Raw genomic sequence first — 72089 nt, 5'->3', positions numbered from 1 at the left:
AATAAATAATAAATACTACCTCCGTCTCATTTTAAATGTTATTTTCAAAAATTGTGACTCATTGATTCACATTGTAAATATGATATCTAAATTGAGACAGAAGGAATAAAAAATTAGTATTGTATTTGTGTGTGTGAACATATACGTAACTTTGCCTTTCTTGGGGATTAATATGCACACGAAGTACCCCAGAACCTGCAGTTTTTTTTTTTTATCATGAGGCAGGACTTTCTAGGACTGAGGGTTTGATTTGCTCAATGAATGGTACAATTTGTGTGCCAATTTGATGGGAAATTGTCAGATCACTTTAATAATTGTTGCGGTAAGTTTATCTTTTTCCTGTTTATTATAAACACGTTTTGACTATATGATGAATAGCAGAGACCATACAGATTTTATCGGATTAACTCATTCACTTTGGTGAAAAATAAATAAATAGAATAGTATAGTCAAGCATTTCTTTGGTAGAAAAAGTCTTGATATAGTTGTTTATATTTATTCCAATTATGTTAATCTATTAAGTAGCTAAATATAACATTATTTAGTGATTTAGTTGGTAAATGCCTTTGAACGAATGTGCCCGTGTGGGCTGTGCTCGATCACCCTCTAGTTTGTAGGAAAAATAAAAATGAAAATGAAAGTTGTTAATGTGTGGAAATTCCACATAATTATAGAAATATATAAATTACAATAACACCAATAATCAAATAACAATTCTTTCATTAAATTATATAATACATCAATTGAACAACATGGATATAACAATGAACATGAAATTAACAAGATAAATAATTCAGTAATATAATAGTAATATTAGCCCAAAAATATAAATTAAGAAGTAAAACGATAATAATAAAATAGGTAAGAAAGTACTGGCTTGATTGTTGAGGTATGTATAAACGCATTGACCTAAAGCTGATAGTCCTTCCTTCATGCGGGTATTGGTGAAACTAGTCAGCTCCAAGATACAACCCAATCAGCTCGCACCGACGTCTCCTCCATATGCACGACCACAGAAAGACTAGATCCAAGTCTATACATTTCTCGTCACGCATAAACTCAATAAATATAAAATAGAATATAGAATACTTCTATATGAGTCTCACTCATTCATATATCATCACTCATATATACAAAAAAACCGCACCATCTAGAAAATGAGAAGTCTTTCTATATATATATATATATATATATATATATATATATAGAATAATAACTATAACGGCTATTCATACTTAATACGATATTAAGTAAAATTAAAAAGATTAGATTAAATATAATTAAATAGTAATTAATATATTATAATTGAATATATAATTTATTATATATTTATTTACTTTTATTAAAATATCCATAACAGTTAAAATGTTAATAAAACAAATATATGTGTGTGTGTGTGTGTGAAAAGTAAATAATACTGAAACATGGATATAACAGTGAACATAAAATTAACAAGATAAATAATTCAGTAATATAATATTAATATTAGCCCAAAAATATAAATTAAAAAGTAAAACGATAATAATAAGATAGGTAAGAAAGTACTGACCTGATTGTTGAGACATGTGTAAACACATTGACCTAAAGCTGATAATCCTCCCTTTCGGGCGGGTATTGGTGAAACTAGTCAGCTTTAAGATACAACACAATCAGCTCGTAGCGGCGTCTCCTCCATGTGCACGACTACAGAAAGACTAGGTCCAAGTCTATACGTGTCTCTTTGCCCATAAACTCAATAAATATAAAATAGAATATATAATACTTCTATATGAGTCTCACTCATTCATATATCATTACGTATATATACAAAAAAAAAAACCTCACCATCTAGAAAATAAGAAATCTTCGTATATATATATATATATATATATACATATATATATATATAGAATAATAACTATAACTGTTATTCATATTTAATACGATATTAAGTAAAATTAAAAAGATTAGATTAAATATAATTTAATAGTAATTAATATATTATAACTGAATATATAATATTTATTTGCTTTTATTAAAATATTCATAACAGTTAAAATGTTAATCAAACAAATATATATATATATGTGTGTGTGTGTGTGTGTGTGTGAAAAGTAAATAATACAAAATTATATTCAAGATCCGAAAGAGAGTTCCGAAGTGAATTACGAAATCTGTGATCTTCTCTATCTAATGAATGGAGAGATTAAGTAGGGCCGGCCTTGAGATTGAAAAATTCTTGAAAGGCCCTAGGCAAACTTTAAATGTGAGGCCCTAGTAGTAGATGATGGCCCATCATTCTTGCTGCATTTGGAGGCTGGCCTATCATTCTTGTTCCATTTTGATGGCCCTAAATTTGGAGGCGAATTTCAATTGCTACGGTTTGGTTATAAATTTTTTTTTTTTTTGTGGCCCATCATTCTTCAGGTCCTTTATTTGTTGCATTTTGGTTATAAATTTTTTTTTTTTGGTGGCCCAACATTAATGGGCCAATAAAATTTGAGTCCCCTTAAATGATTTGATACATTTAGTTACAATTTTTTTTCTTTTTTCTTTTGTAGCCCATCATACATGGGCCTATAAAATTTGAGGCCCCCAAAATTCTGAGGCCCTAGGCGACAGCCTTAGTCGCCTTGGGCCAGAGCCGGCCCTGAGATTACGAAATCTTCATAATTTTCTCTATCTAATGAGTGAAATAGTCTACTTCTCTCCCTGTATCATGGCACTACTATCAAATCTTCTCATGATCTTTTTGTTCTAATTTTTTAGTTTCGGTTTTAAATTGTTAATATAATGATTTGATTTCTCACGAGGAGGGTATAAATAATTCAAAATCAACTGCATGATTAGTATGAAATAAAGAAATGAATTTGTTGTCCGGACGTCTAATGATAATGAAGAACAAAGAGCCATCAAAGATGACTTGAATTAGAAAATAATCAAAGAGCCCTCAAATATGACTGGAATTAGAATATAATGGTGAAGCTTGCCCTTGTACCTAACAATTTAAGCCATCAAAGATAATTGAAATTAGGAAATACTCACACCGTCTCAATTTAAATGTCACTTTTGGATAGTATAATTTTTTAAGGGGACATATGGTTTATGCGTTGTCTCTCTATAAAGTTAATAACTTGCCCTTTTTAAATTTTGAAAGTTCTAGGTTTGAAATTTTAAATTCTAAGGATATAAATAGAAATATGTGAAATATATTATTTTAAAAAAAAAAAGTGGACAATTATCTTGAGATAGTCTAAAAAGGAAATATGGATACTTTTTTTTAAACGGAAGAAGTAATAGTGAAGTTTGCCCGCTTTTTATTCGACCCAAAAATTTAAATTAGAGTCGAACGCAACTCGGGTGAAAATTTGGCATGACATTGAATTACGGGATACTTTGATAGGACTCATAACAGAATAGCCACTTGTCAATTGCCATCCGACTCGGAATTTTAAATTATTTGGTGAAATATTGTCTTCTTAAATATAGTTTTATTATAATCAACTAAAATAAATATGCAATTTAAATATTGTTCTACATGAGTCCTGATCTCTTGCTCTCCATGGATTTATTTTTTTGCTCCATGTGGAGCAAGAAATCAGGACTTTATATATATATATATAAGATAAGTGAAAAAAAAAAAAAAAATGGTATAGCCATATATATCCAAGAAAAAAAATTAAAAAATAAAAAGACATTTGTTAAAAATAAAAATTAAAAAAAAAAAAGAAATAAAGTTAAATATATGTAACAAAGGAAAGAAGGAAGGTTATTAAATATAAAGAAAGAGGAAATAATTTAAAAGGCTAATTTAGTTTTAAAGTTGAAGTTTTATAATTTTAAAAAAAATAAAAAAGAGACATTAATTATAATTTATTTTTAACTATGTCTAGCACTCTTCTGTTTTTAAAAAAAAAAAAAAACTTAATATAACCACTATACAATAGGTTCCATTTTAGGTTATAACCTTTATTATCATGACATGAATTTTAGTACTTTTTTAATATGTCATGTCACTCACTTGTCAAACAACCACGTTTTGGTTTTGAATCTCACTGTAAATTTTTACTACTACAGTGACGAAATTATTAAATAAAATATGGTGAAATTGTACAGTGGGAAAAAATGTCTTGAAGAGAAATTGGATTTATTCTTGTTGGGCCACCTTGGTCCTTTGTTGGGCCTAAAGGGTCAGATTGGGTCCAAAAAGTCCAAACTGCTCCTCCCTATCAGGGTGTAAATTGGGAAGCAGGCTAGGCTAGCCCAAATTTTTGATGGATTGGGCCAAACAAGTGTTAGAACCAACAACAAAAGGCGGACTTCTCAATTTATGCCCCATCAAGACTCAGTAATACATTTCCAATGAGTAATGATTTAGGACCCAATACAGTAATCACCAAATTCAATTTATATGATGGGATGGTGGTTCCATCAGATGATGTAATGATGACATCATACCGTGCGTTCACCACCACACTTGCATAAATTGAAATTTATAAGTACCGAATTCAATCCTTAAATCATTATTTAATAACAAATTTTAATGGGAGTAACTTTGAACTTAAAAGAATAGATATACAACACCACCAACAGCTTAAAACTTAAATGGCAAGCGCTTTACAACTATCGTACAGAAATAGCAAACATCTATAGCGTTTAACAAAATGTAATAAAATCACTTTATTTTTCACAAAAAGCAATTATAAACAAGCCATTTTTCACAAGCTCACAGTTGGTTTTCAAGTGGGACCTGTCCTAAACCACTTTTGAGATTCTAAACAAAGCCAAAGTTCAGACTGAATGGATGATGCACAAGTTTTGACATTACTTTTGTGACCTAATTATTAGATAAAAGTAAAGTATACACTGGATATGAATCATAGAGCAGTGAACACAGAACACAGTATAAATAGTAGGAACCTGTGACAAGAGGATTATGTTTTGGCTTTCTTTTGTAAACTGGAAACTAGGTCAAGACATGACCAAAACAAGATTGCACCAAACATTACCATATTTGAAACACATCCAAACATTATCAAACAAACAACAGGCTCCACAGCAACCTCATGGAGTTAAGATTCAAAGCTTTGTCAATTTTAAGAAGTTGACAAGTTAGAATGTCATAGAAAGCCAATTTGGCCAATGTATGTGAAAGGCTTGGCTTTCCCATCATTATTCTTTGAATAATGAAATGTCACACCTAGACTATAAAGCATAACAACGCTAAGAAAATCCCCCAAAACTATGGTGAGTGGTGACCATTCTGCAGAGTCTAGGAAGGGTTAGATTTACGCAACCTTACCTCTGCATGCAGAGGTTATTTTCTGCATGGAGTAACCTTACCGTACTACAAATAAGAGACGATGATAAGAGCAACAAAATCATGGAAACTAACTGCAAGAGCAAGGCAGAACGATATGCTAATTGCTTGCTTATAAGTTATAACCATTTGCATTTCTCTCAACTGGAAATTAAGAAGTACATGGAGAACCATTTACACTTCTCAGCTATATAATTGTTTTATTTTTCTAATATCAATTTTCTTTAATGAAGATTACTCAATAAGATGACAACAATAATTGAGCCAATTTAAAAACTAAAACAAAAAATGTTGGCTTATTTGAAAATCAGATTATGGCAAGTCTTGTCACAAGGGTACGCACAGTCAATGGACCTAATGCCTGATCGACCGAAATACCAATCTCCAACAGCTAGAGCGATTCCCTGCAAAGCATGAAACACTTGATATTAGACAACTCTATTGTTAATATTAGCACCTATATAACAATTACACAGAAAAGTATGGTTATCTGACAATGAGATATTTTGAGATAATAATTTGAAATTTTTGGTCAAGACATGAGGCCATTGTGATTACAGTTTTCTTTTATTGTAGTTTTGTTTTTTGTCCACTTTTCCCCTTCCAGATAAAATATATAATTACCAACACACACATACACACAGTTATATAAAGGTGCAATTGTATCTTTTGCCCCCTGAGGACTTCATTGCTTCTCTTATGCTATCTCTAGTCTTATTTACTTGGATTTGGTCAACTTGGAAAAATTATTTTTATTCTTTTCATGCAACGTTTTAAAAGATCAAAAGGAAAAAATGAAAAAGAATATATATAAAGTGAGGTTTTTTATAAGCTCTAGGCTCATTAGGCATAAACCTCAAGGCTCAAACACCCTAAATATTGAATAAAAATTTTGGTGCAATTGTGAAAGTCAGTGGGAGAGATATGAAGAAGACATTGTCTGCAAACTAGAGAGGGATGTGTGGAGTCCTCTCGTAACTGTTGTGTGGTGATTGTTAAAAGAATTCCGAGACAACGGTAAGCAGCTGTGGCTTTACTAGTAAAATGTTGATTGTTGGCGAGTCAAAAAATGAGAATAATCCAACTGAGGGTGTTTAGATAGAAGAGTAGTGATATGAGAAAGATAGAATAAGAAACAAATTGCATCTTTCAGAAGCTAGGTAGTAACAATTGAGGAAAAGGTTCACGAGTCCGTTATGATGGTTTTATACTGTACAAGGAAGACCAATAACTGCCCAAGTCATGAGGAGCCACTCTATATAGTTGAAGGCCTAAGGACAATAAAAGCAAACTGAGAATATTGGCTGAGGCAGTAAGAAAAGATATGACAGCCTTTTAATCTATTATTCGACTCAAATCAAATAGTATGCTGTGTGAAAACTAAATACAAATTGTACAGAAAGTGTACCTTGTTACCAATAAGAGGAGAATTATCCGCAAACCATGTATCCTGCCTTTCGGACTGGCAATGAGCGAAACATGAATTTATGAACAACCCATTCTTTCTGGACATTGAGAAGTGTTTTACCAAATTCAGCATGTGAATCCTGAATCCTGCTCCAAATAATCAACAACTCTTCAGCATTTAGTTAACTTTTCGTAGTACTTTTTAAAGCCGATATGAGACCAACTCTTAAGCTATTGCAGATATATGAAATCACCTTGCAGAAATCGGATCTGCCAATCTGAACAATGTGCATGGTTCATTTTGCATTCATGCCAATAGCCATGGGGATCGGCCGATGGGGGAGCTAAACTCTCCTGGACCTGAATTTATTATGGGGAAAAAGATGTTTAATTCACTAAGCTAGTCACTAAGGATTTTTGTACTCAGAATGTAAATCATTGCCAGATGTTGCATTTCAGTGCCGCTGTAGGTAAATAAAATTAGCAATCTTAAAATTGAAATATAACCTGCCACGAATCATAAGCTGCGTTGAGAAGAAATAGTGGTGTTCTGATGTTGGCAATTAAATTCTGAGGGAAGAAGCACTGCCAAGGGAAAAACATCCAAAAGAAAAAGAAAAAAAGGTGAGTTTGAGAGCAAATAAGAGGTAACGGGATTCCCCATGTTTCTTGAGATTGTGAATTTGCAGAGAAAAGGCAAAACAAAAAAAAAGATAAAGGGCTCACCGAAGTTGGATCAAGATGGTAAGTACAAGTCCGTGGCAGGTGCTTTTGCACCCCCTGTGATAATTATACAAATTTCCATCAGCAAACATGACAATTGCACTTAAAAAAGAATTATCAGCAATCCACAATTTGGGATGTAACATTTTCACATAAATGATTTTATATTAGAATTTTGAATCCAAAGCATATCAAGATTTTTCCTTCTTTATCAGCTATCTTTGATTTGCATTGTACCTAACCCCTTCACTTCATCTTACCTTAATTTATTTGCCAAATACAATTACTGATAAAATTTGCATCCAGGAGACTTCAATGTTCTAATGTAGACTTAAAATCTCCATAGTTTATCAGTAAGAACCAATATCTACAACAAATGTTCTGCACTTGAAAACAATGATAGACACACTCATACTAGTTTCTTAAGAAACTTTAAATATATATATAAGATGCACGTAGTTGAAACTATCACGTTCTATATGAAAGCTGGAAATTATTGTTGTAGAAGCAAAGGCAAAGTATACCATGAACCATAATTAAAAATAAAAAATAAAGAAACAAAGAGGTTTTTTTCAAATTCCATATCTCAATTCTACATTGTGCAAGGGCAGCATATGTGTGGCTTTATGAATGAAATCCCACCAGAATTTTTGATTAGATTAATTGTCAAAGTGGAAACAATGTTTCATATTACCCCCTAGTGCCACTGTGGCTCATCCAGAGTTGCTGAGCTCAAGTTTAGGATTTTCGTGTATGCAGTCGATCATAGACTCTAAAATAGTATAATAGAAGCAGAAATTTGGAGTTGTTAAGTACCTGAAGATGAACCACACCTCCAAAGAAATTTCTTAGGCTGCGCCTACCAGCTACATCAACCCTATAATTCCAGAAAGGACCATCATAAAAATATGAAGATCCAACAACTGAACCAAGAAAAATACGTGGATAGAACTTCCACACCATAAAATTAGAGCATTAGATGTTAAGTACTTACGTATCAAGGAATAATCCAGCATCACTCAGGCACTTGACTTTCGTACTTCTTGGAAATAAATCCCTGAACTCGTCACAGTGCAAAATAGAAGCTAAACCCCCAGCAGAGCAACCAGAAAGAAGAGCCTAAAAAATGCAACTTAATTATATTATCAAACAAACTCATGGTGGAAAAATATAAATTTGGAAGATGTCTTAGATATAAACCTGATTGGCATATCGCATCCCCTTTGACATTAAATCTTCCATAGCAGCCCTCCAAATACGTTGTCCTCTGAATTGCAGTCGTGCAGCCTACAAACATAAAGAGTGTATCTTAAAACAGCTGGTTTACATAAAACAGAATACGAAACTACGATCAGATGCCAAGTCAAATTCATTCAACCAATTCATAGAAATCATCATTTGAGTAGATCATTTGATGTTGAATGCATTTTTTTCTTTTTCTAACAAGTTTAACAATAGTTCTGGTCCCTCCACTCCCCCTCCTCACCCCCCGGGGGTCTCCCATTCTATTTGTGTCTTAATAAAGTACTAGAATAGTGTCTAAAGATGCTTACCAAAAAAAAAAATTAGTGTCTGTAGATGTCAGCAGGATAAGATGTACTAAGGATAATCATTGAAGAATGTTAAACTCTGCAGATTCTTCTCTTAAAAGTGAGCTTCCTAGACTTTTTCCAAGATATAAGATAACTGAGTGCCTCGGCATGCTTAGAATAGACACTTGCCTGGATTTTTTATTAGTCATCTAGGCAAGCCTCTTAAACTATATTCCACAAACCTCATACACTTTATGCACCATTCCGACTAAAAACCACAAGATGAAAATAAATAAATTTTAATTTTAAAAACCAAACGTATTTAGGATCAGAATGCTGGGTTGTAAGGTCCTAATTTTCATTTCATCTCGTCCACCATTTTGAAGGCCAGTTACAGCATCAATATCAATCAAACATGAAAAATAGTTAACATCAAGAAATTTCCACCAACCTTATTTTCGCTGTCCCCTGCAAAAGAGGCACCATCACAGTAACGAACTTTTATTCTATTCCAGTTGAAAAAATCTGCCCAAGAAAACCCGACAAAGTAAGACAACTGCCAGTCTAATGCAAAGATAGTAGTTATTTGTATTGGTAATCTGAGATAGTAGTTTAGGAGGAAACCGGGATTTTCTTCAGCCTTATTGCTGAGTATCCCTGTAAATGGAATCCACTTCTCCATATGATTTGATGACCCACGACGAGTTGTTTTACGGTAAACACAAGATCTAATGGTATTACACCATCCTCCACCCTGCCAAAAGATGCTTCACTCAGGTTCTCAATCATGGACAGAATTACAATAAATGGAAACTTTTGTGGCATGAACTCTTTACTCATTAATTGGCACCACCAAAAAAAAAAAACAAAATAATAATAATAATAATTAAAATAAAAGATAAGACCTTTTCTTAATTTTGTTAGGTATATAAAGTTTTATCAATTGAGTACAAAACCCTCCTTGCAACATGCTGCTTAAATCTATCGTTATCATTTATCCTTCTGTAAAGTTGAAACCACTAGAGACTATTTCTTTTTGTAATAAAAAAGAACAAAAAACACCTTTTAGAATTATGAGCTTGAATTTCCACAAGAAATAGTATTCATTTGTAATGGAACATGCATAATTAATTACTAGCATATCTGGATTAATTACTTTCATGAGGTACTGGAAGTTCTAAAAAACCTGCATAACTTCAAAATAGTAGGGCATGTTTGGTTTAGTTTTATAAAAACAGTTCTCAAGAACTCAGAAAACAGAATAACTATAAAAGACAGCTCTCTCAAAGCAAGTCTTATTTTTTTTAGTTCAAAACGGTCAACCAAACCAGATTTTGTACAGTTTTCTAATTTTCAATTCTCTGAAAATAAAAAACTATTCTTAGAAACTGAGCCAAAACCTTAAATGATGAAATTACCAAAAAGAGCCTGATAAGTTTCCAATTTTATCAGGCTCAAATTTGTGCTTATTTTAACAAAATGTGATATTCTCTGACAATAAATAAACCAAATAGGAAAATAGAGTCAAGCATGCAAATGATTGAACCTGTAGATGAAAAATATATGACACCAACCATTTATTGAATTTAATATGTGATTAATCATAAAGCTGTCACACAAACCTCCAATTGAATGAGCCAACTATTTGCCCCTGACCCGTATCCACGATGGAAATGGTAACCCGGTAATGTCCCATCCAAACACACTGTAAAGTGAAGCAAACCAGAAGATACATTAGTGGAAAAAAAAATTGGGCAGATTTCTCTGTCACAAAACCTTCAAATAAGAAATAGTTTCCATGTAAATTTTTATAAATCAAAATTTGACAGACAAAAAAACCCAATTAAGGAAATGACAATTAGAGTATCTTTACTCATATGAGAGAGAGAGCAATTTAAAAAATTTATTGAAATGAAGAAAAAGAAAGAAGTGAAAATAAAAAAAGAAATAAAAATTGATTCAGGAAAAAGAAAAATATAAAATTGGTCAGATCTACTTATCACTATCAATAACAAACAACAATGATTCATAGAATCATGAAAAAGGAAAGGAAGAAATAGCATGCAGTAGAACAAAATTAAGTGAATCAGATAATTAAATTAATTATTTTTAGACAAAATAATAAAACAGATAGAATCAATACATCGCACTTGTAGATCAAGCGACAATGTATGAAGAGAAGAGAGAGAAAGAGAGAGAGAGAGAGAGTACCAGCGCCTTTAGCAGCAGCTCCTTGAATAAGGGTAAGACCCACCATGAGAGGGTTGTAGTTCACAGCAGAGACTCCGTAAAAGGACTCCAAAAATGGCTGCTCTGTTTTATTCAAATACTCATGCTCAAACCCATCAAACCCATTAACCCATTTGCCAATTAACACAAACCCAGTAACAATTAGACCCCAAAAACACATAACCTTCCTCATCTCTCTCTCTCTCTTTCTCCTCTGCTAAGCTATTGCATTACAAAACATACATATCATATATGTGTGTGTGTGTGTGTGTGTGCGTGTTTGTGTGGTATATATCTATGAGAAAATTTATATTGTCTTATACCTAGGAGCTAAACATGGAGACAAATTAAAACAATGTTAAGTAAATAACTAATGTGGCTGCAGACACGGGTCTGTGTAATGAATCTGGTTATAGAAGGAAAGAGGGGTTCTAGAGAGAGAAAGAGGTGTAGAGAGAGAGAAGGGGGGAGTCAGGAGTGGATCTCTGTAAAATTGGCCGCGAAACTATGGTGCTTTTGCCGGGCTTTTTAAAGATTTCACACACACTGAAAATAGTAGTACTCAGCTCACGTTTCGAATCTTACAAAGAAGCACTCAGATTTAAGCAGAGTAGAGTAAGCTAAACTCACTGATGGGATTGATTAGTAGAAAGCACAGATGATTAGTCACCGTTGGATTTGAAGAAAATCATGTGATCAATGTAATCATAGAACACTTTTAGGTAGGCCCCACCTGTTCCGGTGGGGTGTAATTTGGGTGATGAAGGTCAACCTCACTCGCTCAAGGTAAGGCATATGATTAAACCCTTAATTAGTTAATTTGGGTGATGAAGATCGCCCCCTTTTAGGCTTAATTTAAGAAATAAATTATTACATGATTCGAAGTAACTTAATGATACCAATCAATTACGTAGTGATGTATAAATAAAAATTGTTTAATAATGATATAAAATTGATACATTTATTTATGTCTCGTTTTTTAATTGACACAAAATTAATAATTTCGGAATTAATAATTTCCTATCATTTGGATGGTCTCTAACGGATAATTTGGGTGATAAAAATGAATTTTTATAAGGCAAATTCTTTTATTGTCCCGTACTATATAGTTTTGGACGATCAAATACGACCATGTATGTAATTGTGTCTAATTTTTTTTTTATATAAGCACGTGTGATTCCCCCGACCATATAATAATTTTTTCAATTATAGAATATAATATGGGTGATCTCAAGGTAAGGCATGTAATTAAAGTTAATACTGATGCATCATTAAGTATTATGTGAGGCCAGGGGTGGAATGGAATGGTTCGTAGGGGAAAGGTGTTGTGATTGGCATCTTTTTTCTTTTAAAGAGTTTTAAATCCGTTAGTGGTTGAAGGTTTGGTGCTTCGAAAGGTTATGGACCAGGTTATTCGTCGAGGTTACAATCGTATTATGTTTGAGATTGATGCAGAGGTCATCTTAAAGGCTACAATGTTAGATGGGTCTTCATATTTTTTACTTAGCCCTCCAGTAGACGATATCCGTAAAAAGCTTCATCATCACCCTGATTTTTATTTGGTGTATATGCCTAGAGCAGGGAATGAGGTTGCCCATACTGCTTTTGCTTTACAAGAGAAAAGTATATGTTTATGGGATAATAATTTCTCAGAGTTTGTTTTGCATAAAACTCGTTTGGATGTAATTTCTAATCTAATCAATAAATATGTTTTATCGCTTGCGAAAAAAGGGCTTGTGATTAAACCTCAGGCACTCTTTGAAATTATGGTTTTTTTTATAGGGTGAACTACATTAAACCCTCATTTTCTATCCGTGTTTTTCACTAAACCCCTATTTTCTATTTTTTTGTCAATAAACCCCCCTCAACTATTCGAGGGGGATAATTTAACTCACGGAAGTTAACTAAAAGGGAGCTATTTGGACATTTAGTTTATCATATATTTTTTAGACAAAAATGTCCTTATATCTATTTTAATATACCCTATAAATATAGGTTTTTCTTGAAATTTATCTGCTATATATATATATATATTTGAGAATTATATTGCACATTCATTTATTTGATTTTTCCCTTTTTATATTAATATTTATGCCTGCATGTTTTCTTCTTATTCTTCTTCTTTTTTTATTATTTTTTTTATATTTCAATATCATTTTTTCCTATAAAAAAATAAAAAATTCCTTCCACGTGACGAATGTGAACTTGTCAATCTAGTAAAAAAAAAAAAAAAACCAATATAAGCTTTAATTTATGTGAATGATGTCGTTTATGTTATTTAATAAATAAAAAAACAAAAAGCAAAGTAAATTTTTAAATAGGCTTTAATGAATATTTAAGTCAATTTATATTTCAATTCTCCTTCAACTAATTTCCGTTAGTTAAATCACCCCCTTGAATAGTTGAGGGGGGTTTTTTGGCAAAAAAATAGAAAAGGGGAATTTAATGAAAAACACAGGTAGAAAAGGAAAATTTAATGTAGTTCACCAATTTTTATATTCAAAATGGATGGAATTACCACTATTTGAAATAAAACGAATTAAAATGGAATTGAATTTAATAGGATTTAAAATACCAGAGCATAGTATACTCAGATCCCATCATAGAAATTGTAAATTAATTTAGTTGTAGGTTTCTGACTTACCCAATTTAGCCTTCCTTCTAGTAAAATATAAAATTACAATTCTAATTAATAAGGATAAAATGGTAAAATAATATTTACTTTTTTTTGTTATATTTTAATTTATTCTAAAGATATAAATGGGGTTTCATTTCAAAATCAATATCATTTCTTTTCCTTTTCCATACGCTTTTTATTTTTTTATATTTTATCACATATGTGTTGATTGTATTCGACTAAGATTGGATTATTACTATTTTAGTAGTAATACTAGTGATAGTTACAATATTGACAAGATTATTTGTTACTGTTAAATATATATAACGTATGGCCTTAAAAATAAAATATCTCCTTGATTTTATTTTAATTTGGGTGAACTCATTCGTTAAATTATTATATCGTTCTCAAGCATTAATTACTTAATAGTCTAATTTAATAAAAATTATTGAGAAGATTTATTTATAATATACATTATGACACTTTCGAGGTTCACTATTCTTAATGGTTCTGGACTATTTAAAATGAAATAAAATTTTAAATAACAAAAACATCGCTTAATACTGAAAATTTTAAAAATATGTTAAAAAATATTTATTTATTAAATATCACATTTCTTGAAATTTGTGAATTAGGTTTAGTTAAAATTAGAAAAAGAAAAAAAAAATTCATTAATTGTCTGCACACTACTTTAAGGTGGAATTGGTGGAATTCAGTTGGCTACTTGCTTAACAGCTGTATGTCTACATTAATTTTGACAACTTTAATGATCAACGATCTTCATCGTGACACGCGGCGAGAAACATGTGATCTTATTCTCTTATGCATCGCCAGATAGTGATCTGATCGTACGGTGGACACTGACGAACCTGATTTTCAATGGACCCACGCAAAAGTGACAACTTTGGAAGATCCGAGAAACATACGTCGTTTGGTCGCCAGCTGCGTCTTATTTACTACGTCGTTTTGTTTTTTCCTTCCTTGATTTGGGGGTGTTGTGATACTATTTGCCAAATATAAAAGTGAATAAAATCAGAGAACAAGTGGGTTACATGATTAAGCGTGTGATACTGAAATAATTCACAAAATTAAGAGACATAAAAAGTTGTGTTTATATCAATTTATATAAAAACATATCTATAATTCTCTATACACACACCGACATAAAAGTTGTGATTACAAAACAACATACGATAGAATTTTAAAAGGTGGATAAATACATTTCATTTGCATTCCATTTTTAATCTTTCATTCAAGTCATGAGAATCAAATATAAACAACATTTACGTTATTTATGTTCAAAAAAAAACTTTAAATATTTTGTACAGTATTATACAAATAATAAATTAATAATATAAGTCTTTTAACCACTCAATTATATATATCATATATAATAAAAATTATATTATAATAGAAATTATATATGACATATATTTTTAATTATATATATATATATATATATATATATATATATATTACATTGAATTATAAAAAAATAAAGAACCGTGAAATCAAGCCGAACCAAACCACAGTTTGGTTCGGTTCCATTACTTTCACGATTGGATTTGGTTTTATTTTTTATGTAACTGTTAGGAACGATTTGAGTCCAAAATATTTCTAAAACGGTCCAATTCGAACCGTGTACATTTCTAGTCAATTCAAAATTACATTTATGCTGATCAAACTATAAGTCTAATTAAAATATAAATTTGTCAGAGCTTAACAAGATTAAATTTGAATTCAAATTTAAACTATAAGCAAAATCAAGTATTTAGTTCACTGTTGTATAACAAAATTCAAACTATTATTAAATACGAACATATAGATTAAGGTGCAGAGTTTTAGTTTCAAAGTTGCTCATCTGATCACATTCCAAATTGGGTTTTCATCAAATTATAATCAAATAATTAAAAATAAAATTCCAGACTCAACCTAAGTCAAAAGACTCAAATATTAAAAAATTATTATATGGTCTCGACTAATTACGAAGATAAACATAAATAAAAAACTATTAATAATGACATAAAACTAATATATATTTAATTATGTATTTCGTGATTGTAGATTTGTAACTGTATCCACTGAGGGTTGACTATAAATTTAGGGGAACATTTTCTTCAGAATAAGACATACATGCATTTTGTACCATTAATTTGTGAATAAATTATTAGATGTCAATTATTGTGTTACATTAATTCTTCAACTAATTTAGCAATAAATGGTTTTCTTTTCAAGTAGGTGACTTTTGTAACTAATTGAAAGCAAATTCACACTTGCTATTTGCATGACAGTTACTACAAAATCCACAGACCAAATCTAGTCCATTGACAACAAGCCTTATCCTAAAAGTTTTTAGAGTATTCAAAAAGCACACGCTATGTGCAACTGCAACATTCCAAAATAAAAAGAGAACAAGACGAATTTTGATTGTTCTATTAAAACCATGTAATTTTACTTCAAATTTTATCATTTATAATGGTGAAAATTTATACATTCTAATTTTGACTCAAAATTTTAATTGGTCTCTATGGTATAAGTTTTTCTCTCCAAAGGAGAGGCTGAGCGGGAGCCTTGGGTCAAAATTTCAAAATAATTGTGTTAAAATAATGCACCATGGAATACTGTAAAAAAGAGTGTGCTGATAGGTTATGGGTGTCATGATTCCACCTATTTTACGACCTAACGTGTTTTAAAACTGTGATAGTTGTGAGCTCATCAGAACTCCACAGTTAAGTGACTTACGCTAAAATAGTATCAAGATGGAAGTGTGATTCGAAATTGCCAAATGCCTATAATATTATGTTGAGTAGAATGAAGACTATTATAAATAGTATTAGAGTTGAAACCTAACTGAAGTGTAGTTCCGTGTGAGGTGGCATAGGGCGAACTAGTACATTGCGAGAATCATGATCTACTTTGAAAAATTATACATCCTAATTTTGACTAAAAATTTTCATCGGTTAATATGGTATAAGCTCACCCCTCTCCAAAGGAGAGGTTGAGCTGGAGCCTTGGAGCAAAATATAGCGGGCATAGTTAAGGTATGATTGGACTGAAATTTGACACCTATTTAACATTTTGCACTGACATTTGACACCTATTGTTGGTATCCTTCAAATGTTTATTAAGCTAACAAAAGTGCAACGAAAGCCGATAGGGGATGTCCAAATTCAAATCATTATTGAATTATTTCGATAAATAAATAAAGTGGTTCAGCTGTAAGTTGAGCGTTGCGAATTAATACTAAAAATTATTGTCCTAAGTTGTATCAGAAAAAAATACATTTATTAATTTGACACCTATTTAATTTTTTTGACTGAAATTGCTCTAAAGTTATATTTTCAATGATTTTATAAGCTAAAAAAAAAGGGGCTAATTAGAAAGTCGGAATAATTTTGCTTGATAAATCTCTGAGCCGAAATTTGCTATTAAATAATCATTATAATATTAAAAACTGAGCTGAAATGGGCACTGGTCAATATAGTAAGTCCAGATTGAAACCTTGGGGCTCCACCTTTCCCCACAACAAAAGAAATGGGGGGCAAAGGATCAAATGAGAGGTTCACATTTTATTCAATCTCTAAATAGAGTTTGGACTTTCTGATGGAAACAAAACCCCGTCTCCTTTTCAATTTTTATTGTTGAGTTCCGACTTTTGAGCTGTACTGCTTTACTTCTTTATATTTGAGGCTCCAGGCTTCCAACAAGTCAACAGTGCAAGTTGTTTATAACCCCCACTACTCAAGTGATGATGGGTACATGACCTACAGATGATATATGTTAGTGCCCATCACAGAACTCAGCCTTCAGACAATTTTTTATTTTTATTTTTATTTTTTATGGGAGTGTTTTTGTTAGATTTTCAATAATTCAGAAAATACAAAACTGTTTTTTATGGTTATCTTAAAAAAGTTTTTTGAAAACAGATACTCCATATATTTTTTAAAAAATAGAGTTTTTGAAGGAACAATACTCGAATCTAATTCATTTAATATGCTGATGTGACTTAATAGATCTAAAATATCTGTTCAAAATAAGTTAGGATTTAAAACAAATGTCCAAAAGTAAAAGTTAGGCAATACCTGATTTAATTTTATATTTAATTTTAACACTTGTTGTAATTTTATTGTGCCACGTTAGCAGGTTGGATAAGGGTTGGACCAGCACATTATTCTTTTCGAAAATCAGTATTCACAAATTATCCATCAAATAAGTTTTTGTACATTTATTCAACTCTAGAACACTGTTATAAAGAAACTGAACCAAACAGATCCTACTATTTGCTGATTGGAATTTATGTAATTGAAATTGGCCAGTAACAAAACTAAAATGGGAGAGAAGGAATATCAGGTTACGTTCACAACTACATATGCACAATCATTACAATATATATATATATTATTCCATTGTAGTATATTGACTATACCACAGAAAGTTGGGATAATGATTAACAAATGGGTCTACAGATTTATACATGAATCATTGGCCCGAGAAGAGTGGACAACAGAATATAAATAATGATTCAGGTTGAGATGTCAATGACGTACTATATGTCCCACTATACGTTGCATATATACCATGCATGCTTCCTCCCCCACTCAAGTTGTCATCAACTATGGGCACCACCATGACCCGTAAGTAGGACCTTTTTCATCTTCTACATACAAATCCGGTTTGAAGTTCTCATTCAAAGAAAGAATCAGGAGTTGTGGCTCGAATTTAGCGCCGAATCGCAGTGTGACTCGTTTACGGCCTGGTGACTAGCTTGTCTGATTTGGGGGGCTTGGTCTTGAAGAAAAATTTTGACCCGTTTTTATTCGTGGGTTGTGAATCCTAATTAGTATTTTCTTATAATATAATATATAAGGGTTTTTTAGGTTTGGAGTGAATGTAAGAGTGACATTGAAATTCGTACAGAATTGAGAGTGAGGGATTGAAACTTATAATCTCTTATTTTACATATAGTGAAAATTTTCGTCGAATCTTCGCCGTAGATGTAGATTTTGCCGAACCACGTATAAATTTTTATTTTAATTGCACGGTTTGTTTATTTTCTATTGTGTTCATAATTGTTATTTGGTTCACTACATTTGTCGTGACACACTATGATGCATTGTGTTGCACTAAGTGATACAAGACAATTGCACAGAACTCTTTCCACAATGGGTCACAAATGTTGGGTAATAAACTATGTCGCAGGAGCTGAGAGTGTGAATATAACAAAATTTAAATCACACATAATAAGAACGATAATGAAAACGCACGAAGCGTGAAAGCAATATCCGCTCGGAAGGATTACGTGGCGTAGATAATAAGTGTTGCTCTATATGATATGGGACATGATTAATTCACTCGTTTGTCAAATATAGTAGGAAATATCAAGTCAATAGTGTATAAATAAATATTTTCAAAAAATAAAAAACCCGTGATATACATAAGGTGTGAAAATCCCTGGTGTTTAAATAAACCCTTACATTTTACAATTTGAAAATTGAAATACCTAAAAGGCCCTTAAAGTAAATAAAAAATAAAAAATGAAAAACACCTATATTCACAAATTTTATTAAGGATATTTTGGAATTCCTAAAAAAATGGTCAAAATTGATAATGGGGTCAATTTGATACAAAATTTTCAATTATAAAGATTTATATGCAGATACTAAATAGAATAATGTTTCTGCACATTTTTATTTATTTTTTATATAGATTGGAGTTTTTTGCACTTTACCTAAAATATTAACATAAAAGCTATAATTTTATATGTGAATTTGTTCTTTAAGCTAACTATGAAAATGATATTCAATTATGATATAATTGAATTAGTTATTAGGTATAATATTTTATTGAGTCCAGTAATACTTTTAAATTAATTTTCTCATTACAAGAATCACGGTCTCTCTATTTATTAATCATCAAATTAAACAGTTGTTAAAATTATTAAAAATTAAATTAACTTTTTAATAATTTTTTTAATCGAATTAACAATCAATAAAAAATGTCATAACTCTTATCACGAGAGATTTGCTTTATTCTTTGACAAACAATCCTCCTTTTATAAATATGAGAATGACATTCTAAGTTACATTATTAGATACTATCCAGTAAGTAATTCCTCCTCCTTAATGGCACATGGACAACTATGTAAAATAGTTCTCCTCCTATTATGGAATAGCAGACCTCTAAAAAATATATATATACACAAAATTTAAATAAAAGTATAATTTAATAATTTATGAGAAGTAAGCTGAAATTTGCATTGGAAATAAGGACATGTTTGGTCGAATTGTTTAATGGTGAACCCAAAATCACGTGAGAGTGGAGACAGGATTTAATGGTGAACAAAAAGATGGATCATTAATAGAGGGCAAACTGCACGTGAGCTCTTGGTCCCACGGTCACATGCACGAACCACCAGGTTTTGACTCCTGTCACTTACCATTGCCACCATTAATCTTGGGTCTGGTCTCACGTCAAAATAGTTGTTGTTTGGAAACAAACGTTTGTTGGCCGGGTTATTATCGCCATTTAAATTATTTAATTAGTTTGTAGAAAATCTATGCTAAATTGGTTTGAAGTTGTGACAGTGAGCTTAATTATTTTTAAGGAACAATATTAAATAATAATTAAATAATACAGGTGACTAATTTAATGGTATGCATATGTCGTAATTAAATAAACGTGTTTTAAAATTATAAAATAGAGAGTGTACAAAGTAAAAAGTTTGAAACAATGGCATTTAATCAAATGGTATAACCTGCATTCGTAATGAGAAAGGAAAAGTATTTTTTTAAAAATTCACTCGTACATAGGGATGACAATTTGTCTCGCAGAAATGGGTACCCACCCCACCCCCGCCTCGTTTATAGCAATATTAGAGAACCATTTAGCTTATTTGAGCAGAAATAATTTTTATTAATTAAAACCAGCACGGGTTCCACCCCGCCCAATTTAAGTAATAAAATTACTAAATTACTCTTTTTTATTAGTATATATAGTTAGTTTAAGAAACCTTAGGTCACATCTACTCACTTTTTCAACTATTCTAAAGAGCAGCAGAGCCCTACGAACTAAGAACACTTATACTCTTGAATTTTTTATTAAATTATTGATTGCCCATTTTTTATGATTTTTTTTAATAGTTATATAATTATATTTGAGGAAAAAAAAAAAATGAAAAGAAATTCTCGAACCATACAAGGTGGGGTGAGTGCGCACGAGTATGAAAAAGTTAAATGGGACGTGGATGGAGTGAAAATGTCCCTCATTTAGACGATTTTGAGTGGGTAAGGGGTAGGGGTTTCTAAACTATTATGGAAGCAGGAGAGAGTACACCCGTCCAAAACCAACTCCATTGTCACCCCTACTCGTACACACTTTTACCCATATTTAGGCTTGAACCTCTTTTAAAAAAACATAAAAATAAAAATAAATAAATAAATAAATCCGAAATGGGAAGTGACGAATTGATGGTACTATTATTGTAGTCAATACGAAGAGTGTACATAATCGAAATAAGGTTTTTATTTTATTTTACTACGTATTTTTCTTCTTTACCATTACAAAAAATTAAAATGAGATAATTTTTGAGTGGTGCCACCAACTATGAATCTCTGATTATTAGGTCCTACGTTGGAAGAAAGTTTCTTTTCATCCAGGACTTCAATCAATTCAAAACAAGTACCAAACAACAATATTATTATCTTTATCTTATAAAAAAGTGAATATATGTCACTGCAGATTATATAATTTAATTCCTTTTATAAAGTGGGTATTGTATGAATTATATATATTGTTCACCCACCTCATACGATAGTGTTTGCTAAACAGTAAATTTTAGAGAGGCATGACTTCAAAGAAAACATAAGCCAAATTGGTTATAGGACTTGAACCAATTTTAAAATAATTAACTTTAACGTACAAGTTGATATAAAATTATAGAACCATTTAAATTTTTATTTATTTAGCCTTATTCTCAATTGACCTAATAGTTGAATTTCTAAGCTAGGTTTTAAATCTTGATAAAATCGTGTAGAAGGGTAAACTCGTGAATGGATTATTAATCTAATGATATAATTTCTCTATTATCAAATACAAGGGGTTCCAGCTCAACATGAACAATGTTATGCACGTGTACTTACCTAATTAAAAAATGGGATAATTATATTTACCTCTCTTGTATATTGTCTAAATAATAGGGACCTCTTATCTAATTTCTTCAAATCTAACACTGTCTTCCCTTTGGTTTAGGTCTGAGTAACATTAATTTTGTCTGTCATAAAATTTGACATTGTTATACTTAATATTTACTTAAAATCTGATAATACCCTTAGAAAGTTTTAAAATGGTATTTTGTCCAACAAAAACAAATATTTACATAAAAAAAATAAAAAAAAAGCACAACGGGTATACTAATCATTTAACAGGTTCGGGTCAAAGTTCCACTTATAGGGAGATCAGTGTTATTTTTGAAACCATATGAAAAGTCTTTGTTATTTAGGTAATTTACATGGGAGGTAAATATAATTATCCATTTAAAAAGAGAAGGTAAGTTCAGTGTACCAAACTCCATACATTGCCAGATCTGGAGAGGATAATATGTAAATTTATCTCCACGTTCGAATACGAAGATACCTTTTTTCTTATTTCAAACCCGTAAGCTCGTAAATAAAACTCATGTCAAGAGCAACACTACAATGCTATTTTTTCATATGACTCTATTATTAGACTTTTACTCAATTTACAGTGTATTATTATTCAGTCTATCAACGAAAAGCTCAAAAAGCAATCAAAGTGTAGCATATGATTAAATTTTGAACTTGTCATTGAAAATGGGGTCAAGGAACTCGAAAGAATGTGATGAATGACTTGATTTTTTCAATATTATTCCCCAACCCACACCCCACCCATAAATAAATAATTAAATTATTATTTTTTATTTTTAAAAATAAATGTTTCATGTGTTACGGTATTTTGGCCTGTCGGTGGGATTCTTCAAACTTCATGTCTCATCCGCTGCCTCTCAATAATGTTTTGTTTGGTAATGGAAGAAAATAAAGTAATTAAAGAATAAATATTCAAACTTGTATTTACTTGGGTCTTTGATGCTTGGTTGTTAAATGCTACCAAGTTTTCTTTTAGTCCATTAAATTAAGCAGCCTGCCAGACACATATTATATATATATATATATATATATATATATACAGAGAGAGAGAGAGAGAGAGAGAGAGAACAGCCATTTGAGAAAATTCCATCCATGATGATAGCATGCATATGCCCAAAAAAGTTGGGGTTGGGACAGAAACAATGGGCATGGCCCAACCATTTCTTTTTCAAGGTCGCAATGCCTTCTTCGTCCATTAGGGTCCCTCACGAACTCTCTCACATTGTCGTGACTCGTGGGGTGGGGGCTGATGTGCCCTTCAGCTGCCATCCCACTCTCCACTGCTTGCTACTTGCAGCCTTGATATATCAAAGAAAGGGAAGTGATTATTGGTCACGGTTACGGTTACGATTACGGTGTAATGAACTTGAACAAAGTCAGTGTAAATTGACTGATACAGGTTGCATATCGGGCTTGAAAAATGGTAGCATATCGACCGATACGTCACGTATCAGACGATATGACGAACCATTTAGGAAAAAAAATTCAACTCAATACTTCTCTTAATTGGGCTTTTTACAATTGTAACCTTTAAAATTGTGATTGGACAACAATTTAGGGTATCAATTCATATTTCCGTGTTATTCATCTCGTGTCATGACATGATTATTTTGGTATATGAATTGACACGATTCTTAAACAAATAATGACATGATTAAACTCATTTAATAATAGAGTAAAGACCTTACACGAGACGATAAAAACACATTTAAATAAAATTTTATACTATTAGATTCATTTCATTTATAACACGAACATAAAATTTTAATTAAATGAATTATTTCACATTTAATTAAACGGGTCAATCAAATTCTAAACGAATTGGACAAATTGAAATGAATAATACTATGTTTGGAATACAATTTAAGTAAACCTAGATCACTTATGCCGCGTAATCGTGTTACTATATTAGGGCAAGAATGACAACTCTCGTACAATTATAAGTACATTTAAAGATTGTTATAACGTATAAGCAGTGGCGGAGGCAGCATGTGCCCGGGGGGGCAGCTGCCCCCCCTTCCCATGCTGCCCCACTATATATATATATATATATATATATATATATATATATTTTTATACATATATTTGTAAAAATTGATACAATGCTCCCCTGAAATTATTAAAATGGTCCATTTGACCCTGAATCTACTATATTTTATTTTATTTTATTTTATGTGTATAATTTATAAATATTTATAAAACACCCTCATAAAATTATCTATTTTTAAAAACATCTTTAATTCTTTATTCCTTTTCTTTCTTATTCTTCAATTTTTTTTTTGTTATCTTCAAAAACTTTTGTATTCTCTTTTTACAATTAAAATCTATTTTTTTCTTCAAAATTCTCTCATATTTTTTTCTTCTTAAAAATTTATTTTTCTTGCACTCATGCATAATTTGTGTGCAATAACCCTTCTTTTTCATCTTCTTATTCATTTTTTATTTACTTATTTCAATGCACTAATGTTACATTATTATATTTTCGGCCTACTTGAAAAAAAATTATTTTGTCATTGTTAACATGCCCTTCCGAACCAAATTTCTGGCTCCGCCCCTGCGTATAAGTACACAGTATAAAGGTTGTTTCAACATTAAATGATGCAAGTTGCTTGTACGGTCTACAAATTGTTCATCCCTAGATCATGTGATGTGGACATCCCCATGCAACGCATTATGATTGCCCTTAACATTATCATTTTTACTCATTTCAAGCTATCTAGAGGAAAAGCTTTTCGTTACACAGTGTTTGTTGCTTTTAGACAACAGAATAACAGTCTTCAACAATCCATGTTTTAGAAAGTTTTATAATTAGTTTCATTTAAAACAAGAAGCAAACGCACACGAGTGTGGGTATGATAGGAAAATTACAAATTTAATATGATTTTCTCAAAGTAATACAAGAAAAAAGAAAAAAAAAAAAAGAAATTCAAAGGAATGAGTTGGAGTTTGCGATGACATCGGATAAGAGACTGGATCTGCTTTGATACCACTTATGACAAGTTGAGTGTTTATCATGCAAAAGTTTGTGACTCAAAAGTTTGGTGTCAGGAGGTGCTACGGTTTTTAGCCCAAATCTTATTCATCCCTATTCAAAGGAGGATGGATCGTGACATCAATTCATCATCATTTTTCACACGTAGTAATTTATGGATCGAATTCGGTAATTATCTAATCCCATTTATATATGACATGTCCACCAACCCACTCAAATAAATGGAATTCAGCCAAATTCGGTTCATAAATGAATGTTCTTCGCCTAATATTCTCCTAGTAGTTTAATTGCCCAATCTTTTTCCCTCGGACATCAAAATAGCCAGGCCAGGCCCAATTACAATGGGCAAGCCAGGTCCATTACATACCCGTGGTTTCAAGCCCATAGATAATCTCGGCCGGAATACGCTACACAAAGTAGCATGTGATCAGACGGTAGATCTCAGTCTTTGTCTCTTAGATGATATTTCATTACGTGGCGAGCATTCATTTTTTAGTCAGGACACTAGGGTGGGTTGTCAATACATAAGATCAAAACAATGCGTACACTGAACACTACAATTTCATCACAAATACACACACATACACACACTAAAAGAGGCGGGAAAGGAGTGAACCCTACCTGAGCGACTGTGAAACCCTGCCTTCTTGAAATCTCAAAATACTTCCTCTAAATCTCTCTCCAGATGGGTATAAAGGTTGTTGTTATATAAATCTATCGTTGTATACGCTTTGCTTTGTATTTAATTTGATCACTTCATTACAATCATTTCACGTCTCTCTTATTTTAGGGTTTAACAAAGCTTTTAGCGGACAATGCCCCAAAGGCCATGAAAGAGCAGAAATTCGATAGCTATTTTGGCCGCAAAGTCGCCATTGACGCCAGCATGAGCATCTACCAGTTCCTTGTCCGTACATTTCACTCTTATATATATATATATATATATATATATATATATATATATATATATGTGTATGTATGTATATGTTTGTATGTATATATGCAAATGCGAATATGAGTATGAAAATTGTTTGGTTCAAGTGTTTATTTACTTTAGTTGGATGATTGTGAATGATTCAGATCGTTGTGGGAAGAGCCGGCACTGAAATGCTTACCAACGAGGCTGGTGAAGTTACAAGGTACTTTACTCAAAAATTTGTGCCAACAGTATTGTATATATGAATTTTGATTACATCATGAGTTGATTTTCTGCATATTTCATTCTTGCCTTTATGATATATATGGATGTATATAATAAATATTGAATAAATTGTTGGCTAATGTGTTTTTTTAATGTTTTAGTCACTTACAAGGAATGTTTACTCGTACAATCAGGCTTTTGGAAGCGGGGTTAAAGCCAGTGTAATTGTTTCATTACCGTTTTTGCTTTTGGAATATTTATGTTTTGTATTACATACCGTCCGTGCTTTGCTAATTCATTTAGTATCTTCTGTTAGTTATGTTTTTGATGGAAAGCCTCCGGAGTTGAAAAATCAAGAGCTGGCTAAGCGGTATTTTTTTTGCTATCAGTAGCTTGGTTGTACTTATTCTTCTAAATATTATGGGGGTGTGTTTGATTATTATGGTTTTCATATAAGCTCTTTGATATGCAGTTACGCGAAAAGGGCAGATGCCACTGCGGATTTGAATGCGGCCATAGAGGTAAACAAGTAATTCCATAACCAAAGCAGTCATGTAGAGTTCCATTTCATCATTAATTTTCCCCTTTACATTTATGTGTTCTGTTTCTTGTTTTATGCTCTTCCATGAAATGTTGCGTGCAAAATGCTTGTCATTGCAGACTGGCAATAAGGAAGAGATTGAGAAGTTCAGCAAACGAACAGTGAAGGTGGGTTCTTAGCACATCCATGCGTGTGTCTTTGCATATGTAGCTTATAAACACCCCAGAAACCATAATTTTGGTAAGCTGTGTATATTATTGAGTGATTCTGTGGAAGTAATGTCATGAGAAAATTCAGTATATATGGTTCATTTAGCTTGTTAGTTTTTAGTCAACAAACATTTAGAGCTTAATGAACCCAGGGATAACTCCCTTTATGTTTTAAAAAATCTTTCAAGGTGTCTCCAAATCCAATTTAGCATTGCAGTTTAAAAGAATGCTTTCATTGCTATTGTGTAAGTGCATCAGATGGAGGGGTGTTTGGGGACCCTCGTTTTCATAGGCCCGGGATCTGGAGTGGTAGATTTCCTCTCCAAGTTATATGCTATCATAACAAGAGGCAGGGAGGATGATCTGAAATGGACAACTTTAATGAATGGGGTTTTTGGAGGTTATGCCATGTTACAAGTCATAAAGTATCAACCAAATACGAACTAATTAATAGGATCATTATGCATTGTTGTCTGGAATATCTCCTTCAAGTGAGAAGATTCTCCCCATATTTCAGTTTGTTGTTTCCAATATTTTTATTATTATTTAAGGTTGTTAATGCTCAGACCAACTTATTGCTAATAAAAGTTACATTAGTTATCATTCTGTTGAAAAATTTATTTATCCATTCTCTGCTAAGTGTTAAATAATAAAGGTTGAATAAGAAGAAGGTCTAGATATTTGAATGATGTTGAGCCAATGTGCTGCTTGGTTTTGTAGGTGACTAAACAACACAATGATGACTGCAAAAGACTTCTAAGACTCATGGGAGTACCTGTAATTGAGGTGACATTATGAAATGAAATACTTTTTGTGTGAGATTATGCTTATATATAGTTCCTTTCTCATATGTCACTGTTTAAAATTGGAGTTTTATATATTTGAGTATGCATCCCTGCCAAAATGAAAAGGTAACAAGTTAAAATTCTGACAAATTGTCATTTTCTTAGGCTCCTTCTGAGGCAGAGGCACAGTGTGCAGAACTTTGCAAATCAGGAAAGGCACGTATCCACATGTTCATTGTAGTTTGTTTATTTTGGGTGCCTTAGTACCTTCTATTGAATCTAACTATCTAAGTCATCCTTTCTTTGTCCATATCTTTATTCTATTGTTTTCTATGGTGGATTCATACAACGGTATGAGTTTTTTTTGGCATTGAAATTTTTTTGCGAAAATGAATCAAATCCACTTTTGCTGGAAGCTTACCTTTAGTGAGGTTTTTGAAGAGTTTGTGTGCATATCAGGTTTATGCCGTGGCCTCTGAAGACATGGATTCTCTAACTTTTGGAGCTCCTAGATTTCTTCGCCATTTAATGGATCCTAGCTCAAGAAAAATCCCAGTTATGGAATTTGAAGTTTCGAAGGTGCTTAAAAATATAGAATGCAACTGTGTTGTTGCTCATTTCTTGGTATGTACTTAAAAGTTGAACTCATTTTTACTGATAGTGATTCTGTTTCAGGTTTTGGAGGAACTGAATCTCACTATGGATCAGTTTATAGACTTGTGCATTCTTAGTGGATGTGACTATTGTGACAGTATTCGAGGTACTGTGAGTTTTCACTCGCATTACTATTGTTAGATGTTTGATTTGTCTATTCAGTATTTGATAGATTACATGAACCTCTTTTGATGTATTATTTTTTTTCCCGTTCTTTTTTTCATTTTCTGAGAGAAAGTTATTCTAAAAGAACGAAAATAAAAATAATAGCCTAGACAAGCAAAAAACTCTCTCAGTTTGATATTTTGATGATGCATATGTTGGGGCAAGGACAAGTAATAATTGGTTATTTTTACTGCAAACGTTATTGGCACATGGTGCTTTAAAATTTATGCTTACCTTCCACAAAAAAAAAAAAATTATGCTTGAGTGCATGAGATGTTATCACATGCTATAGACCCATATTGAATATATTGAACTCTCTTTTCTTTCGTTTTCCTTCATTTTCTTGGCTGGAAATTTGATACTTTCTTTTTGGGGGAGAGTGCTGATAAATTGCTGGAAAAAGTTTGGTTGAGGTTGAAAATGTGGTGAGTAGAGTTGTGTTAGATTCTTAAAATGCTTTCCGGGGAAAGGTAAATATTGGATTTAGTATTATTGGCAAATATTGGATTTAGTATTATTTTTTTTTTCCTAGTTGGGAACTCACACACACATGCCTCCACTGAGGCTCGAACCCTTGACCTCTCTTTGAGAAGTAGGGGCTTGGTACCGCTAGGCTACTGGCCTGTTGGTTGGATTTAGTATTATTGCCTAGTGAGTTTGGATTCCAGGGATGTGATCATGTGAATTGGTGTTTCATCTTATATGTGATAAAGAGGAAGGGTTTTAGGGAGAGATGAAGGATGTGGAATTCAACATGCATATCCACAAGTTAGATCTTTGGCAGTTTGGTGTGTGTTAGTGGACTCGTACTGGGTTTTTTGCCTATATGAAATGTCTAGAGTTTTCTACCCCCTTCCCCTCGCCCCTCCTTTTTCTTTGAGAGGTTTGATATAGGGAGGTTCTTTTAATGGGTTTGCCTTTTATCCTTGTATGGAATATTTCAATTATATCAAAGATAGTTGACAGACTTGGAGGGTTTCCAGCTGGGTAAGACTGAGGGCCCTCAGGTTAGGTTATCTCATCCTTTTTATACTGGTGACAACATCATTCTTTTTGTGAGCCAGACTGATCAATTAAGATACTGGAGATGTGTGTTGTTATGCTTTGAATGTTTGTCTTTCAAAGCAAAAACATTATGGAACCAATAGTATAAAGTTTTGAAAAGAGGTTTATGGACTGGAAAAGGCAATATTTGTCTAAAGGTCCAAGGATCACTTTGATCAAAAGTATGCTGTTTAGTCTTCTGACTTCATTTTTTTTTTTTTTTTCTTAGTCGGTGCTCACAAACCCCGTCTTCCTCTTCATTTGCACCCAAGAGGATTCAAACCTTAGACCTGATGATTCTTGAGGCACCTCTTCTGACTTACTTTGTTTTAATTACCATAAAGGAACCAGTAACAAAGAGGTTGCAAAAATGCTGAGTGATTCCTTGTCAGGGGTATGTAGGAGAAATTCATTAATACACGGGCCTCTCACTCATGTGGAAGCAATAATGTATCGAAAAGGAACATAATATAGGCTTCATGTATAATTATACTCTAGAACGTGCTTTACCAAGTTTATTTCCCGCCTATGAGGGGTGCAAAAAGGAGGGATATTAGAGACAAACAGACCTTCTGCATAGTGGCTAATCTATGACTAGAAGCTGGGTCCGCGATCCACACGCTTGGAAGTCCAAGTTTTTTCCATTGAACTAAGCAATGACTTTCTTAGCATTCAAAGGTGTACATTTTTGATTTGTCCAAACCATTGCTTTACCTCCTTGTGGAGTTCACCATAACGATTGTCCTTCAAATCCATCACCTTGCTTAGTTGCTTCAGGTTTCAACTACTTCTGGCCTTGTTTTGACTGCTAAAGGTATAAACATAATTCTTATTTTCATCTGCAAGTGTAGTTTGTTTAAACTTTTAATATTTTGCTGCTTCTTTTGTTCATTTTTTAAATCGTTTGGTTGTATATTATCTGATCTGAAAACATACCACTTTGTCTATTTATTACCATTTTTACGTGAATATGATTGAAGCTTATGTAATCCTTCCACTGAATGTTGTACTCTATGCATCAGGTATTGGGGGACAGACTGCTTTGAAGCTTATCCGCCAACATGGCTCGATAGAGAATATACTGGAAAATATAAACAAAGAGAGGTTCTTCTTATTTTCCAGCTTGACATTTATTACTAATTCATTTGGTGGTGAAAATGAGAAACATACTGTAGAATACGTCGTCAAGTTTTTAGTTTGTAACTTTGTGTAGTAATTTTGAGCTTTTGAAGTACTGTGAAAAAGAGATGCATATATGAATATATATACCTTGATCAAAATATTAGTATGAAGTTTTGTAGGCACTTAGAAGCTGGAACTCATATTGTACATCTTGTACAGTAACACAGATTCTCAGGATAAAACTATCCCAAATTTGGCATTTTTGACACCATGACAATCTGACTTTGCTTTTCTTTTTCTGTGGCGAGAAGGTGACAACCTGCACCACATTGATATTGTTTGAAACCTTCATAACAAGTATACTCCAGTTTTTTACTTTTGTCACATGAAATGTCCTTCACTGCACACTTTTTTGATATGCCTATGTAACACATTATATCAGTATCACACACCAACTCTCCAGTTTGTCCATAACTATGTCAATATTAGCCTTCTGGAGTTTTCATTTTCCTCTTTACATTAATATATATTCTTTGGTTGGAGGATTTCACACATCTCGTATTAGTATTGGACATGGGCATTCTTTTGTATTATTCATGATGTTGTCATACTCCACAATTAAGACTGAACGGGCTTCAACAACTACATGTAGTGAATATTAGATTAAGGCACTTGTATCTGTTAAAATTACTCAATGCCTTAATCTTCTGTCTTTTAGATAAATTTATATTTTTTATGCAATTGATCATTATAATATTTCAACAATAATGAGCACACAATAAGTATTATTGGCTCACACATTAGTTTATATCGATGATGGTAATTAAGTTCCTATTCTGTTTTTCAATTTCACGTTTTCTGTTACAGCCCAAATTACTGTTTTTATATGATAAAATCACATAATTACATATAAATGATCATCCTAGAGTGCATAAACTTTGCCATCTTATTGAATGACTTTGATGAAAACTGTCATTATAACATAAACATGTTTTAAACTACAACTTCAATTTCTCAATTTAAGGTGTTCAAGAGTAACGTAACATGTATTACTGAGGACATGTCAGTAATGCAGAGTGCTTTTGTCCTTTTCTATATTCTACTCCCATGGAGTTTGATTTGTTAACATCCTTGTGCATATATTTTTTACTTATAAAAAATTAAAAATAAAATTATAATCATATTTTCTCTATGTGCAGGTACCAAATACCAGATGATTGGCCATATCAGGGGGCTCGACAACTCTTCAAAGAACCATTGGTCTTTACTGATGATGAACAACTTGAGCTTAAATGGGCCGCTCCTGATGAAGAAGTGATTGATTTTAGTCAAATACCTTTTATTGTTTTTTATTTTCCCTCTTGGAATATTTTACAGTGATCTCCATTGTTTTGTTGTGTTTAGGGGTTGATAACATTTCTGGTTAATGAAAATGGCTTCAACAGTGACAGAATTACGAAGGCATGGCAACAAAATATCATCCTATGAATGCTGTAGATGTAGTTTTATTGCTTTCTTAAACATGACATAACGTTTTAACTAATTTTTTATTCTGATTTGTCTTAGGCAATAGAAAAAATTAAGGCAGCCAAGAACAAATCATCACAGGGCCGGTATGAAATGCTTAAAATTTGGAAAATTGGTTCAGAAATCTTGTTCTTTTATGGATCTATGACACCATCCTTTTTCATTTTTACCCCATGCAGATTAGAATCATTCTTTAAACCAGTCATTGGCACTTCAGCACCCGTTAAACGGAAGGTATGTTTATTTAGAATTTAGAGCCATCTGTGGTTTCTTGGTTCTATGAATGCAAGATAGAATTATTTGAATTTTCAGTCCTTTTGTGTAATTCAATGAAAATATCATATGTAAATATTTCACGATATGGTAAAATATTGACTTCTCAAAAAAAAAAAAAAAAAAAAAGATATGGTAAAATATTGACAGTTATAAGAGGCATGGATTTGGCATTCCTCTTGATTTTTAATTTTGCGACGTAGGCCAGCACTCCATTTATCTGCATTGTGTCAAAAACTATTATTGGGTGATTCTAATTAAACCGTGTGCTGAACCCTTGATTGAAAAACAATGAAAGAAACTGGTGTTAATTTGATTTTTCCCTGCTCTTATTTCATCCGTATGCCAATTCCTGAATTAATTTTATTTTTGTGGTAGTGCTATTTGTACATTTTTCTCCATTGCATTGTTAATGGATCTTCTTGGAAGTTGATTGAACTTCTTCAATCCTTCTCATGTATGTTTCTGTTTGATTAGCGTCCTCCATAAATGTGAAAAAGATAGGAATACGCCGAAGAACCCTTAAGCTGAAGCTTGTTCAGATTTGTTCAGAAGTCTAGTCCTGATTGGCTACCATAATTTTTGGTAAATTGGCTGACAGGATACTAGATGCGTGCTTGGATCTCCCAAACCAGTAATGAAGTTTAAGATGTTCTCCATGCAAGCTATTTTGCAGCCCAGGCCCGAGGTCACTTGCAGCCTTAGGCTGCCAACTCTAGGTCTTGATTTCAAGCACTCCACGCTATTATCCCGAGGCTTTTGTTTTTGCACATGAAGCTGAAAACCTGGTGAACCTTCAGAGTGAACCTCTGCTTATTCTTTGCTTTAGTTTATCCATGTACAATATTCTGTGGAAAGTGAAGTTGGAATTGTTGATATTATAATAATCATCACAATTATCACAAATGCACAATTATAGGATGGAATTGAGTTTCTAAAATTGGAACTTTCCAGAACTCAAGCTAATCTGAGAAATTTAAATTAGTGACATGCTATAGAATGAATCAACTAACTACTTAAAGTAACAATTTACTAAAAAAAAAAATTTGAAAAGTTCCTCATGAAGTTTGTTATATAAGACCCTCTATATATAAAATTGAACCTTCCTATTTATCTTCAGATGCTACATCAAACAAATTCATCTTCTCAATTAACATAGCAAGATTTTTTTAAGGTAGTGATTACAGTTTGCAACAATTAATCATTCATGTTGTAAGGTTTCCAAATCGATTCTTCTCTCAAATGTTGGGTCTGTTTGTTGTTGGGGAGAGGATGGGGTTTGTGGGGCTGGGGGAAATTAGAGTTCAAGTGAACACAAAGTATTCTTGCTATAAGTATGTAGAGTCGAAGATCTCTCCTATTTTTGCATATTGCTATTTCAAAAACTATTCAGACACCGACTCTGCTGTCACGTTCTATTTTGCCTTATCTTGAAACACTTTTATTGTTGTTTTGGGAGCTCATCAATGTTGCACGACCAGTCCTGTTTGACTGACGTCCTGAAAGTTGCAAATCTACTCATTCCTTTAGCATTAAATTCCAAAAGTCGTGGATTTGATTTTCCATACATATTTGTCGAATATACTCGAAATCATATCCTGATCTCTTTTCATTGGCCTGTATATATCTAGTTATATTTTCTTTAGAATTATGTAGATTTTTTGAGCTTCTGCTTTTGAAATCAGTGATTGGTGTAGAACTGTTTCAAACAATGCTCTAGATTCCTTCTCTTCTCGAACATTGTACTTCCGAACCCTGGAATTAGTTTGGGTTTTTGCTTCCAGCATTTATATATACTGTTTGTCTTTTTGCCCACTTTAATGACAGGAAACATCCGAGAAGGCTGAAAAGAATACTACTAACAAAAAGTCCAAGGCTGGCGGTGGTAAGAAGAAGTAGTTGATTTGGCTCTGAAGCTTTAAATAGACTGATGGACCTCTTGTATTCTCATCAGGTGAGAATGCTTCTTACAATGAAGATTTTGTATTGTTTGTTTATTCATTCTTTTTCTTTAACAAAAGTTCAATCTTCATAACCTCTGCTACTTTCCTTAATTGAAGCATGTTCTGATAGTTCCACAATGATGCCATATATGATATTGTTAAAGTAAAACTTATGAATGATCATTTTAACTTATGAACTCTGTTTACAAGAATAATTTTTTCAACAGAGTATCTTCTTCAATTATGTGTGGTTAACTAGTGGATGAGATTTTATAAGAGCTTTTTATACAACAAATATTTCAATTGTTTGTGAATTCTGTTAAACTGGAAAAAGCTGAAACATTGAATATCCACTTTGTGTGGGAAAACATTTTGTTGATATCTTCTACCATGCTACTGAAAGAAATGAGTATGATTTGGTTCTGCTATTGATATGGTTTATATCATGTCGTGCTTGATGTGTGTCAACTCATAATTGCACTGTAGTGTAAATATCTTTCTGTTCAAGCAAGTGCAGCTGCACTTAGCTCATCTGTTATTTCAAGGACTAACTCGACAAGTGTAAAGGCCATCTTTTCCCTTTGATGCTGCACGTAACAAATAAAATAAAAAAATGAATTCATATTCATGAAATGCGAATATATGTTTCATTTTGGTTGGCTACCTGCTGCAAACACTCCTGCATCTGGGTGTGCGTTTGGCTTTGTTAATAATAAGACATTAGGCAGAACTGATGCGGTGTTGGACCAAAAAATTAAATAAAACTAGAACTGAGAATAAAATAACTAATGGGGAGACGTCTTCAGATCTAAAATCTGACTTAGTTGGCATCTGAGATGAGGTCTTGCGGACCAAAATTCCCAATCCAAACAGTCCACGTGTTAGTTCGTTTTAGTTAGGCCATCTGCGTGGTGCCCCATCCATATTAGATTTACACTGTTTGATTAACTGGAAGGTTTGCTCCTTCGTGTCTGTCATCATCTGTTATCATTCTTCTATTTTTACAGCAAGGAGATGCATGAATGAAGGGTTGATTTTTGCCATTTGGAGTGAGGGTGAAACTGAAATTTAGGACGCTATCATTATATTTGCTACTTCAATGTATAGTGCTTGACTGCTTAGGTTTTTTGTCTGTACAGATTGACCGCATTTTCCAATAGCCATGCAAAACTGTTATGTTCTTAACATATCTTGCAGATTTAATGTTTTAGCTTGACTTGTCCTATCAATGATAATTGATACTTCTAGGCCGCCAGACTTCTTTCTCTATGTTTTTCAAATCAGACTAACAAAAACTGAATACTCACTATCTTGGTTGGAAAACGGCAGGCTGGAATGGATCTCTCAATTGAGCTACTATTTGTTTTGCAGGTTTGTTGTTCCCGAATCATTTAGCAATTTGGTATCTCGTGCTACTGGATGAAATGTCGAATCTACCTGTTTGGTCATGGTTGTGAGATTCCACAAATTGATTAGATTTGTATTTCCGAGCCTCCTGCTTTTTTTTTGCTGTACTTTGGACTTCATTATGTTCATGTGTATTTGTTGAATGTTTATGGTTTTATCTTCGTATTCAAAATAGAAGTCCCCGCCTTTCCATATGCACAGATCTTGTTGATCTTTTGTCTTCATAGAATTACATGCCTGCCTATGTTAAAGACAACCGCTCCCGTTGACATAGGCCTAAAAAGGTGTAGAAAACATGGAGTAATTGACATTTGAGGCCTTCCTGACTTATGGTTGACCTTCAAAAAATGAAACAAGAAAGTTATGGTTGAACTCTTATTATATGGGCAAAATGAAAAACCATTCCTCTACTGCTGTTCTGAAACATACGCTATAACGTGCCGTTTACTGGCATGGCTTATAGAAAATGTGTTAAATCAGTTTTGCCCCATTCAGGAATGACTCGAGTTCATTTGAGCTTCTCTCATCTTAAAAATAAATTATAATGGCATTATGTGTATTTAGTATATTCTCTATGCTGGTCTTAAATGCCATCTGTTGGTGCTCGTGGACATATCCAAACAAAAGCAAAGTATGCTAGTAAAAGTTGCGATTGCTGTTCTTCCTCCGTTTGATAATTTAGGTTTCATAACGGGGTCCAATCCATTGAATGCATACCGAGTATGATCTCTCCTAGTTTGTTGTTTTTTTTTTCCTTTTTCAAACGGCTCATATTTTAAACCACAATAGTAGGAACTTTAGAGTTTATATCAATGAGCCATTTAGGCCATATCTGTCACTCATAATGAGCAGCTCTGGGGCATAAAGCCCACTAACATACACTATGAGCTACTGTATTACATGAATTGGAATCCAAACTAACTTCCAATAAACTGCAACAACATTGAACGGAGGCAGCGGGACAGAGTTGGTACTCTGTTTGGCCCACGGAAGCGGGATGGTATACATAAAAACCCTGTTCTAAAGTAAGGGTGAAGTTGGTATGAAATTTTTTTCAACGGGCGGACCAAACCCACCCGTTGCCATCCCTTATAGATATGAGTAAAGATACTTGCATCGATTTGTTGCAATGAATTACCTAACTGAATGTTTTTGATTATTTATTTATACACAATACATGTAAATGGAGACCCACTTTTTTATTTATGTAATTAATTGTAGTGAATTGTTAAACTTATTTATTTTAATTGATCTATTTATGCATAAATAAAGAAGTTTTAATTGATCTATTTATGCATAAATAAAGAAGTGGACCCTTCATTTACATGTATTGTGCATAAATAACCAATCAACAATATTGGGTGAGGTAATTCACCGTAACAAATCGATGCAAGTATCATTACTCTATAGATATTGTATGCGATATTCTCACTGATTTTCCAATCCTTTGACTCCGTTATTCCGTTTTAAAAATAGGTCTAAGAGCATCTCAGTGGTTGGTTGGCAATTTTGAACAATTTTCGTGAGCCCAGTGCTCCAATGGACAAGCCAAATTTTGGTCCAAATTTTAGGGCTCGTGCAGGGTTGCCTAAAACGGCGACTTAGTTGGCGATCGGGTTTTTTTTTTTTTTTTTTTTTTTTTGTTTTTGGTTCTTTTTTATTATTATTTTTTAAAGCACAAACCACTATAGTCCTTAGTTCAAAATTGGATTAAGGACGTGTTTAACTTGGAAAAAAATCCAAAAACTAGTTTTTAAAGTTTTTTTGGTTATTTTTTTTCCCTCAACATATCAGAGCGATTAAGGCACTATTTGGCTGACACAAACATTACCTTAAAACTTTTCATATGATTGTTCTTCTTTCCTAATTGATTTTAATAAGAATATTGTATTGTTTAATTTTTTTATAAAAAAAAAAAATTCATATAGTATTGCGTTATTATAATTTTTCTAATCCATAATAAATATTGTATTGTTAATTTTTTTATTTTTTATTTTTTTATTTTAGTATGATATAATCTTTAGAAAAAAATAAAAACAAAAATTTTAGTTAAAAATTTAGAAAGTTCAAACCGTTAACTTTGGCCTTGATAACATTGATGTGACTTTAAAAAAAATACTGAGGTGAATTTGCTGGATTGCCAAAATTTGGCAATGGCTCTAAATAGTATTATTTTGAAATGAATTTCTCTTTTAAGCATTATTTATACTCAACTTTGCTCACTTGGCCCTTCTCATCATCCCATACAGTATCTAACTTCATATGAGTGCCAGATGTCAAAAACCCATTGCATTCTCTCCCTCTTACATGGATGCAACAGCCTGAAAATGTTGCAGAAAATCCATGCTCAGGTCATCGTTAACGGATACCAAAACTATCCCTCCATTTCAAACTCACTCCTCAACTTGACTGCTGTTTCTCTCTCAGCCTCTTTATCCTACGCTCAACAAATCTTCCATCAAATACAAAACCCACAACCCCAAGCTTGGAATTGTATGATCAGAGGCTTTTCTCAGAGCCCAAATCCTCTCGAAGCCATTCTATACTACAATGACATGGTCTCTTCTTCCCATTCTCGCCCCAACAGTGTCACTTTCTCGTTCTTGCTCAAAGCCTGTGAGAGAGTTAAGGCCGAAATCAAATGCAGAGAGGTTCATGGGTCGATTATTCGATTTGGGTATGATTTGGACATTGTTGTTTGTACCAATCTCATTAGATTGTATGCAGTAAATGGTTTGATTGGACTTGCGCAGAAACTTTTCGATGAAATGCCCGAAAGAGACTTGGTGTCTTGGAATTCTTTGATTTCGTGCTACTCCCAGGCAGGTTTGCACTATGAGGCGTTGAAGATATATGATAGAATGAGAAATTTGAATGTGGGTTTTGATGCGTTTAGCCTCGTTAGCTTGCTTTCGTCTTGTGCTCATGTGGGTGCGTTGAGTATTGGTGTTCAAATGCATAGATTGGCCAGTGACAATGGGTTCTTGGACAATGTTTTTGTTGGGAATGCTCTTGTAGATATGTATGCTAAATGTGGAAGCTTGGATGGTGCTTTTAGTGTCTTCAATGGGATGCAAACGCGAGATGTGTTTACTTGGAACTCGATGATCGTTGGGTATGGAGCGCATGGTTGCGGAGATCATGCAATATCATTCTTCAATCAAATGTTGGTGGCAGGAGTCAAGCCAGATTCAATCACATTTCTTGGTTTGTTGTGTGGTTGTAGTCACCTCGGTCTAGTTGAGGAGGGTGTTGAGTATTTCCACATGATGAGCTGCAAATTCAATTTGAAGCCTGAAATTAAGCATTATGGATGCATAGTGGATCTGTTTGGACGAGCCGGAAAGCTTGAAAGGGCACTTGAAATTATTGAGAGTTCTCCATTCTCGAATGATCCAATCCTATGGAGAACTTTGTTAGGTTCCTGCAAGATTCATAAAGATGTAGAAAAAGGAGAAATTGCGATGAGAAACCTTGTTCAGATTGGGACACTGAGTGCCGGAGACTGCATACTTCTTGCTGGAATATATGCTGAAGCCAAAGACTCACAAGGTGTTGCAAGGATGAGAAAAATGATTAGAAGCCAAGGCATAAAGACCAGCCAGGGCTGGAGTTCGATTGAAGTTGGTGAAAGAGTTCATAGATTTGTTGTGGATGACTATTCACATCCTGATTCAAAAGAAATCTATCACAAGTTGGAGGAAGTAATTAATAAGGCCACCTTGGTTGGTTATGTGAGAGATTCAATGACGGCAATTCCTGAATCTACTGCAGGAAAGTGTATGGAAAATTTTGATTCTTTTCATAGTGAGAAGTTGGCAATTGCTTTTGGATTGGCAAGAATGCCACAAGGAGTGAGTCTTCGGATTGTTAAGAACTTGAGAGTTTGTAAAGATTGCCATACATTCACCAAGTTCGTCTCCAAAGCATATGATAGAGAGATAATTGTCAGGGACAGAGTTCGATTTCATCACTTCAAGAACGGATTATGTTCCTGCAAAGACTATTGGTGAAAACTCGTAAATGACAATGATGACCTATCTCCATAACAATATAGATAGGTCAGAAACCAAATTTCAAAGAGGCTGGAACCTCGGGGTCGTGCAGTGTACAAAAAACCTCGGGAAAAAGAATTTTCAGCGCCCTCCATGCTTGCTGAACCCGTCACCTGCCAAATGCCGGTCTTCAGTAAGTACTAATTCTCCAGAAGAAAGGAACAGTTAATCTCAGGTACTAGCAAATGTCTTTAGAACCCTTCCATTTCTTTCTTAGGCTGATGTCAAACTGAGCAGAAAACATATTTCCTTTCACCAAATATTTATGAGATTTGAGTAATTATACTGCCCTCACCATTCACTGAAATATTGTTTCGATCAGATGAATTTGTTTATTAAAAGATTGTTTTCTTGGTGATGGTCGGAAGGACCTTTGGAAAATAATGTTGAAATGTGAAGTAAACTATCGTTTTTAGAAACTGAACTAGGTACAGATCTAAACCAACTTTAACCAACATTTTCATGGACACTTGATTGCTCGAGTTTTTACCAGTGCACCTAGCAATGACAGACAAGAAAATATGATGGGAAAATAATTAGGTAGTTAGGAGGTTTAGTTTGGAGGTTAGGTAGTATTTTCTTTCACTTCGAAAATTAGTTTTCTTCCATCTTCTGATGGCCCATTCCTACCAAATTGTTATCCTTGCGATTCCATGCTAGGCAATGTGGTAACTTCCTTCATATTAACTACAGTAATCTTAGACAATTGACAAAATAACAGAATGAACAAGAAATATTGCAATACAAGAAGAATAAGGACTTGAACTAGAGAGTGGAAAGAAAAAGTTCTAATCTGCTGATGTGTTTGGTGCCTAGGCAACAAGAAGAATTGATTATGTCATTGACTCTCTTTTTGGGTGTTTGGCACATTGTCTTAAATAATTAACTACTACATGATATTGTTCTGTGATGTATTGAATTAAATTATAAAAATAGGGTTTGTCCAATAGTCTGGGTTGGGTATAACCAGCTGAATCAAAGTTCAAGCTCAAATTTAAGGAAACTAGTGAAACTGACATCTTAGATCGGAGGTTTAGAGATGCGCCGGTCAAATGAGGAAGACTAGTTGTATCAGAAGGTAAGAGACAGAGAGGACGGCCAAAAATAATATGGGATGAGGTTATTAAAAATGACTTTAAAAAGTTACATATAGTAAGTGAAATGACATGTAATAGAAAAGGTTGGAGAGAGAGAATTCATATGGTATGGGATTAAGACAAGGATGATGATTTTTTTGTACTTCAATTCCTTTTGTATCTTCTAATTCAGTTAATTCAATAGTTTTTTTTCATTTCTTTGCTAAATAAAACTCGATTATTCAATTGTCCAGCTATATATTCCCCAACAATATCAAATTTTCTAAAAGGTTTTGCAATTCTTGTTGTAACAATATTGAGTTTTCGATTCAAAAAATTAAATTTCTTTTTGTAGATTCATCAGTAATCGCTGTCAGCTTTCTATTAATAATATTCTCTGAGTTATTTTGACGGAGTCAAAATTTCTAAATTTGAGGCATAGTCTCCAACTATCCAGGGGCCCATTTGGGTCTGTCCCTGACGATCCCTTTATTTTGTGCCAAAAAAGGCATGTTTCTTGCTTTCGCATTCACAATTCGAGTCTCCCTCTCTCTCTCAAATTTCCTTACAATGCCCTTATAAATATGCCAACCAATTTTCTTTTCATTCTCGGTTTAATCCCACATTTTCTCTGAGGTTCTTTTCCTAGCTTTTATTGCTTTCTTCCCTCTCAAATTATAACACATAGCCACATTTACTCATACATTTAATAGCCATGGAGGCTATTGGTAGATCATTGCTTTTGATGATGACAATCTTTGCCATCGTCTCCAACACAGTTTCTGCAGATTGCGATCAAGACGTTTGTGTTGCTGATCTCACTTCAGGTTCAAACGACTAAAAACCCGTTCTTGTTTTCTTCATGTTGAAATTATTTGTAACTGTTGAAATCCGGAGTAGATTCAAAATTAACATCTCTTCATTTTTCTACGATAACTGATAAGCAATATATTTTGAATGTTACTAATGGGCATTAGCTTAGATGGTATAATCTCTCTCTCCTATAGGAGACGTCGAGTGATCAAACCTTGTTTGGGACAATATTGTGAGTGTGTCTGCGTAACCGTGTTTGCTTGAACTTTCGAGAAAATCATGCTCTATATGCGTATAGGCTGAACTCTTTTAAGTCCTCAAGAATCATATAGTTCTCTTAACACTTCACCAATGAGAATTTGAAATTGGGTTCTAAACATATTTATGAAATTGTGCTTACATGTATATATTTATACGTGAATGAAACAGGTGTGAAGATGAATGGATATGCATGCAGGGAAAAGATAACCGCAGAGGACTTTTTCTTTAATGGCCTGGCTAAGCCAGGGGTCAACTTCACTGCACTGGGTACATCGGTGACTCCAGCCAATGTCCAGAAAATACCAGGCCTGAACACGCTAGGAGTGTCCATGTCGCGCATGGACTATGCCCCGGGCGGCCTGAACCCGCCTCACACCCACCCACGCGCCACCGAGATATCGTTTGTGCTTGAAGGTGAATTGGATGTGGCGTTCATAACCACAAGCAATGTCCTCTATTCCAAGTCCATCAAGAAAGGTGACGTATTTGTGTTTCCTAGAGGTCTAGTCCACTTCCAGAAGAACAATGGCAAGGTTCCTGCATCTATCGTCTCCGCCTTCAACAGCCAGCTGCCCGGCACCCTCTCCGTCGGCGCCACATTGTTCACAGCGTCTCCACCAGTGCCGGAGGATGTGTTGACAAAGACATTCCAGGTTGATATCAAGGAGGTTGGCAAGATCAAGTCAAAGTTTGCACCTAAGAAGTAGATATTTCATGTGTTGGTTCTTGTTGTTCATCGATAAGGATATGACTTTTAAGGGACATTTAATTTCAGAAATTCCAAAATATTAAAAACTTGGAACATTTTTTTTATTTTTTTTGTATTTTTCTCACCTGTATGAAGTGTTGAGAGAAGTGATGTAAACACCGGACTAAATATATTCTTTGCAAAACTTCAAACTTTTTGCAGACGTGATGTTTTTGCAAATTTGTTAAAAGCAGCTAAACAAAATAAATTATGTTATTATTGTTATTTTTCATTTAAACCATTTTTCTATGCATGCACATAGAAAAAGCAATATTGTATTTTTTTTTTTTTACTTTCTTGCAGCATTCGCTTTATGGATGACAAATTCTTCACTTTCATTATAAGCTCTATAATTAAGTAGCTAATTACATTATGTTAATTGTGCATTCCATATGTTAATTGTTTCAAAGATGAAATATATGTCATTTTACTTCTATGATTCTAAAATCATTAAAGGGCTCATGGATCATTGATGCAATGAATATTGGGTATACAATTAAAGAAAAAAATTAAACGTTGTTGTAATGATTTTCTTTCGCTATCATATTCACGAGGAATTAAAGACTTAGTTTCCTCACATGTAAGGACCCACTAACACAATGAAAAAAATTCAACAACATAAGCCCAAAAAAGTATAACCTTTCTAAAAGCTCGATATGATACTCTTACATGATTTTAAAATTATAAGCGAGTATAATTTAACCTTATTTAAAATTAGGTTAAAATTATATGAGAGAAAATTAGAGATGAAGACATGTTAAAGAAATCATACTCCACGTCTTAGGCATTGAATGTGTTCTTGCAACAATTGTACGTCTTAGGCATTGAATGTGTTCTTGCAACAAATGCACGTATCCAACTTCAATAAAAAATCATCAGCCCCAATCCATCGGATCAACACCATTTCCTAAAGTAAATGTAGTCTTATTTCACGATCGTGAACGTGATCATGGGTATAGTCGTGGTAGAGATAATTACCAAAATCGCGGTCATAATTCCTCAATGTTTCTCCAAAGAGAGTCCACATTGAACCACCAGAAATAGAATGCAAATGAAATCAAAGAAAGCAAAAGCATAAAGTGCATAATAAACCATTCAAAGAAATATGAAGAGAATCTTTGCTTGTCCCAAAAAACATAAAAAAAGTGTGGCATTGCAATTGTCATATGCCAAAACATTTATTTGATAGTTATCAAGCATTTATGAAAAAAAAGAAAAGAAAAGGAAATATAAATGAATTTTACTAAGCTCTCAGACATCACTCATCTGAATATCTCAATTTTTTTTGAAGATACTACTGGATCTAATTAATGACAGAAATATTCACACCAATTAATATGTTTTCGTGTGCCTTTATTTTGTATGTTTTTATGTTATTTTTTAAAGTGATCCAATATGTTATATATATATATAAAATAAATAGACATTGATTGAGCTTAAAATAAACGACAAGATATATGTCAAGCACCATACTATATTTCGAGATATATATATATATATTTCTTTTCATATTAGATTAACCGCAAGTGTCAAAGACTAAATCAGCCCTCCAAGTCTCCATGGGCCCATTTTGGGTGATGATTCCTTTACTTTGTGTCTAAGAAGGCATGTTTCGTGCTTTTGCATTCACAATTCTTGTCTTTTTATCTCTCTATCTCGACTTATAAATAAGCAACCACTTTTCTCTCTGTTTTATCCCCACCTTTCTTCTTCTTTCTCTGAGCTTCTTTATTTAGCTTTGATTGCTTTCTTCTCTCTCAAATTATATACACATTTTTTAGCTATGAAGGCTGCTGGTAGAGCATTGCTTGTGATGATGATGATGATTATGATCACCTTCGCCTTCGTCTCCAACATTGTTACGGCAGATTCTGATATGGAACAAGATGTTTGCGTTGCTGATCTCAAATCAGGTTCCAATTACTAAAAACCCATTCTTCTTTTCTTCATTCATGTTAGAAATTATTTGTAATTCTTGAAATCCAGATTACATTCAAAATCAACACCTCTTCATTTTTCTACAATGGTATATATACGGAGTATATACTAATGGACATTAGCTTAGATAGTATAATATTGTTTTGTAAGTTTGTAAGTTGAGCAACTTAGTATGTGCGCTTTTTTTGAACTTCCCAAAAAAAACATACCATAAATGCTTATAGGCTAAATTAGTATTCTTTTCAAGTCCTTAAGAATCATATAGTTTCATGTGTGTGTGTGTGTGTATATATATATATTTGTGAATTCAATTGACAAGATTTATGTATATGTGCATGAAATAGGTGTGAAGGTGAACGGATATCCATGCAAGAAAAACATAACAGCAGAGGACTTTTTCTTTAGTGGGCTGGCCAAACCAGGGCTCACAAACACCACAATGGGTTCACTGGTGACTGCAGCCAATGTCCAGAAAATCCCAGGGCTCAACACCCTGGGAGTGTCCCTGTCGCGCATCGACTACGCCCCGGGCGGCCTGAACCCGCCTCACACCCACCCACGCGCCACCGAGGTGGTGTTCGTGCTCAACGGGGAATTGGATGTGGGGTTCATAACAACAGCCGATGTGCTCCATTCCAAGTCCATCAAGAAAGGTGAAATATTTGTGTTTCCTAAAGGTCTAGTCCACTTCCAGAAGAACAATGGCAAGTCTCCTGCAGCCGTCATCTCCGCCTTCAACAGCCAGTTGCCCGGCACCCAGTCCATCCCCGTCACGTTGTTCGCGGCGGCACCGCCGGTGCCGGATGATGTGCTGACAAAGGCGTTCCAGGTTGGTACCAAGGAGGTTAACAAGATCAAGTCAAAGTTTGCACCTAAGAAGTAGATAATTCATGTGGTAATTGTTGCCTGTTGGATAAGGATATATATATGACTTTTTATTTGGAAATTCCAAAATAAGAGGAAAAAACCAAATTTCGCTTTGTACACTAGGTCATCATCATGTATTTGTCTCACCTATATGAAATGTTGACAGAGGAGTGATGTAAACACAGGACAAAATAAGAATTTATATGACAATATATACAATCTTCTACATTTGCATGTGAGATTTTCCAGTAATTTTCCCACTTTTAAGAAAATGAGAATTGATCACTAACTAATATATTAATTTATTACTGGGTTATTATGAGCATGATTGTAAAGGTTTTTTTCTTTTTTTTTTTCAAAAAAAAATCTTGTCAATCAGGTGACATTCCACCTATCTTGTGTGATAGAATATCATTTTTTTTAACCTAAATCAGTAGGTGAATGAAAGCTTTGGCCACCTACTTTGTTACCAAAAGAAAGGAATTGGTAGCCTTCCTTTTTCATGTAAGGAAACTTACTTTTGATTTGCTTAATCATCACACAATTATACTCACTTGGGCTCCTCGATGGCCCGGGCCCACCAAACTTATTGGCCCAAAACCAACAGCTTGGATTATCCGGCCTCATTAGTACCTCTCTATATATATACAAACACATAGGAGACACCTATACACTAACAATATTTACGAAGTATCACTCTATAATTGTCAACAACTTTATTTTGTGGCGTGGGTCGGTTACAATTATATTACATTTACTGTCCTCTTTGGTGTGACATTCGAAAATGTGAAACAACCCTTGTGTTAACACTTTTTTTTGAACAATGTGAGACGTCACAATTCTTACCTCTTTTTACTAAATTTTTTTTTTGAAAAAAGAAGAAGCATACAACAATCACACCAACAGTTAGACCAAGAGCACTTATCTTTTCACTTTTTGGAGAAAAAATAAAGCATACAACAGTAACACCTAGAGCACATAGAGAGTTGGTTAACCCGCTGACAAAATGATGAGGTGGACAATTCAAAGTGGTTGGATTAGACTTAGTCAACCACTGACAAAATGATGAGGTGGACAATTCAAAGCTCTTGTATTAGTTGACTGAAAGGTCATCCCAATTTAATACTCACCACCGTTTGGTATGATATAGTAATTAATAGAATCCCAAGTTCTTGATATCAAGAGCTATGTATAGCTTTGTAAAGCTGGAGTGCTACTGCAGGGCATGCATTTTGATAAATTATAATATGATTTCGATCAATCACAAACGGTCACGTAAAAAATCTAACACAATTATATATATGGGCGAATGTAATTGATTATGATCATGTAGTCCTCGACCATATAAAAATTTCTCAATATATTTTTGAATACGAAATATTATTCTTATACTGTTATTACGATCCTAACATTAATTGGTATCAGAGCCATATGTTGGCTTAAACTTATATTGTTAATGTTTTAAGTTTCTGGTAGGATGATTATTATGATAATTATGTAAAGAATAATGAGACTACTATTTTGTTTAAATCCTACTTATTAGTAGATTCTATTATGGGTCGTCCAAAAGTCGCGTTGGAATTTTAGACCACTTTTGCATTAAATTGCTCCAAAGGTCGTTGTTTTCAGTAAACCGTTGACAGACGAGTATTAGGACCTCTTTTAGGCAACACGACGACAGAATAATAACTTACTGTTCATTACAAAATTTTATAATGATTATTCTATGCAGATTTTAAGCATTAACAATATTTTAACAAACATGTTAAACCCATCTTCCAGTATGACAGAACATGATTCACATGATTCTGAATTTATCAAGAATTCAGAGTTAATTGAATTTACTGATGTTCAAAATAAATTGAGCAAGTGGACTATTCCACCAGTAGATGCAAGAAGCATTTACAAAATCGGAATGCTCAATATCGCTGATTTATGGGCAGTTAAAACTATGGAACAGACGATGCAATTGAGTAACAAGGACACAATAATTAAATTATTGTCTCCCTGTGATCTTCAGAGATATATAAAGAAATATAAGTATATCCATATAGGTTTAATTCAAATTGCTTTTAAACCTTTAACCTTACTTGGTATGGATGCTTGTATTCAAGCAACACTTAGGGATGCTAGGTGTTTAAAATTTCACCCTTCTTTGATGGGTGCACTGGAAACCAGTTTATGTCATGGACCAGCTTACTTTGATGTCTATCCTAGTCTGAATCTATCTCTAACTGATAGAAACATATACGAAGCAGCTAGTCTTCGTGTACAGACTCATGGGTATGATTTCTTACCTGGATCGGAAGTGATAAGTGTAATTTATCGCATCCATTTTAAGGTACTTGATACCTACTGTCCGAAAGTCATTCGCAAAGATTCTAAAGGAGTAACAGCGATTTGGGATACAAATATGTTCACTTCAAATATTGCCACCAAAAGGATGATTCCTTGGAGTGAAATAACATTCCCTGACCATTGGATAATTCCTAATGCAGTTCCTGCAAAACCTATTCTCAATAGGAATTTGGACTATGTTATCCAGGACAATGATGGTGATGTTCTTCTTAATTTCAGAAGATCTTTAGATCTACTCAGATCTACATCATCTAGAGGAATTAATTTTCCTTATAAGGTTTCCTACCCTCCTTCTCGCAACTCTGTCTCAGGAATGTCTAAGGACAAAGATGAATTTACAGAGGCTGATCGACTCAAGCTAAAGGGAATCCAGCAATCACAGAATAAAATTCCATAAGCTGTTTATGAACTAGCACCGAAGAATCCATCACGTCGGGAATTTGGAATAGACTTCACTCCCACACCATCAGAATTGGGTGTTGAAGAGAAGACTGAAGAAAAAAGTGATGAACGAGATGAATATTAGTTTTAATGGATTTTACACCTGATAGAAAAGCCATTAATGTTGAATTTCAACAGGAAAAATATCAAGAGTTTAGAAATTGGTATTTTAAAACTTTTGATGATGAAAAATTACAGTTTTATAAAACACAGTTTTATGCATATCTTCAAGAAAAAAAAATGGTTATACCTTTTGTTTCTTGGTTTTGTCTGACAAATCATTCCATTATGAATTTAAATATTTTGGATGATTTTTTGAAAACATGGACCACCAAAACTGATAAAGTTATTCATTCGGTCCATTCTCCAACTGAACCTTTAATTTTGAAAAAATCAGATGAGGATACCGGTGCTAAAATAGAAACCAACGCTTATAGCCAACCATCTTTTATTAACAAAGCCAGTGCTGTTGTTAAAGAAGATCTTTATAAAGTATACCAACAGAATAATTATACTAATGTTTGTATGCAAACGATAGGGTCCCAATTGGGAAGAATTGAAACAGGTGTTGATACGGTATTAAATATTCTTAATACTAAAACTATCTCTGTCAAACCTTCCCCAGAAGCTCCCATATCAAAGGCTCTTGTTCAACCTGCTATTGAGGTTTCAGGTTTCAAGTTGTCTAATCAGAAAAAGAATGAAGAATTTCTTCAACTCCTTACTCAGAAAATTCAAGGACTTAAAATCCAAACTTTGTCTCATACTGACTCTGACACTGTTTCTGAAAATGAATTTTCCCCTCATATTGAGGATTTTCAGGCTGCTTTTTCAACTATACCTGATCTTAACAGAATTGTCTATGATAAAAATATCCACTCAAATACAGCTCCTGCTCCGAGTAGATATTATTATCTTAGACCAACCCCTCAAGATATCTTGTATGAAGAAGATTATTTTCATACTCAGAAATCTTTCCATGGGAAAACCATTTATGAATGGAACATTGATGGTAAATCTGACTATCAGATTTATGAGGTTGTACATCAAATGTTAATGTACAGTCAAGTCTGTAAACTTAGCCACAACACTAATCCAACAATTGCCAAATTTGTTGTTGCTGATTTTACATGCATCCTTAAAGGATGGTGGGATAATGTTCTCACTGACATTCAGAAGGCCGAGATATTTTCAGCTGTCAAGATTGTCAAGGATGAAAATACTCAGCAAGAAGGCCCAGCTGCTGATGCGGTTTATTCTCTCATCACCACAATCATTCAACATTTCGTTGGCCCAAAAGGCGCTAACAGTGAAAGGAGTAGAGAGTTATTACAGAACCTAAGATGTCCATCTTTAACTCATTTCCGGTGGTACAAAGATGTCTTCTTAGCCAAGGTTTTATAGCTTCGTGATGCAAATCATGAACACTGGAAAGCAAAATTTGTAGATGGTCTTCCAACCTTTTTTGCTGAAAGAATCAGAAAGAAATTAAGGGATATGAACAATGAAATCTCTATCCCTTACAGGAACTATACCTATGGTGGATTAGTCAACATCGTAATCCAAGAAGGTTTAGCTCTCTGTAATGATCTGAAGTTACAGTCTGAGTTAAAACAACAGAGACTAACAGGTAAAAAGGAAGTAGGTGAATTTTGTGATCAATTTGCCTATCAGACTCCTTTATCTTATCCTAAAGTTAAGAAAAGACATAAGGTTGATAAGCCTTATAAAAAGAAATATTCTCGAAAGAAATATTAACAAAAGGTTGATAATTCGAAACAGTACACTAAGCCCAAAAGGAAAACCTATCCAAAAGCAAAGGGTAAAGGAAAGCCCAAGACAGAGGCTAATTGTTTCAAATGTGGACGGATAGGCCACTATGCCAATAAGTGCAGAACTAAGGAGAAACTTAACAGTCTTCCAATCAGTGAAGAGTTAAAACTCCAATTAAGCAAATTACTGCTTAATACTAGTTCTTCTGAAAATGTATCTTCTGATTCCGAAGAACTCATGGAATTGTAATCATCATCTTCCTCTGAAGAAGAAAAGAGTAATCCAGAATGTTCTTGTCATCAGAAGAATGACTATTACAAGGCTATTGTTGAAATGAATGGGCTCAGTTTAAATGTTATAACTGCCCATCAACAATCCTTGTTGGATCTTATAGATCAAGTTCAAGATCCTCAGATTAAAATGAAGATCTTTGAAATAGGTTATGCTATCGCACAGCCTTAAGAAGTTAATGACAACCCAGACTTTATCAAATCTGAGAATCATTATAGCATGAAAGAAGTTCTAAACAGATTAGAACATCAAAGCCAGAACTCTCGTCCTGCTAATCTTCCCGATTTAAGGATGGAGGTTAATAATTTAAAAGCTAAAATCCGCCAATTAAAGATCCATCAAACCAATATGGATTTGGAAATTAAGCTTTTAAAAGACAGGGCAAATCATGCTACAGAATTTTCTTCACAGATTGAAGTGCCTAAAGATAAAGAATATCTTAATCTTTTAAACCAAGTTACTTACCAAAAATGGTATATATCCATTAATTCGGTAATCAATCAGGAATATACTATCACTAATGATGTTGCTTTGGTTGATAGTGGTGCAGACATGAACTGTATTCAAGAAGGATTGGTCCCTACTCAATATTTTCGGAAAACCATTCAAGGTTTTACCTGTGCAAGTGGTGGTAAGATGCAGATTAAGTATAAGCTTAATCACGTTTTTATTTGTAAACAAGGTATTTGTCTACTATTTACTTTTTTACTTATTAAAAACATGGCACAACAGGTTATTTTGGGCATTCCCCTTTTAGCCTTGATTATGCCAATTGAGAAAATTGATTCTCATGGTATATGCTCACCTCTACAGGGTCAGTCAATCACTTTTGAGTTTTTGGCCAAACCCGTGAATAAGCATATTAATGCTCTTAAAGATAGCATTATCTTTAAGGAAAAATAATTGAATTATTTGCAAAAGGAAGTCTCTTCCTTAGCAATCAATCAAAGATTGGTACATCCCACTGAGCAATAGAAAATTGAGTCAATACGACAAAGTTTTCTAAAGGATATCTGCAGTGATGTTCTTGATGCTTTTTGGGATGGAAAGAAGCATATTGTTTCTTTTCCTTATGAAAAAGGATTTACCGATCTGATGATCCTTTCCAAAGCTAGTCCCAGCCATATGAAGGCTGATTATTTGGAATTGTGCAAAACTGAAATTAGCTCTTTAATGGAAAAGAAGCTAGTTACAGCAAGTTACTCCCCATGGAGTTGCAGAGCTTTTTATGTTAATAAAAACTCTGAAAAAGAATGAGGAGTTCCTCGACTGGTTATTGACTATCGACCACTCAACCTTGCTTTGAGCTGGATTCGATATCCAATTCCAAACATTAAAGATTTGTTAGATAGATTACAATTTGCTGTAATTTTTTCTAAATTTGATCTTAAATTAGGATATTACCAGGTACAGATTGCAAAAAAGGATCGTTATAAAACTGCTTTTTGTGTACCCTTTGGACAGTATGATTGGACAGTAATGCCATTTGGTTTAAAAAATGCCCCTTTAGAATTTCAACATATTTTGAATGACATTTTTAATCCTTATACTGAATTTTCTATTATTTATATTGATGATATTTTAATATTTTCAAAATCAATAGAACAACATTATAAACATTTGAAAATCTTCAAAGATGTTATTTACCGAAGTGGTTCAGTTGTTTCTGCTCCTAAACTAAAAATTTTCCTCACCCAAGTAAGATTTCTTGGTCATGAAATTTATAATGGAAAAATAAAACCCATTGACAGAAGTATTGAGTTTGCCTCTAAATTCCCTGATGAAATTAAGGACAAAACTCAACTGCAAAGATTTCTTGATAGTTTGAATTATATTCGTAACCATTACAAGAATCTTGCACAGGATACAACGATTTTATATACACGGCTCAGGAAGTCACCTTCCCCTTGGACTGAAGAACATACGAGAGCCGTCCAGAAGATTAAACTTCGTGCTAAACAGATTCCTTGCTTAGCCCTAGCAAATTCTTCATGGTTTAAATACCTTGTTTACAAATAAAACCGTGATTAAGCTTATACTTAATCTGCATCTTACCACCACTTGCACTGGTAAGACCTTGAGTGGTTTTCTCAAAATATTGAGTAGGGACCAATCCAGAGTTCTGGCTTTGATGTTCTAATCTGTTTAGAACTTCTTTCATGTTATAATGATTCTCAGATTTGATAAAGTCTGGGTTGTCATTATCTTCTTGAGGTTGTGCGATAGCATAACCTATTTCAAAGATCTTCATTTTAATCTGAGGATTTTGAACTTGATCTATAAGATCCAACAAGGATTGTTGATGGGCAGTTAGAAAATTTAAACTGAGCCCATTCATTTCAACAATAGCCTTGTAATAGTCATTCTTCTGATGACAAGAACATTTTGGATTGCTCTTTTCTTCTTCAGAGGCAGATGATGATTGCAATTCCATGAGTTCTTCGGAATCAGAAGATACATTTTCAGAAGAACTAGTATTAAGCAGTAATTTGCTTAATTGGAGTTTTAACTCTTCACTGATTGGAAAACTGTTAAGTTTCTCCTTAGTTCTGCCAAAACACTTAGCCTCTGTCTTGGGCTTTCCTTTACCCTTTGCTTTTGGATAGGTTTTCCTTTTGGGCTTAGTGTACTGTTTCGAATTATCAACCTTTTGTTGATATTTCTTTCGGGAATATTTCTTTTTATAAGGCTTGTCAACCTTATGTCTTTTCTTAACTTTAGGATAAGATAAAGGAGTCTGATAGACAAATTGATCACAAAATTCACCTACTTCCTTTTTACCTGTTAGTCTCTGTTGTTTTAACTCAGACTGTAACTTCAGATCATTACAGAGAGCTAAACCTTCTTGGATTATGATGTTGACTAATCCACCATAGGTATAGTTCCTGTAAGGGATAGAGATTCCATTGTTCATATCCCTTAATTTCTTTCTGATTCTTTCAGCAAAAAAGGTAGGAAGACCATCCACAAATTTTGCTTTCCAGTGTTCATGATTTGTATCACGAAGCTGTAAAACCTTGGCTAAGAAGACATCTTTGTACCACCGGAAATGAGTTAAAGATGGACATCTTAGGTTCTGTAATAACTCTCTACTCCTTTCACTGTTAGCTCCTTCTGGGCCAACGAAATGTTGAATGATTGTGGTGATGAGAGTATAAACCGCATCAGCAGCTGGGCCTTCTTGCTGAGTATTTTCATCCTTGACAATCTTGACAGCTGAAAATATCTCGGCCTTCTGAATGTCAGTGAGAACATTATCCCACCATCCTTTAAGGATGCCTGTAAAACCAACAACAACAAATTTGGCAATTGTTGGATCAGTGTTGTGGCTAAGTTTACAGACTTGACTGTACATTAACATTTGATGTACAACCTCATAAATCTGATAGTCAGATTTACCATCAATGTTCCATTCATAAATGGTTTTCCCATGGAAAGAATTCTGAGTATGAAAATAATCTTCTTCATACAAGATATCTTGAGGGGTTGGTCTAGGATAATAGTATCTACTCGGAGCAGGAGCTGTATTTGAGTGGATATTTTTATCATAGACAATTCTATTAAGATCAGGCATAGTTGAAAAAGCAAGCGAACAAGCTCCTCTGTTCCTGTTTCTGGATTCTTTTGTTTAAGAATACCACCTTATCCAATATTAGATGCATCTGTCTCAACAATTTTAAACCATGAAGAATTTGCTAGGGCTAAGCAAGGAATCTGTTTAGCACGAAGTTTAATCTTCTGGACGGCTCTCGTATGTTCTTCAGTCCAAGGGGAAGGTGACTTCCTGAGCCGTGTATATAAAATTGCTGTATCCTGTGCAAGATTCTTGTAATGGTTACGAATATAATTCAAACTACCAAGAAATCTTTGCAGTTGAGTTTTGTCCTTAATTTCATCAGGGAATTTAGAGGCAAACTCAATACTTCTGTCAATGGGTTTTATTTTTCCAACATAAATTTCATGACCAAGAAATCTTACTTGGGTGAGGAAAATTTTTAGTTTAGGAGAAGAAAGTACTAAACCACTTCGGTAAATAACATTTTTCAAGATTTTCAAACGTTTATAATGTTGTTCTATTGATTTTGAAAATATTAAAGTATCATCAATATAAACAATAGAAAATTAAGTATAAGGATTAAAAATGTTATTCAAAATATGTTGAAATTCTGAAGGGGCATTTCTTAAACCAAAGGGCATTACTGTCCATTCATATTGTCCAAAGGGTACACAAAAAGCAGTTTTATAATGATCCTTTTTTGCAATCTGTACCTAGTAATATCCTGATTTAAGATTAAATTTAGAAAAAATTACAGCAGATTGTAATCTATCTAACACATCTTTAATGTTTGGAATTGGATATCGAATCCAGCTCAAAGTAAGGTTGAGTGGTCGATAGTCAATAACCAGTCGAGGAACTCCTTGTTCTTTTTCAGAGTTTTTATTAACATAAAACGCTCTGCAACTCCATGGGGAGTAACTTGCTGTAACTAGATTCTTTTCCATTAAAGAGCTAATTTCAATTTTGAACAATTCCAAATAGTTAGCCTTCATATGGCTGGGTCTAGCTTTGGAAGGGATCATCAGATCGGTAAATCCTTTTTCATAAGGCAAAGAAACAATATGCTTCTTTCTGTCCCAAAAAGCATTAGGAACATCACTGCAGATATCCTTTAGAAAACTTTGTCGTATTGACTCAATTTTCTGTTGCTCAGTGGGATGTACTAATCTTTGATTGATTGCTAAGGAAGAGACTTCTTTTTGCAAATAATTCAGTTGTTTTTCCTTAAAGATATGCTATCTTTAAGAGCATTGATATGCTTATTCACGGGCTTGGTCAAAAACTCAAAAGTGATTGACTTGACCCTGTAGAGTTGAGCATATACCTTGAAAATCAATTTTCTCAATTGGCATAATCAAGGCTAAAAAGGGAGTGCCCAAAATAACTTGTTGTGCCATATTTTTAATAAGTAAAAAGGTAGATGGTAGACAAATACCTTGTTTACAAATAAAAACGTGATTAAGCTTATACTTAATCTGCATCTTACCACCACTTGCACTGGTAAAACCTTGAGTGATTTTTCTCAAAATATTGAGTAGGGACCAATCCTTCTTGAATACAGTTCATGTCTGCACCACTATCAACCAAAGCAACAGCATTAGTGATAGTATATTCCTGATTGATTACCAAATTAATGGATATATACCATTTTTGGTAAGTGACTTGGTTCAAAAGATTAAGATAAAATAAAACATGAACCCAAGATTGTACACTTTAAATATAATTATCATTAATACCTAAACATAATTATGATCACAACCCAATTATCAATACTTAAACAAACCTTAACAAAAAAGTTTCATTTATTCAAGTGAAATTTAAGTTTTGATTTTGAATCTCTTGCTAGTCAAGGGATGAGCTCTGTCAACAACTCCATTTTAGCTCACATCACAGTGCAATTCAAAAAGATTATTAGGTGAAACCATCAAATTAAATGGTTGAATATAATCCCAAAATTATGATCATACATACGTTCTTCCTATGCATTAAATATATGTACCCAATATGTTGATTTAAGCTAGTGATATCAAACACACATTTATACAGCCGGATATATATATAAAGCAATTAATAAAGATTCGGACAATCGGGCACATTTAATTAATTTTATGTAAAAAGTGACATGAATATTAATGGCATCGAGATAATATCAACCTTCTCACATAAATCAACATTCATTCATGTATCATATATGTTGATTAAGCCAGCGATATCAAACACACACACACATATATATTATATAAAGAGTAATGAGGGGTGGGCTTGAGCCCATTCCAAAAAAATGTTTAGGACAAATAATTTCAGCCTCCCCAATCGCCTCCATATCTATTCTCGTTCTCGACTCTAAACTTGCCCCGCCTCTCTCTCTCTCTCTCTCTGTGCAACTGCAAACTACAAAATCTACAAGAATCAGAAGTTCAAAACCCATATATTTCATTTTATCTAAGAATCAAAAGTTCAAAACCTATTACCTATATCAAAACCCATATCGGCATATCATTTCAGATTGTTCAAAAAATCAAAACCCATCTCTTTCAGTTTCCATCGTCCGCTGTTCCAGTTCGGGTTCGCCGTTCGCAAGCTTCAGCCGCTGGTCCGCTGTCTCTCAACTCTCAAGCTTGCCCCCTCTCTCTGCAACTGCTAACTTGTATGTATGGGTTTTGTTTTAATTTTTTTTTTTTTTTTTTTCTAAATCAACTAATCAAGCTCTGTAATTATTGTTTTGCAAACTAAATCCTAGTTGGTTAAATTTTTTATGATCTTTTTTAAATAATATTTTTTTTACAATATAAAGTAACAAATTTTGCATTGCATTTTGAGGTAATCACCGTAATCTACATTTTATTTCAGCAAAACAAATCTATATATATATATATATATATGTATATATATATATTTATTTATTTATTTCTATAACTTCTATTTCTGTTTTTTTTTTTTTTTTTTTTTGTCAATTATGTCTACAAGAAAATTTGAATCTGGGCATGAAAAAAGTAAAAAGAAAAAAGAAAAAAAAGAATTTGAATTGGATTACAAATCTGTAGAGATTGAATCTGAAACAATTTTTATCAACATGCCAAGCTTTTTGAAGATGGAAATGTTTCCGGAACTAAAAAAAAAAAAAAACATAACAAGAACTTTGACAAGCAAAAGTAATTAATATAGGGTAAAGCTCTAAAGTTACTTCTTGAAAATTAAAATACTTACAAAAGCATGCTTTTGAGTGAATTCCATAGTGTTGGAAGGGGCTTGCCATGAACTACCTCACACTCTGCTTCCACTAGTCGATTCTCAAATAGGATTAGTAAATTGGTCAAAATAAGAGATAGGGTACTGAGTGGTGAATTGTTCAGAAATAAATTGGTAATTTTTTTATTAATTACCCAAATAGGATTTTCTATGGCTTAATCAGTCAATTGTCTAAGGAAACATTGTTAGTTAACTAAAATTGAATTAAACAACAGTTGATTTTGATTGATATATTTTGATTTAGCCCACCCCATTGAGAAATTCTGGATGTTTTGTTTCACATATAAATACAATCTGTGTAATGCATGGAGGATATATTCAATCTTTCTGCCATATTTTTATTTTCAAATTTTGGTTTTTGATTTTCTTTTGTTATTAGAATGCAGAATATCAGGATATTAATTCGTTAATTTTGAAGATTATTCCTAAACTGAAGCATTGTACTTTGTTATTGGATTAATTTAACATAAGAGCTGAGTATAATATGTGCTAATCACACCTATCCGTAATCACACCTCTTTCTACGGATAGGTGTCCAACATTTTGACTGAAAGTATAATTGGGTTGATACATGATATAGATAGATGGTGGTGTTTTAATTGTTATGAGTGAGATTGTGAAATCTCTTCTTCACAACTTGAGTGCTTTCTTATTTTTAGGGTTAGCATCGGGTCTTAACATTTAGCAAGAATAAGGTTCAAGAAACATGCCTCCTCAGTCATCAGGTAACAAACTCTTACTTGTTCTAAAATTTTACTTGGCATTTTTAGTTATTGGTTATGTTTATTTATTCATGTTTTATATTTTGTTTTAGTTTTTGTTTCTACATACATATATATAATATTGTTTTGATGTGATGCTTGAATAATTTATTAATAAGAATTAAAGACGAATTAAAGACTTGGAAGTTTAGTTTTCAATTTGAAAATATATGTTTTACAAGTTTATTAACGCTTTGGCCCTTCTCATCCCATACAGTATCTAACTTCAGATCAGCTCCAAATGTCAAAAACCCGTTGCATTCTCTCCCTCTTACATGGATGCAACAGCCTGAAAATGTTACAGAAAATCCATTCTCAGGTCATCGTTAACGGATACCAAAACCATCCCTCCATTTCAAATTCGCTCCTCAACTTGACTGCTATCTCTCTCTCAGCCTCCTTATCCTACGCTCAACAAATCTTCCATCAAATTCAAAACCCACAACCCCAAGCTTGGAATTGTATGATCAGAGGCTTTTCTCAGAGCCCAAATCCTCTCGAAGCCATTCTATACTACAATGACATGGTCTCTTCTTCCCATTCTCGCCCCAACAGTGTCACTTTCTCGTTCTTGCTCAAAGCCTGTGAGAGAGTTAAGGCCGAAATCAAATGCAGAGAGGTTCATGGGTCGATTATTCGATTTGGGTATGATTTGGACATTGTTGTTTGTACCAATCTCATTAGATTGTATGCAGTAAATGGTTTGATTGGACTTGCGCAGAAACTTTTCGATGAAATGCCCGAAAGAGACTTGGTGTCTTGGAATTCTTTGATTTCGTGCTACTCCCAGGCAGGTTTGCACTATGAGGCGTTGAAGATATATGATAGAATGAGAAATTTGAATGTGGGTTTTGATGGGTTTAGCCTCGTTAGCTTGCTTTCGTCTTGTGCTCATGTGGGTGCGTTGAGTATTGGTGTTCAAATGCATAGATTGGCCAGTGACAATGGGTTCTTGGACAATATTTTTGTTGGGAATGCTCTTGTAGATATGTATGCTAAATGTGGAAGCTTGGATGGTGCTTCTAGTGTCTTCAATGGGATGCAAAAGCGAGATGTGTTTACTTGGAACTCGATGATCGTTGGGTATGGAGCGCATGGTTGCGGAGATCATGCAATATCATTCTTCAATCAAATGTTGATGGCAGGAGTCAAGCCAGATTCAATCACATTTCTTGGTTTGTTGTGTGGTTGTAGTCACCTCGGTTTGGTTGAGGAGGGTGTTGAGTATTTCCACATGATGAGCTGCAAATTCAATTTGAAGCCTGAAATTAAGCATTATGGATGCATAGTGGATCTGTTTGGACGAGCCGGAAAGCTTGAAAGGGCACTTGAAATTATTGAGAGTTCTCCATTCTCGGACGATCCAATCCTATGGAGAACTTTGTTAGGTTCCTGCAAGATTCATAAAGATGTGGCAAAAGGAGAAATTGCGATGAGAAACCTTGTTCGGATTTGGACACTGAGTGCCGGAGACTGCATACTTCTTGCTGGAATATATGCTGAATCCAAAGACTCACAAGGTGTTGTAAAGATGAGAAAAATGATTAAAAGCCAAGGCATAAAGACTAGACAGGGCTGGAGTTCGATTGAAGTTGGTGAAAAAGTTCATAGATTTGTTGTGGATGACTATTCACATCCTGATTCAAAAGAAATCTATCACAAGTTGGAGGAGGTAATTTATAAGGCCACCTTGGTTGGTTATGTGAGAGATTCAATGGCGGCAATTCCTGAATCTACTGCAGGAGAGTGTGTGGAAAATTTTGATTCTTATCATAGTGAGAAGTTGGCAATTGCTTTTGGATTGGCAAGAATGCCACAAGGAGTGAGTCTTCGGATTGTTAAGAACTTGAGAGTTTGTAAAGATTGCCATACATTCACCAAGTTCGTCTCCAAAGCATATGATAGAGAGATAATTGTCAGGGACAGAGTTCGATTTCATCACTTCAAGAACGGATTATGTTCCTGCAAAGACTATTGGTGAAAACTCTTAAATGACAATGATGGCCTATCTCCATAACAATATAGATAGGTCAGAAACCAAAGTTAAAAGAGGCTGGAACCTCGGGTTCGTGCAGTGTTCAAAAAACCTTGGGAAAAAGAATTTTCAGAGCCCTCCATGCTTGCTGAACCCATCACCTGCCAAATGCCGGTCTTCAGTAAGTACTAATTCTCCAGAAGAAAGGAACAGTTAATCTCAGGTACTAACAAATGTCTTTAGAACCCTTTCATTTCTTTCTTAGGCTGACGTCAAACTGAGCAAAAAACATATTTCCTTTCACCAAATATTTATGATATTTGAGTATTATACTGCCCTCTCCATTCACTGAAATATTGTTGAGATCAGATGAATTTGTTTATAAAAGATTGTTTTCTTGGCGATGGTCGGAAGGACCTTTGGAAAATAATGTTGAAATGTGAAGTAAACGATGTAATATATTTCGTTTTTAGAAACTGAACTAGGTACAGATCTAAACCAACTTTAACCAACATTTTCGTGGATACTTGATTGCTTGAGGTTTTACCAGTGCACCTAGCAATGACAGAGAAGAGAATATGATGGGAAAATAATTAGATAGTTAGGAGGTTAGGTTGTATTTTCTTTCACTTCGAAAATTAGTTTTCTTCCATATTCTGATGGCCCATTCCTACCAAATTGTTATCCTTGCGATTCCATGCTAGGCAATGTGGTAACTTTCTTCATATTAACTATGGTAATCTTAGACAATTTTCAAAATAACAGAATGAACAAGAAATATTGCAATACAAGAAGAATCAGACTTGAACTAGAGAGGAATGAAAAAGTTTTAATCTGCTGATGTGTTTGGTGCTAAGGCAACAAGAAGAATTGATTATGTCTTTTTTTTCTTCATAAATGTGGTTGTATAAAAGAAAAGGAAAAGCATGTACAGGAGCACAGAGGGCATTCCCCCAGAAAATTAAAAGCACCTAATAGAGTAAGGATAGAAGCATCCAAACTCTAATCCAGAAATAACTAGAGGTAAGGACAAAGAGACAAACTCAAAAACCTCAGCAAAGAGGAAAAAAACATAGAATTTGACAAGTAAAATCAGAAATAGAAGTATTGTGTATATCCAACACTTCTAACAATAAACTTCTAAGAATTGATTATGTCATTGACTTATCAAAAAAAAGAATCGATTATGTCATTGACTCTCTTTTTGGGTGTTTGGCACATAGGCTTAAATAATTAAGTACTACATGATATTGTTCTCTGATTTATTGAATTAAATTATAAAAATAGGTTTTGCCCAATAGTTTGGGTTTGGTATAACCAGCTGAATCAAAGTTCAAGCTCAAATTTAGGGAAACTAGTGAAACTGACATCTCAGCTGAATTAAATTATGATATTGTTCTGTGATTTATTGAATTAAATTAATTGTACACTTTAAGTATAATTATCATTAATACCTAAACATAATTATGATTACTACCCAATAATCAATACTTAAACAAACCTTAACAAAAAAAAGTTTCATTTATTCAAGTGAAATTTAAGTTTTTATTTTGAATCTCTAGTCAAGGGATGAGCTCTGTCAACAACTCCATTTTATCTCACATCACATTGCAATCTAAAAAGATTATTAGTTGAGACCATCAAATTAAATGGTTGAATTAATATAATCCCAAAATTATGATCACACATATATTCTTCCTATGCATTAAATATATATGCATTCAACTCCACGTATACTTTTTCTCACGTGGCATAGGCCACACGTGACACGTGTATAAAGAATTGAACAAGAAACGTGTCAAGTCTTAGACACACAATTGATGAGATTGGAATGAGGCACATAATAACACTTTTATTACACGAACTTGAATTGGTCCATGCTAACACTTTTATTACACACTGCTTTAAAATTCCTGGCGCATGTACATGAACAGTAAGAAGAGAATAGTGCATAAAGCCAGAAAGGTGACACAAATAACTTCAATTTTTAAGCATGTTAGCTCATAAATAGTTATCCAATCTGTTGATTAAGGCATAGATATCAAACACACATTTATACAGCCGGAAATATAATATATATATATATAAAGAGTAATGATAGAAGTCCAATAATCAGACACATTCGACTAATTTTAAAGACTGATGTCATCATGACATAGATATTAATGACATTATGATGATGTTAACCCTCACTCACATAAATCAGACGGACTTCCCGACTTTCAGATTCCAAATCATTATCCATGTGAAAAATGTTGTTATGGTGATTCGTGTAAGCCGACTAGGCACAAGGGACTTTTATGTGATAAATTCTTATGTAGTTCGGACTATGTGGTCCAGGTCAATCACAAGTTGTCTCAGTCTGTCACATTTATTTATTTATTTTGAATAGAAATAAGAAAAGATTTGTACATGTCCAAGGACTAGGCCCAAGAAAAGAAAAGAAAAGAAATAAATGCTTCAACAGAAGCCCATACTACAATGACCTAGGATCAGGCCCAAAAACTAAATAGCATGAGATGGAGCATGCTCTGAGCCAAGATACTTGTGATTGGCTTAGTGGTGACCTAATAGGTAGAGTGCCTAGCTTTCCGAGTGGGTGTGCCCATATTCAAATCCTCCTTCCCCTAGTTTACCCAAAAAAAAAAAAAAAAAATTGTGCTTACCCACGACCACATAATTCCAGACCATTGATCTAATAATTTCCTTGTATTGGGCTGCCAAGCCCCTTGTGCCTTCTGCAGATATGCAGCCTTTGCTATTTCCAGTTTAATGCCATGCCATGCCATGCCATGAGTCCATGACAATGTCTGCGTTCAAAACCAAACAATGTGCATTCCCAGTAATTGTGAATATGTTGTTAACGGTGGTTGAGAGAAGACAAATAAACCCCTGTACAAGAGTAAAACAAGCACAATGTTATTCATGAAACAGTTCTTCTTGAGAACCAAAACCTTCTAATTCTTTGAAATAGACTTTATTCACTTATATAAAAATAATAATAATAAATAAAATTATTTACTTATTGTATTGGCATAGATTATAGAGAATCATTTCTCATATATTTTGATATTTAGAGAAAAGAACCTCAACTAGAAATGAATCTGCTTTGGCATTGATTCTAGAGAGTCTTTTCTTTACTACTCCGAGGTCTCAAGAAAAAGTTTTTGACTAGAATCAAATCTGTTGAGAATTATTAATAGTCTACAACATCAATCAATGCATTAACCAACTGTATTGTGTATATCAAGGAGTTAGAGTAGAAAGCCATGGTTTCTAATATTTTAATATTTAAGAGGACATCCACCAATGGGCATTAGTTCAAATGGTATGATCTCAAGTCGGTTGAAGGGGGCAAATATTATGTGTGCATGTTTTCTCAACTTTTGGAATATTATATACTATATGGCAGACACATCAGAAAAGATGCATATACATACCAGAGATGAGATGCCTCATTGTGATGGCAGACATACTCCAACTCCAGAAAACTCTTATAGTACAGTAGCTAAACTAGATGAATTGAGATGGAATTTGTAGTATCATAACAAATTTTCAATAGAAAACCATGTTGATATAATGTATATATATGTTTCCTGATATTGATTCAAAATAGAAGAGGTGCTGGGTTGGTTGGTCAGTGCTGCGGTAAAAGCTCATATTGCCACAGATGAGAACATGATCTTGATTTGAGGAACCACACTGGGTAATCATTTGATTTAGAAATTCAAGGGAGGGGGGAAAAGGAACTGAATAAGGGTTGTCATGTACATTGGGAAGGCAGAGAAAGAAGTCTTTTCTCAGGGCATGACTAGTGTTGCTTATGTAGGACCATTCCCTTAGCACGGAGGAAAGCCCAGATGGCAAAGTGGATTCATTGCTGACGTCAGACCTTTTTAGTGAAGGTTTGTTTACTTGTGTAGACTTTAGAGTTGATATGTTCAATTCAATGAATGTTTGAACTGTAGAATTGACATTGTGTTGTTTTCTTAACCATGTTTCCTCGTGCTCAAGGAGGTTGGAAAAGTACTGTTAGGGGTTTTTATCGTGGCCGGGGTTTCAATTTGCTCGAAGAAGCAGGTAACCTTTCCGTCTGATCCTAATAAATTGGTATATCAATTAGTTTGCTTGAGATTGTAGGTAACAACTGGTTCTGCTCCTGAGAATTTGGTGTCTCTATTTCGTGTTCTTTGAAGAATTGACATTGTAATATTTTCTTAGATGAGTTTACTACTTTCGAAGAGGCTTGGGAAATTATTGCTCAGAGGCTTGAAAATTGAGGTATCTTTTCCATCTGATCTTAATAAATTGGTGTATCATTCAATTTGCTTGAGACTTTTCAGAAAAAAAAAAAAAAAAACAAGTAATACATATTCTTGTTGGGCAAGGAAAGCAACTACTTGAAATCAAGTACATCATACCTAAACTAATAGAACTTTACCCAACCCAATAAGAATACATACCTAAACCAATAGAACTTTACCCAACCCAATAAGAATTTGAGACATACACAACAAATCTCCACCTTGGCGAAAATTCTCCACATTGCCTAAAGATCACCAGCTCAATCGTCATCCTGCCTTCTTTTATTTTTTGTTATTGTGTTTTGTAGATATCTATCAACCAACTGTCGAATGTTGCAGGACGAAGCTTCGGCTCTAATAGCAATCTTCAAGACAAACATTCGGCTTTGACAAGCTCACCACAACGAACCTTCGGCTTTGATAACACTTGTTGGTAATTTAATTCCACTTCGGTCACAGCGGAAACAAACTACTTCACAAACGTGAAGATCCAATCACACCACACTCAAACAACATGTCCAACACAAATTTTTTATGGTTTATCCAAATTTTGCTATAATGAATCAAGAAGATAATATACAACTGTAGTGAATGCTCACCCACTTTTGGTTCATCCATATCGTAAAGAAGATATATAGGATGGTGTACTTCAATAAATTAAGAGTAATATTATTTATCAACCTAATAATGAAAAAAAATTGTGTTTTGCTGGAAAAAGAAAGAATGATACAAAGAGGGTTAAGAAAGAGAAAAAAACCAAGAAACAAAGAGGTTTCGTATTTTGTTAAAAAATAATTAGGGCTTAGTTTAAAATAAAGGTAAGAATCAATAGAAGTGAATAAGGTCGTGGAAACAAGAGTAAAAAGGAAAGGAGACGCAAAAGAGAATTTTGTTGTGAAAGGACAAAAAAAGAAGTATCTAGGATTTGTGAAGAAGTAGAAGAAGAGCCATCCATCGACAACGAAGTTTGCTTGGTGGGAGAACAAGAGAGTCTTTTGAACCTTTGAACTAAAATGTAAGCACAAAAATTTGATTTTTTTAATATAAAATTATTTTTATAAAAAACAGCTTTTAAGTAATTATGTAATCCTCATATTTACACTTCAACCCGGCTTTATTTCTAAAACTTTCTTAAAAAACCCCAAGAATGCCTTCCTTGAAAAAAATAAAAAATAAAAACCTTCGAGAATGGCACAGGCGTGCCGGACGGCATGTCCGTGTTTGAATATTTATAAAATTTAAAAAATACAAGTTTTTTGGCGGGTCAAACACGTGTCGGGGGTGTCCAGTGGTCTTCCACACGGATTCTTTCCGATTTTAGGCTTGTTCGTCCTTCTTAGCTAAGAACGTGTCTACCATCAACATTGTTCTGGTGCCAAGAGAAAGGGGGGAGGCGGGGGGGGGGGGGGGGGGGGGGGGGTTGAAATGTCAATGGGGATGAAACTTTGTGAGACTCGTGCATGGAACGAGGAGGTACCACCGGCGGTGCTTCACTTCTTCCTTCAAGATTGTCATCATGAGACCTTGGTCTAGCCGGTAGGGGGGCTTGAAAGAAAGCCAGAGATGCATGCCGTGCTATAGCGGGACGCCACTTTGATTTTCGAGCCATTGCTATGAGAAACTCCTCCCCCTCACCGCCGCCCCCCCCCCCCCCCGCGGGGGTAGTCATGCGTCATTTTTATTATTTTGTATTTTTCATGGACCACATATTAATGTGACCCAATTTCTGATCTTACAATTGTCTGGGTCTGCTTGTTTATTGCATTTGCAAGAAATAATTGTTTACCCGTTCTTTGTTGTTTGAAACCTGAATGTAACTTTCTAGCTGCACAGCTGAGTATTGAAAGGATGATTCTGCTTTATAGGTTTTCATGATGTCTTTTCATGTGATATGGCTGTAAGGATTGAATTAATAGTTTTGCTTACTAATTTTCCCCTTAATGTATTTGCTTGGTTTGGTTAAACTCACCCCTTCTTCCAATGTGTAGTCAGTAGTGTGGGTTGCAGAAGTGGATTGAATGGACCACTCTACTTGAGTTGGTTGGGCTCGGCCATCTGCCGATCATTCCGATATGCCAAAGAAATGGAACCGGATACTGGAGCTAGGACTCTTTAGGGTTGTTCAAGAACTGCATATTGTAGCCTTTTGGTGATACTTGTGCTTCTTTTATCTGACTTGTAAATATGGGTTTGTGAAAAATAACTCCGGCTATGGTTGCCATTTAACTTTCTTCAGTAAGTTCATGTCGAACAATGGAAATCTTAGGTATCTTAAAACACTGAATTGGTAATTTGTGCCTGCACACACACACACACACACACACATGTTGATAGCTTTCATCCACAATAAGAGATCATTAAAAATTTAGTGTTACTGATGATTATTCATGCATCTAGACGATGTGGTCGTAAATTTGTACTGAGACCTCCAAAAGAAAGGTTTGAATATATTACATGTATAGTTATTCACTACTTTGTCCTAACAGTATTTTTGTTTTAAATGAACTAATATTATGTTATGTTTCACTTATGATCCATGTGTATAATACGGAATAATAATTTTTTTTAAAGAAATAAATTTAACACTTTAAAATGTGTTTACATTATTTTCGATAAATTTGTATTAGAAATATTAAAGTGTTTGCTTAAGTGTCCAAAAAGTGTCGGCAAGTGTCTAAAATAATAAAAATTTAGTTTCTATTTATGGATAGGTATATAAAGTGTCGTATGTATAAGGAGTGTCTAACGAATATTGATATTAGACCGACATGGGTATGATTCATTCGGACGACATGAGTATGATTTATTCGGCAGAAGTGTCCGGATTGAGGTGGTTAGGAAAGGGTGGAGGTGTAAACTTTAAACAGAATTATCACAACTTGAAATTTGTTTCATTAAGCTAAAGAAAATTTATTAGATGGTTGTGAATCATTAATAGTTGGCCAGGCCAGTAATAATTTATTTTATTATTATTATTATTATTAATTTTTTTTTAAGCAATTGTGAGTATCAATGGATGAATTTTAATTCAAACTCTCAAATTAAAAAACATAGCCTCACCAAAATATATCAATATACTAAAAAAGATAAAATCAACATTTGTTTTCATTAAATAATTTAAATTAATGCACCAAGTATGAAAAGGTTAAATATGAATGAATTTTAATTCAAACTCTTAATTTAATATTCTTACATTAAATTAATAAAACGTAAACCACTACATCCATATAAATCCATTATAGATAATTTAATAATTTACTCATTTATAATATAATAAAATATATATATTAAAATTCATTCTTTTAAAAAATGGACATTTTTTTTTTTTTTTGGAATTTTAAGCAAATATTATAAATGTAAAAATAATTACAATGTGGGCCTTTGGCCAAACAGCCCGTAAGGGATTACAAGCCCAGTGAGGGCAAAACAAGAGGGACCAGGCCCAAATAATAACACCTAACCTTGCACAATAACTGAAAACCAAAATTAACTGCCTACTGTTAATGGTGGTTATTAGCCATTCAGTCCGGTGAACTTAGGCTCCGGCATTGAGCCGGCGATTGGTAGTATCCGGCGGACGAGGAGGGGGTCTGCAGCAAGAGAGGGATAGATTCCATTCTGAAAGAATTTTCCTAGCCGTAGAGCAGTCTTGAAGAAAGCCCAACATTAGAATTGTAGTGATGGTGGAGCAGATTCGAGCAAGAACAACCTTCTGTGATGATTTCTTCTTTTTGAAAATCCTCTTGTTTCTTTCTTCCCAGGTATGATACATCATGGCTGAGAAGCAAACTTTTCTTAGAAGATTAGGAACCGATTTTGCTTTCCATCTCACGCTAATATACTGTATGAGCTCCTCCCAATTTGTAATTGAAGTGTAGAATTGGCATCGATCTTTAATGAATCTCCAAATTAGGGAGGTAAAACAGCAATTAAGGAAGATGTGGTCATGTGACTCAGGATGAGACATACAGAGGGGACATATGTTTGGATGGTTTCCCATTGATCTGCTGTCAAGAGTTGGCAATCTTGCCAGCATTGCTAACCATAGGTGTAGCTTCATTCTGGGGATAATTGGTGAACACCACACGATATTGTACCATTGAACTGAGGGTTGAGGGCCTGCGAGGAAAGAAGTTGTGTGGCTAAGACTGAATAAACCTGTTGAAGATGCAATCTATCTCTTTCTGTCTCTCCTTGAAGGAACTAGGGGCTGCATGTTGAGGAAAAACTAAGATGAACCCATAATGAACTTATCTAGAGTAGTAGCTTGATTGATATTAGTCTGTGAAAGGATTGCAATGGGGAACCTGGTGCATAGTGGACCTCCTGGAGCCCAGTTGTCCAACCAGAATAAAGTATCTGAGCCATTTCCAATGGAATGCTTTAAGAGTAATCTTGTTGGATGTCTAAGCTGTAACATTTTTCTCCAGCTCCAAGAACAAGAATGAGGTATGCTGATCTCCCACAGATTCTTTGATTTGATTAGATGAGTGTTGCACCATTTAATCCAAAGTCTAGCATTGCTGTCTGTTTGCAAGTCCCAAATGAACCTCATAATCCCAGCCTTGTTTGACAGTTCCAAGTTAGGAATTCCCAGCCCCCCAGCTTCCTTTGCTCTACAAACCTTGCCCCAATTGACTTTAGCTCCAGTGGATTTCATTTCTGGACCTGAACAAATAAAAGACCTGAAAATCTTGTTGAGCTCATTGATCACTGCTTTGGGAAGGATTAAAATGCTGGACCAATAGATTTGTGTTGAAACTAGGACAGCCTTGATGAGTTGAAGCCTTCCAGCATAGGAGAGTGATCTGAAGGACCAATGTGTGATTCTTTTGGTGATCTTCTCAATTAAGAGGCTGCAGTGAGAGGACTTGAGGTTGGTGGAGATCAGTGGTACCCCAAGGTACTTAACTGGAAGTGATCCAGCTTGAATTCCAAGAAGAGATGTGATTAGTTGATGAGTGTGCTGGTCCACTCTTGATAAAAAGATTGTGCTTTTGGTGGTGTTAATGTCAAGGCCAGACATGGTGCTGAAGTAGTCCAATGCTGATTTGATCACTGACACTGAGGTGATATCTCCATGGCAAAAGAGGAGAAGGTCATCTGCATATGAAAGGTGAGTGATCTTGAGTTCTCCACATCTCTAGTGGTACCTGAAAGCCCCAACCCTGCTAACAAAATTGTTAATGATAGAGGATAGTGCATTCATCATTATTACAAAGAGGAAGGGGGAGATAGGGTTTCCCCGTCTTAACCCTCTCTTACCCTTGAAATAACCTTTGAATTCACCATTAATTGCAACGGTAAATGAAAGTGATGAGATGCAGGCTTGGATGAGGGAGATGAATTTACTTGGAAACTAGTGAAGTGTTAAGCAACTTAGGATGAAATCTCACTTGACAGAATCAAAGGCTTTCATTAGGTCAATCTTAATTGCACACTTGGCAGGTCCATTGTCTCTGTGGTACCCTCTTAAAAGTTCATGAGCCAGGAGTATTGGATCAGTGATCTTCTTTCCTTGGATGAAGGATTGAGAGCTGTCAATGATGTGAGGAAGAGTGGATTGGAGCTCGACTGCAAACAATTTTGCAATGCACTTGTACACTGTGTTACAGCAGGAGATTGGCCTGTAATCATGCATTGATGAAGGGCTTTGGCATTTAGGGATAAGTGAGATGTAAGTGTTGTTTGCTTCCGAGAGTAGTTTCCCATTGTTGAAAAACTCAGTGATAGCTCTAGTGACTGATCTACCCACTGTTCCCCAACTTTTTTGAAAAAAGGCTGCATTATAGCCATCAGGCCCTGGAGCTTTGTCTCTATTGAGCTTGAACATGCAGTTTTGTATTTCCAATGGGGATGGAATTTCATCAAGGAGGGCCTTTAGATAAGTTGGGACCTGTGCATTGATGAATGGCTACAATTCAAAAATGGAGTGAGTTGTTGGAGGAGAAGAGCCTTTTGAAGTGCCCCACAATTTCTGTTATAATTCCATCCTTGCTGTCAATGATTTGGCCTGACTCAGTTGTGATGGATAAGATCTTCTTCTTGTTGTTTCTAGAGGATAATGACTTGTGGAAATATGCTGAATTGGAGTCACCAAGCTTCAATCAAGTCATTCTAGACTTTTGCCTTAGCATGTCCTCTTGGTGATTTGTAAGTTTTAAAAACTCTGAGATGAGTGACCTCTCCATTTCTCTAAAAGTGATATCAGTGGGAGAGTAATCAAGGTCAAGTTGGCATGCATCTAGTTCAGCCTTGACTGCAAGGAGCTTTGAATCCAATTGTAGGAAATGTTTCCTGGACAATTCTTTGAGGACTGGCTTGAGGAGCTTAAGCTTTTGGACCACCTGGAACATTGCAGTCCCTCTTATGAAAGTTTTCCATACATTGTGGACTGAAGCTGCAAAATCTTGATGTGTGGCCCAAACATTGAAGAATCTGAAAGGGATGCATCTCCTTGGAATTTGCAAATCCATGGTAACCAAGATTGGACTATGGTCAGAGATACCATGTATGAGGAAAGTGTATTTAGAAAGTGGGAATATAGATGACCACATTTGGTTGGCAAGGGCTCGATCTAGTTTCTTTGTAATACAGGCAGAACCCAAACTTCTATTGCACCAAGAATATAAGATCCCATTATTCTTGAGGTCCTCCAATTCAGCATGTTGCAGGCACTCCTTGAAGTCAATCACTGCAGGGCTCCACTTCATTGAACCTCCATGTGACTCACCAACATTGGGTATGACATTAAAGTCCCCTATTAGTAGCCAAGGGAAGGAACTGCAAAGGCCTGCATGGTAGATCAAATTCTCCGAGAGAAACTGCCTTTCAATTACACAGTTAGAAGCATATATGAAGGTGGTAAAAAAGGTAATGCTCTCTCCTATAACTGTTATTTTGCAATGAATTGCCTGTCTATTAGCATCAATAACAAAAAATTCAAGTTGATTGGGATTTCACAATACCCAAATTCTCCCAAGATCAGAGTAGTTGTAATTGTGAGTTATGTCCCAATTTGGTGCCAAAACCTTGTGAATGGATTTCACATTTAAGGGAGATACCTTTGTTAAAAAAATGGACATTGGAGGTAGTATATTTGTTTGTGTAGCATTTAGCTCCGGAGTATTATTTAGAAACATTAATGTTTTGGACCATAAAATTACATATTTAAAAAAATAGGAAAATTTTTTATTTACTTTTCCCAAGAAAAGTTGCTAGGAGTGCACCCAGCTTTATTCACGTGCCTGGGTGTAAGAAAGGATCATGATGCACCTATACACAACAGGTTTCTTACACAGTGTCCTATCAAAATGTGGATGGTGGAGGGTAGGCCAAGTGTTTTTCTCTTTATCATAATTGCATTTTTTATTTTAACAAATACTCCGTATCGACCTACTGTACTTTTACAAAATAAATACTCATAAACTCACTGACCTCAAAAGAATGGAACCTCCAAGGCTATGCTGAGAAGACGTGACTACACCTTCCAACTACATAAATAGGCACTAATAATGCCTTTGCAGTGTCCTACTATGTGCTATCACTCCTTTCTTCCTTCAATCTTTCAGCTAAATTTTTGCGATTTATTTCGTAATCTTCAGTGATATCCTTTTTTTTTTAATAATAACATTTAACATATTTATTGCAAAAATGACATGATTTGTTTTGAGAATTTGTTATTAATAAGTATGATTTTGAAGGGTGTAATTAGGTTGTGCTAAATTTCTTAATGCGTCAAAATTTTCATAACTGCCTTTTTTTTAATAAAAATTTATATAATTTTATTTCATTCCTTAACCACGAATTGCTGAAAGGGAAAAGAAGTTCATAAAAAATTTAAGCGAA

General features: G+C 34.0%; 7 protein-coding genes across 11 annotated transcripts; 5 read left to right on the top strand and 2 right to left on the bottom strand.

Annotated features, from left to right (window-relative positions):
• Positions 1-5407: 5407 nt before the first annotated feature.
• Positions 5408-11769, bottom strand: LOC132299524 (pectin acetylesterase 12). The gene is made up of 12 exons (XM_059796210.1): positions 11173-11769; positions 10584-10666; positions 9586-9715; positions 9413-9486; positions 8630-8716; positions 8424-8548; positions 8246-8306; positions 7433-7486; positions 7214-7291; positions 6961-7066; positions 6708-6853; positions 5408-5703 (listed from the first exon to the last, which is right to left on the bottom strand). The coding sequence occupies exons 1-12, from the start codon at positions 11381-11383 to the stop codon at positions 5596-5598; spliced, it is 1263 nt and encodes a 420-aa protein (XP_059652193.1). The 5' UTR covers positions 11384-11769; the 3' UTR covers positions 5408-5595.
• A 13737-nt stretch (positions 11770-25506) lies between these two features.
• Positions 25507-35966, top strand: LOC132299523 (flap endonuclease 1). Of its 3 annotated transcripts, none has more exons than XM_059796206.1 (18): positions 25507-25658; positions 25752-25868; positions 26042-26100; positions 26264-26323; positions 26419-26472; positions 26575-26623; positions 26763-26810; positions 27573-27638; positions 27803-27853; positions 28097-28216; positions 28313-28397; positions 30523-30604; positions 31822-31936; positions 32027-32083; positions 32189-32235; positions 32329-32383; positions 33024-33210; positions 34250-34378. In XM_059796206.1, the coding sequence occupies exons 1-17, from the start codon at positions 25647-25649 to the stop codon at positions 33195-33197; spliced, it is 1251 nt and encodes a 416-aa protein (XP_059652189.1). In that variant the 5' UTR covers positions 25507-25646; the 3' UTR covers positions 33198-33210; positions 34250-34378. The 3 variants fall into 3 exon arrangements, with proteins under 3 accessions (XP_059652189.1, XP_059652190.1, XP_059652191.1); XM_059796208.1 differs by lacking the exon at positions 33024-33210 and adding an exon at positions 35737-35966 and having other exon boundaries at positions 25508-25658; positions 34250-34376; XM_059796207.1 differs by lacking the exon at positions 27803-27853.
• Positions 35967-37823: 1857 nt separating this feature from the next.
• Positions 37824-39808, top strand: LOC132299520 (pentatricopeptide repeat-containing protein At3g56550-like). Its single transcript, XM_059796203.1, has one exon. It carries the CDS (start codon positions 38046-38048, stop codon positions 39783-39785), a length of 1740 nt encoding a protein of 579 aa, XP_059652186.1. The 5' UTR covers positions 37824-38045; the 3' UTR covers positions 39786-39808.
• Positions 39809-39894: 86 nt separating this feature from the next.
• Positions 39895-42877, top strand: LOC132299521 (germin-like protein subfamily 2 member 4). Of its 2 annotated transcripts, none has more exons than XM_059796205.1 (2): positions 39895-40002; positions 42146-42877. In XM_059796205.1, the coding sequence occupies exon 2, from the start codon at positions 42154-42156 to the stop codon at positions 42682-42684; it is 531 nt and encodes a 176-aa protein (XP_059652188.1). In that variant the 5' UTR covers positions 39895-40002; positions 42146-42153; the 3' UTR covers positions 42685-42877. The 2 variants fall into 2 exon arrangements, with proteins under 2 accessions (XP_059652188.1, XP_059652187.1); XM_059796204.1 differs by lacking the exon at positions 39895-40002 and adding an exon at positions 41496-41730.
• Positions 42878-44397: 1520 nt separating this feature from the next.
• Positions 44398-45771, top strand: LOC132299519 (rhicadhesin receptor-like). The gene is made up of 2 exons (XM_059796202.1): positions 44398-44638; positions 45008-45771. The coding sequence occupies exons 1-2, from the start codon at positions 44509-44511 to the stop codon at positions 45544-45546; spliced, it is 669 nt and encodes a 222-aa protein (XP_059652185.1). The 5' UTR covers positions 44398-44508; the 3' UTR covers positions 45547-45771.
• Positions 45772-58147: 12376 nt separating this feature from the next.
• LOC132299518 (pentatricopeptide repeat-containing protein At3g56550-like) lies at positions 58148-64300 on the top strand. Of its 2 annotated transcripts, XM_059796201.1 has the most exons (3): positions 58148-63842; positions 63952-64017; positions 64159-64300. In XM_059796201.1, the coding sequence occupies exon 1, from the start codon at positions 58204-58206 to the stop codon at positions 59941-59943; it is 1740 nt and encodes a 579-aa protein (XP_059652184.1). In that variant the 5' UTR covers positions 58148-58203; the 3' UTR covers positions 59944-63842; positions 63952-64017; positions 64159-64300. The 2 variants fall into 2 exon arrangements, with proteins under 2 accessions (XP_059652184.1, XP_059652183.1); XM_059796200.1 differs by having other exon boundaries at positions 63952-64300.
• A 3476-nt stretch (positions 64301-67776) lies between these two features.
• Positions 67777-68277, bottom strand: LOC132301114 (uncharacterized). Its single transcript, XM_059798394.1, has one exon. The coding sequence runs from the start codon at positions 68275-68277 to the stop codon at positions 67777-67779; it is 501 nt and encodes a 166-aa protein (XP_059654377.1).
• Between the last annotated feature and the right edge of the window lie 3812 nt (positions 68278-72089).

Source organism: Cornus florida, unplaced genomic scaffold, assembly GCF_030987335.1.
Source record: "Cornus florida cultivar Cherokee Brave unplaced genomic scaffold, ASM3098733v1 CherokeeBrave_3.0.0_Hap2_Chr03, whole genome shotgun sequence".
In the NCBI taxonomy this organism is placed as follows: domain Eukaryota; kingdom Viridiplantae; phylum Streptophyta; class Magnoliopsida; order Cornales; family Cornaceae; genus Cornus; species Cornus florida.
The sequence above is the reverse complement of the archived record's forward strand: the minus strand, read 5'-3'. Positions and strand labels throughout refer to the sequence as shown.

Excerpts from the sequence above, each read along its gene's own strand:
- LOC132299524 (XM_059796210.1), bottom strand. The coding sequence starts at position 11,383 with ATGAGGAAGGTTATGTGTTTTTGGGGTCTAATTGTTACTGGGTTTGTG. Across the intron at positions 10,667-11,172 it reads AGCTGCTGCTAAAGGCGCTG|TGTGTTTGGATGGGACATTA; the intron begins GTACTCTCTCTC and ends TTCACTTTACAG. Across the intron at positions 7,067-7,213 it reads CAGCTTATGATTCGTGGCAG|GTCCAGGAGAGTTTAGCTCC; the intron begins GTTATATTTCAA and ends TAATAAATTCAG.
- LOC132299523 (XM_059796206.1), top strand. Across the intron at positions 32,084-32,188 it reads ACAGTGACAGAATTACGAAG|GCAATAGAAAAAATTAAGGC; the intron begins GCATGGCAACAA and ends GATTTGTCTTAG. Across the intron at positions 32,236-32,328 it reads AACAAATCATCACAGGGCCG|ATTAGAATCATTCTTTAAAC; the intron begins GTATGAAATGCT and ends TACCCCATGCAG.
- LOC132299520 (XM_059796203.1), top strand. The coding sequence starts at position 38,046 with ATGTCAAAAACCCATTGCATTCTCTCCCTCTTACATGGATGCAACAGC.
- LOC132299521 (XM_059796204.1), top strand. The coding sequence starts at position 41,619 with ATGGAGGCTATTGGTAGATCATTGCTTTTGATGATGACAATCTTTGCC. Across the intron at positions 41,731-42,145 it reads TGTTGCTGATCTCACTTCAG|GTGTGAAGATGAATGGATAT; the intron begins GTTCAAACGACT and ends TGAATGAAACAG.
- LOC132299519 (XM_059796202.1), top strand. The coding sequence starts at position 44,509 with ATGAAGGCTGCTGGTAGAGCATTGCTTGTGATGATGATGATGATTATG. Across the intron at positions 44,639-45,007 it reads CGTTGCTGATCTCAAATCAG|GTGTGAAGGTGAACGGATAT; the intron begins GTTCCAATTACT and ends TGCATGAAATAG.
- LOC132299518 (XM_059796201.1), top strand. The coding sequence starts at position 58,204 with ATGTCAAAAACCCGTTGCATTCTCTCCCTCTTACATGGATGCAACAGC.
- LOC132301114 (XM_059798394.1), bottom strand. The coding sequence starts at position 68,277 with ATGCTGGCAAGATTGCCAACTCTTGACAGCAGATCAATGGGAAACCAT.